The sequence below is a fragment of the Microplitis mediator genome, chromosome 5, assembly GCF_029852145.1.
Source record: "Microplitis mediator isolate UGA2020A chromosome 5, iyMicMedi2.1, whole genome shotgun sequence".
NCBI classification, from domain to species: Eukaryota; Metazoa; Arthropoda; class Insecta; order Hymenoptera; family Braconidae; genus Microplitis; species Microplitis mediator.
The window spans coordinates 15,040,470-15,112,558 of NC_079973.1; the positions used below are offsets into that span (position 1 = coordinate 15,040,470).

General features: G+C 31.5%; 2 protein-coding genes across 2 annotated transcripts; both read right to left on the minus strand.

Moving 5' to 3' along the window:
• Window positions 1-48,758: 48,758 nt before the first annotated feature.
• LOC130668984 (uncharacterized) lies at window positions 48,759-49,997 on the minus strand. Its single transcript, XM_057471600.1, has one exon. The coding sequence runs from the start codon at window positions 49,995-49,997 to the stop codon at window positions 48,759-48,761; it is 1,239 nt and encodes a 412-aa protein (XP_057327583.1).
• A 5,440-nt stretch (window positions 49,998-55,437) lies between these two features.
• LOC130668993 (uncharacterized) lies at window positions 55,438-59,454 on the minus strand. Its single transcript, XM_057471618.1, has 4 exons — window positions 59,190-59,454; window positions 57,559-58,265; window positions 55,832-57,075; window positions 55,438-55,684 (listed from the first exon to the last, which is right to left on the minus strand). The coding sequence occupies exons 1-4, from the start codon at window positions 59,452-59,454 to the stop codon at window positions 55,438-55,440; spliced, it is 2,463 nt and encodes an 820-aa protein (XP_057327601.1).
• Window positions 59,455-72,089: the final 12,635 nt, after the last annotated feature.

A 72,089-nucleotide genomic window follows, 5' to 3' on the forward strand; every position in this document is an offset into this window, starting at 1 on the left:
AGGAATAGAAATTGAATTCGAGACCGAAATTATTTTTATTTAATTGTAAAGAATAAAATTTAATTATTTTATGAGACCTGAGGCTATACAACGTAGAGAAGGCGTATAAGTGAGAATAGGAATTAAGGTAACGACCGAAGTGAATTTTTTTATTTTTGGGATCAAATATAATTATTTTATAAGGGCCGAAGGCCCAGGAAATTTGAAAAATGCGTGGGAGTGAGGATAAATAATATAATTAACGAGAAAAATTGAGTTTTGAAATTTTTAAGAGTTGAATTTAATTGATTTATGTGGCCTGAAGTCAAAAAATTTAGAGAAGGCGTGAGAGAGATTGGAAAAAATTTAAATAACGAGGAAAAATAATTATTAAAATTTTTAAAAGTTGACTTCAATTATTTCGTGGGGCCTAAGGCCTGGAAAATTTAAAATGCGTGGGAGTGAGAATAGACAATATAATTAACAAGGAAAATTAAACTTTGAAATTTATAAAGTTGAATTTGATTAATTGATGGGGCCTGAGGCCAGAAAATTTGGAGGAGGTGTGAGAGTAAGGAAAAAAAATTAATGTAACGACGGAAATTAATTTAAAAAATTTTTAAAAGTTGAAGTTAATTATTATGTACGGCCTACAGCCCAGGAAATTCAAAAAATGCGTGGGAGTGAGGTTAGAAAATAAAATTAACGAGGAAAATTGATCTTTAAAATTCTTAAAAGTTAAATTCGATTAATTAATGGGGCCTGAGGCCAAAAATCTAGAGAAGGCGTGAGAGTGAGAACAAAAATTGAATTAACGACGAAAATAAATTAAAAGAATTTTTTTAAGTCGAATTTGATTATTTTGTGTGGCCTAAGGCCAAGGAAATTTGAAAAATGCTTAGCAGTGCGGATAGAAAATATAATCAACGAGGGAAATTAATTTTAATAATGTTCCAGAGTTTAATATAATTCATTTATGGGACCTGAGGCCAGAAAATTTAGAGAAGGCGTGAGAGTGAGTGGAGAAAATTTAATTGACGACGAAAATTGATTTTAAAATTTTCTAAAGAGCTGTATTTAATTATTTCGTACCGCCTAAGGCCAGGGAAATATGAAAAATGCGTGGGAGTGAAGATAAATAATATAATTAACGAAGAAAATTAATCTTTAAAATTCTTAAAAGTCAAATTTTATTAATTGATGGGGCCTGAGGCCAGAAATTTTAGAGAAGGTGTGAGAGTAAGAAAAAAATTTATGTAACGACGAAAATTAATTTTTAAAATTTTTAAAAGTTGAATTCAATTATTTCGTGGGGCCTGAGGTCAGAAAATTTAGAAAAGGCGTGAGAGTGGGTGGAGAAAATTTAAGAAACGGGGGAAATTAATTTAAAAAATTTTTAAAAGTTGAATTTAATTATTTCGTGGGGCCTGAGGCCAGAAAATTTAGAGAAGGTGTGAGAGTAAGGAAAGAAAATATAATTAACAAGGAAAATGAATTTTAAAAATTTTCGAAAGTTTAATTTAATCATTTCGTACGTCCTAAGGCCTGGAAAATTTGAGAAATGCGTGGGAGTGAAAATAGAAGATATAATTAACCAGTGAAATTATCTTATAAAATTTTTAAAAGTTGAATTTAATAATTTTGTACGGCCTAAAGCCTAGGAAATTTGAAACCCGCGTGGCAGTGAGAATAGAAAATATAATTATCCAGAGAAATTATTTTTAAAATCTTTCAAAAGTTGAATTCAATCATTTCGTGGGGCCTGAGGCCAGAAAATTTAGAGAAGGCGTGAGAGTGAGTGAAGAAAATTAGAGAAACGAGGGAAATTAATTTGAAAATTTTTTTAAAGTTGAATCTAATTATTTCGTGGGGCCTGAGGCCAGAAAATTTAGAGAAAATGTGAGAGTGAGGAAAGAAAATATAATTAACGAGGAAATTGAATTTAAAAAATTTTAAAAATTTAATTTAATCATTTTGTACGTCCGAAGGCCTGGAAAATTTGAAAAATGCGTAGGAGTGAGAATAGAAGATATAATTAACCAGGGAAATTTATCTTTAAAATTTTTAAAAGTTTAATTTAATAATTTTGTACGGCCTAAGGCCTCGGAAATTTGAAACCTGGTGGCAGTGAGGATCGAAAATATAATCCTACCAAAAACAGATTCTCTGTAAAAAATCGCGCCAAGTACACGTTTAAAATTTTTTACAATTATGAAAAAATTCTTTTTACAAAAAAAATAAATCAAATCGAAAAAATACCAAGTACCTAACATAATTCAAAATCATGAAAAACATTTTCATAGAATTGAAAAAAAAAATTGAAAAAAAAAATTTCAATGTACTTGGTGTGCATTACTAAATTTATTCAAGCAAAATTAATTTCTAGAATTGATTTCGCATATAAATTGTTTTCTAATAAAATTGAATTTTCTTTTTTTTTCAGTTTATAGGCACACCAAGTACATTGAAATTTTTTTTTTCAATTATTTTTTCAATTCTATGAAAATGTTTTTCATGATTTTGAATTATGTTAGGTACTTGGTATTTTTTCGATTTGATTTATTTTCTTTGTAAAAAGAATTTTTTCTTAATTGTAAAAAATTTTAAACGTGTACTTGGCGCGATTTTATACAGAGAATCTGTTTTTGATAGGATTTGTCTTTTTTTTGTCGTGTTGATTGTTAATGATTTTGATATACACTCTATTAGAAATCGATCTATAATTCAAGTCAAGTGAGCCTATATTGTTTATAGTATTATCTTGTAGAAACAATAAAATTGTTTGTTAACAATTGTAGTAATTTTGTACTCCTAAATATCATAACCTGATTAATTAATTTTTATAAGACAAAGAGCTGCAATTGTTCAACGACAGTTCCCTTTAAAGTTAACGTCAAATATATCCGACAACGTCGGACTTTTCTGTCAGTAATTTAAAACATCAATGGCTCAGTAGTTCGACCTCTCAGCACCTTCGACCTATTACAACTAGCATATGGTGCTAACTACTTATCCTCCCGCCCCTCTGACCCAATGGAATGCATTTTTTTCAGAATCTCAATGGATTCAAACTAAAAAAGGGTTTACTCATGATTTTTATGCGTGTTATTTAGGTTTTAGGTATCGGGTGACAGCAAACATCCCAAAACCACTCAAACTGGGTTTATATTTTTCCGAATATAATGATTTATTTATCTATTTATTCCAACTTTCATATAATCTAAATAGATAATTTAATAAGTATGTAATACATTGATTTATAATTTGAATTATCGACTAATTATTGATAAGATGCAATAAATGTTGTAAGATCTTAATATGTAAATTTCAAATAGAAGTTAAATGCACGCCTATTCATGTTTTTCAAGTTCACTAATTAATTAATAGGTGGAGGCACTTGAGACCACTGAGGACATAACATGAGGAAACCTCCCTTATAGCACAGCATAGAGACTTCTGAAGTCTCCATGTAGCACAGTTTTCTTTGACAAAAGTTTACTTACAAAAGTGTCCTTGAATTATTTTTCGTCAAATGTCCGTCAACTTCGGACTTTTCCGTTTTTGACGACAACTTATATACAACCTGCTATACAATTTGACGTAGATTTACTACCCGAATTAGAATGCAAATTTAATTCAAAAGTTATAACTAAAAAAAATTTATCGTCAATTTTCAGGCAAATTTTTACATCAATTTATTGTTGACTTGAAAAATTGTAAAATATTTTACCGTCATGTAGACATTTTTATGTATAGATTCGTTTATCATCAGCAATGGTAAGAACGAATATTACAGACTTTTTTATGTAGTAAAAATTAACCTTTAAATTGAGCAAAAATTAACCGCAAATTTTTCTTTTCAACTTTTACTGTCAAATTGACGCTAAATTCAGACAGCAAATTTCAGGTAATTTCAACATCAAATAACCGTCAATTTCAAGCTAAAGTGGCTATTAGGGCATCTGTATCTGTCATCGTGCTAAATATTATACGATTTTGATACCACCTAACGAATATAACTAGATAGAACTTAAGAAACCCATACAGGAAGCCCCAGAGTTGAACGACGGGGCCATGTCTGGGACATTATTGGGAAGCCCATCTTGGCAAACCTATACTGTCCCATGCCCGGGCCATAACTGGGTAATTAGTCTTGGCCATTCCAATGATTACCCAGGCGTGGGCCAAGACTGAATAACCTAGCTTTGGCCAAGTCTAGAGTCACCCTAACTTGGGCCAACTTTGCGTAACCTAACCTTGACCGTTGGATGGTAACCCTAACATGGGTCAAGACTGGATAACCTAGCCTTGGCCGTTGAATGGTAACCCTAACATAGACCAAGACTGAATGACCTAGCCTTGGCCGTTGATTGGTAAACCTAACACGGGCTTAGACTGAACAACCCATTTTTTATGAAAAGTCATTGTATAATATTTTCTTACATCCAGGTAATTTGTGTTGATTAGATTTGCCAGGAGAAAAAAATTTATATAATTATATAAAAAATCAAATTATATGTAAATTATTATGCATATCGGCCGAGAAAAAAAAACTCACGTTCGTTCAGTATTCGAATCACGGACCTTCTGAGGGCCAGCCCACTGCACCCCATGCAGGAGCTGCCAGAGTTGAATGAAGGGGCCCTCCTTGGCTCAGCACTGGGGAACCTAGCTTTTGGCACGTCTATATTGGCCCATTCTTGGGTCCAATCATTACCCGAGCTTAGGTCAAGACTAGGTTCCCCTGCCTTGATCATTCAATGACAAGCCAGATTTGAGCCAAGGTAGGATTATCCAAGTTCGGCTATATCTATAGTTTCCCCATCCTTGGGCCAGAATTGGTTAACCCACGTTTTTTATTAATTATTCAACTAACTCATTATTATGGTTTTTTAATTTAATAATTATTTATTTTTGAATTGAAATAAGTTTTATTCAATAAATATTATAATATTGCGATTAAAATTATTTACAACTAATAATTGAAATATTTTTTAATTCATTGTTATTTGCAATCAACAACCGTAATTTTATAGGTTTAGTTATAAAACTTAATTTAAGTAAGAAATAACTCATGAATTTTTATAAAAAATGTGATTTTTAATATTGGTGGTAGAGCAAGACAATTCAACTGGGTTCTTGATAAATAATCAACTAAATTTAATAAATTTTATTTTTAAAAATTATGTAATTATAATTAAAATAATACGAAATTATTATTTTTTTCTTAATCGAAAATATTTATTTAATAGCTCTTTATATTTCATAAAACCAAGTGGTTGTAGTAAAATGAATAAGTACAACATATAAAAGTTTCAGTTCAACATTAGTAGGTTCGTCCAGTAGCTACCGTTCAAACCTAGCGATCAGAAGGACGGCAGTTCGCGCCCAGAGCCCAGCAGAATTTTCATCGAGTTTTTTTACGTCATTTACCTCACTTAAATAGTTAAAACGTTAATGATCACAAACTCCATTAGGATAATAATAATAAAATTTTTTTTAAATTAAATTTATTTGTTTTGTCGATGCATGGGCCAAGTCTGGCAAGCAAGCATGGGCTAGGTCTGGCAAACAAGCATGGCTCCGATCTGGCCACCACACATGAGCCAGCCTTGGCAATGATGCCTGGGCTAATGGTAACAACCAAGCCTGGCACCTTGTTATCATCCCAGACTTTTACCAAAGCTGGGCCCAAGCGGGTTTACAAACATGGGCCAGAGATCGACAGCATTGCGCCAAGCGTGGCCCATATCTGGTCCCATTGTATTTTCCTGTATGGGAAATAAAAAAAATATACTTTTTAGCAACTTACAAATAATATTTCTGTGGTATATGTATCTATATATGTATGCAAAATCAGGAAACATTTAAAAAATACAAGTAAACTTTGAATGCGAAATGAATAAAAAAAATTCATCTTAGACATTAACAAGGACTTATTTATATCATTGAAATCTAAAACGTTCTTATATTCTATTGATCGTCATCTCCTGATATGATATCGATAATTTAAGTACGGATTATTTGAATTTTATATCAGAATTTCTATATAGCTCAATGAAACTATAGTAAAAAATACAGACTGAAGCACTGCTAGTGGCGCAAAAATGAATCATTGCTATAAAAAAATTTCAATGTTTTACTGAATCATGGCATTTCTTACAACTTTTTATTCTCTGGCAGTGCCCTTTTTGCATGAAAAAATTTATAAAAGTGTCTAAATTGGGGGTGCGATAGTATATGCTGGCCTAATTTCATTATTTAAATTAGTTCTCATAACTAAAATGAATAAAGTTTTATAATTTTAAGACGAACAATCAATCATCTTTCGAATAGAGAAAGAATTTTCTGAAAATTTATTATTTTAAAAAAGTTTTTAAAAATGAGAGCTAAAAAGAGCCAAAAACCACTATGTCTACGGTATAAATACACGGTAGGCTCGCGCCATGACACTTCACACATATACATGTGTTTGAACGTGTACTTGGCGCGAGACACTACCGTGTCTCCTGATCAACCAGGGAAATTAATTTTTGAAACTTTTAAAAGTTGAATTCAATTATTTCGTGGGGTCTGAGGCCAGAAAATTTAGAGAATGAGTGAGAGTGAGTGAAGAAAATTTATGAAACGAGGGAAATTAATTTTTAAAATTTTTAAAAGTTGAATTCAATTATTTCGTGGGGCCTGAGGCCAGAAAATTTAGAAAAGGTGTGAGAGTGAGGAAAACAAATATCATTAACGAGGAAAATGAATTTTAAAAATTTTTTGAAAGTTTAATTTAATCATTTCGTACGTCCTAAGGCCTAGAAAATTTGAAAAATGCGTAGGAGTCAGAATAGAAGATATAATTAACCAGGGAAATTTCTTTCTAAAATTTTTAAAAAGTAAATTTTATAATTTTGTACGGCCTAAGGCCTAGAAAAATTTGAAATCTGGTGGCAGTCAGAATAGAAAATATAATTAACCAGGGAAATTGATTTTTAAAACTTTTAAAAGTTGAATTCAATTATTTCGTGGGGCCTGAGGCCAGAAAATTTAAAGAAGGCATGAGAGTGAGTGGAGAAAATTTAAAAAACGAGGGAAATTAATTTTAAAAATTTTTAAAACTTGAATTTAATTATATTGTGGGGCCTGAGGCCAGAAAATTTAGAGAAGGCGTGAGAGTGAGTGGAGAAAATTTGAGAAACGAAAAAAATAATTTAAAAAGCTTTTAAAAGTTGAATTTAATTATTTCGTGGGGCCTGAGGCCAGAAAATTTAGAAAAGGCGTGAGAGTGAGTGAAGAAAATATAATTAACGAGGAAAATGAATTTAAAAAATGTTTAAAAGTCTAATTTCATTATTTCATACAGCCTAAGGCCTGGAAAATTTGAAAAATGCGTGGAAGTGAGAATAGAAAATATAATTAACCAGGGAAATTAATTTAAAAAATTTTTAAAAGTTGACTTTAATTATTTCGTGGGGCCTGAGGCCAGAAAATTTAGAGAAGGCGTGAGAGTGAGGAAAGAAAATATAATTAACGAGTAAAATGAATTTTAAAAATTTTTGAAAGTTTAATTTAATTGTTTCGTACGGCCTAAGGCCTGGCAAATTGGAAAAATGCGTGGGAGTGAGCTTAGAAAATATAATTAACCAGGAAAATTAATTTTAAAAATTGTCAAAAGTTTATATAAGTTGACTTTAATTATTTCGGGGAGCCTGAGGCCAGAAAAATTAGAAAAGGTGTGAGAGTGAGAAAAAAAAATTTAATTAACGACGGAAATAATTAAAAAAAATTTTTAAAAGTCGAATTTAATTATCTTGTGCGGCCTAAGGCCGAGGAAATTCAAAAAATGCGTGGCAGTGCGGATAAAAAATATAATTAACGAGGAAAATTAATTTTAAATATTTTCCAGAGTTTAATTTTATTCATTTATCGGACCTGAGGCCAGCAAATTTGGAGACGGCGTGAGAGTGAGTAGAGAACATTTAATTAACGACGGAAATTGATTTTAAAATTTTTAAAGAGCTGAATTCAGTTATTTCCTACGGCCTAAGGCCTGGAGAATTTGAAAATGCGTGGGAGTGAAGATTAATAATATAATTAACGAAGAAAATTAATTTAAAAAATTTTTAAAAAATAAATTTTATTAATTGATGTGGCCTGAGGCCAAAAATTTTAGAGAAGGTGTGAGAGTGAGATGAAAATTTATGTAACGACGAAAATTAATTTTTAAATATTTTAAAAGGTGAAGTTAATTATTTTGTACGGCCTGAGGCCAGAAAATTCAGAGAAGGCATGAGAATGAAAAAAAATTCCAATTAACGACGGAAATTGATCTAAAAATATTTTAAATCTGAATTTAATTATTTCGTACCGCCGAAGTCCTGGAAAATTTAAAAAATGCGGGAGAGTGAGACAAGAAAATATAATTAACGAGGAGAATTAATTTTTTAAGTTTATATAAGTTGACTTTAATTATTTCGTGGGGCCTGAGGCCAAAAAATTTAGAGAAGGCGTGAGAGTGAGGAAAGAAAATATAATTAACGAGGAAAATGAATTTAAAAAATGTTTAAAAGTCTAATTTCATTATTTCATACAGCCTAAGGCCTGGAAAATTGGAAAAATGCGTGGAAGTGAGAATAGAAAATATAATTAACCAGGGAAATTAATTTAAAAAATTTTCAAAAGTTGTCTTTAATTATTTAGTGGGCCCTGAGGCCAGAAAATTTAGAGAATGTGTGAGAGTGAGGAAAGAAAATATAATTAACGAGTAAAATGAATTTTAAAAATTTTTGGAAGTTTAATTTAATTACTTCGTACGGCCTAAGGCCTGGAAAATTTGAAAAATGCGTGGGAGTGAGCTTAGAAAATATAATTAACCAGGAAAATTAATTTTTAAAATTTTTAAAAGTTGACTTTAATTATTTCGTGCGGCTTGAGGCCAGAAAATTAAGAGAATGAGTGAGAGTGAGTGAAGAAAATTTATGAAACGAGGGAAATTAATTTTTAAAATTTTTAAAAGTTGAATTCAATTATTTCGTGGGGCCTGAGGCCAGAAAATTTGGAGAAGGCGTGAGAGTGAGTGGAGAGAATTTAAGAAACGAGGGAAATAAATTAAAAAAATTTTCAAAACTTAAGTTTTATTAATTAATGGGGCTTGAGGCCAGAAATTTTAGAGAAAGTGTGAGAGTGAGATGAAAATTTATGTAACGACGAAAATTATTTTTTAAAATTTTTAAAAGTTGAATTTAATGATTTCGAACGGCCTACGGCCTTGAAAATTTGAAAAATTCGTGGGAGTGAGAATAGAAAATATTATTAACAAGGGAAATCAATTTTAAAAATTTTTAATAGTTGAATTTAACAATTTTGTACGGCCTCAGACCTAGGAAATTTGAATCCTCCGTGGCAGTGAGAATAGAAAATATAATTAACCGGCGAAATTAATTTAAAAAATTTCTAAAAGTTGAATTTAATTATTTCGTGGGGCCTGAAGCCAGAAAATTTATAGAAGGTGTGAGAGTGAGGAATGAAAATTTAAGAAACGTGGGAAATTAATATAAAAAATTTTTAAAAGTTGACTCTAATTTTTCGTGGGGCCTGAGGCCAAAAAAATTAGAGAAGGTGTAAGTGTGAGGACAGAAAATATAATTAACGAGGAAAATTGATTTTACAAATTTTTAAGAGTCGAATTTAATTAATTTATGGAGCCTAAGGCCTAGGAAATTTAAAACATGCGTGGCAGTGAGAATAGAAAATATAATTAACCAGGGAAATTAATTTAAAAACTTTTTAAAAGTTGACTCTAATTATTTCGTGGGGCCTGAGGCCAGAAAAATTAGAGAAGGCGTGAGAGTGAGTGGAGTAAATTTAAGAAACGAGTGAAATTAATTTGAAAAATTTTTAACAGGGCTAAGCTGCTCTTCTGGTCGTCTTTTTTAAGGGCTCCACTGGAAGTAATAACGGCCTCCCAGAGCCGGATCTTAGATCATCAGGGTCGTTGTAAATTTATTAATTTGTAAGAGAAGGAAGAGGAAGGATAATTTATAATTATTAACACTTTATTTATATAATAATTTTAATCTTTATTTATATGACTTTATAAACCTTTCGTCCTCAAAACACTTATAAACCTTATTAACCCTTATTAACTACCGTCAACTACCTTTGACGACTTTAAAACCTTATTCTCGTCCACAACCTTTGACGATTTCCTAAACCTTAATTAAGCTAACTACCTTTGGCATCACACACACACTCACTCTGAGTCTTCTGGACTTGTTATACACACACACGCGACTTAACTAAACCTTATAACTTAATCCTCCACGCGGTCACCAAGACCCTCTACGTGACTAAAACCTTATATTTATTCCCGCGTGGTTCCCTGGACCCTCTTCGCGACTTTTACCTTAACAATTAATTCATTCACGCGGTCCCCTGGACCCTCTACGTGATCTAAATCCTTTACAACGAATTCACGCGGTCACCTTGACCCTCAACGTGATTTTAACACTAACAATTTTACTATCACTAACACTATTTTCACTTTTAACCCACACATTCTTTTAACAATTTTCCTTTTACCAATATTAAAATCCTCCAATTCAATTCACCGTTTAAAATTACAAATCAATTATATACAACCAATTAACAACAAAATTAATTAATTAAAATTTAGTTTAAAGATATTTTTATCAATTAATTAATTTTTAATCAACTGTCTCACTATTACTTTTACTTCCATTTAGTAATCATCTGTAACCACAATAAATTAACGTCAGAAATTTTCAATACCACATTTACCCGCTTCTCACTCGATTCTTCAAAGTCAATGACTACTTTTGACTTTCCTTGATTATTTACGTTTCTGTTCAGACACTTGATTTTCTTTTATTGTTATTAACTTTAATTTATTATTTACTATTATTTAATAATTTTAATTATTGATCAATTAAATTTTATCTCAGACTTTTCGCGTCTGTTAACTTTGTCTTATTTAATTATTTAACGGTCACTTTATAAATTTCAATTTATTTATATCGATTAATTTCAATTAATTAATTTACTTAATTTTATTTATTTATTTTAATTAATTACTTTTATTTAACTCGGACTCGACCACGAAATTTCTGGCTTGTGTTGTCACACAATAGGCCTAGAATTTTCTACGACGCAATAATTCCGGCAATGGCCTGGAATTATGGACGACACCCTGGATCCGGCTGAAGGGCCTGGATCTGGTTAGACAAACGTCTGGCTTAAATTAATTTTAACAAAATTTACACTAATTAATCTATTACGGGCCTAGACGCGGATTTACCCGACGAACGATTAAGTATTTTTATAGAATTGAATTAATATTCTGGCTTGGGCCTAGAACAATTAATTTAATTAATACCTGATGTTATTTTTGATGTTTTCCGGTGGCTTTGTCTCCGTCTGGTGGTTCATCTCGTCAGATTCCTTTGGCTCTCCGTCTCGTTCGTCAAAGTTCCAGATTTACTTGTAGTCTACTGCGTTAATTCAGCGTCTCAATCCTTGGTGGTATGTCCGGTTGTATGTGTAGGTCTTGATGGTTACCCGGCCCTGCCGGTTCTGTGTCTTCTCTGCTGCTGTCTTACGTTTTTAATAATTTCACTCGAGTGTCTTCGGTTGCTATCGGAAAACCACCCCTCTACTAATTTATGATTGGGCCTAACGTAAGAGTATTTTCAATCAGCGCGCCCAGCGACAAGTCGAAAAACTCATTAAATTGCTCGGTTGGGGTTGCGGGTAGGGTAAATGACCATCAGCGAAAAATCGCGATTTCGGTCAATAAAATAACTCATTTTTCCCTGTTACAAATTTGATTATTTCGTGGGGCCTGGGGCCAGAAAAATTAGAGAAGGTGTAAGAGGAAGGACAGAAAATATAATTAAGAGTTTAATTTACTTAATTTAGGGGGCCTGAGGCTAGAAAATTTGGAGGAGGCGTAAGAGTGAGTGGAGAAAATTTGAGAAACGAGGGAAATTGAATTGAAAAATTTTTAAAAGTTGAATTTAATTATTTCGTGGGGCCTGAGGCCAGAAAAATTAGAGAAGGTATAAGAGTAAGGAAAGAAAATATAATTAACGAGGAAAATGAATTTTTAAAAGTTTAATTTAATGATTTCGTACGGCCTAAGGCCTGGAAAATTTTAAAAATGCGTGGGAGTGAGAATAGAAAATATCATTAATCAGGGAAATTAATTTTTAAAATTTATGAAAATTGAGTTTAATTATTTCGTGGGGCCTGAGGCCAGAAAAATTAGAGAAGGTGTGAGAGTAAAGAAAGAAAATATAATTAACGAGGAGATTTAATTTTAAAAATTTTTGAGAGTTGAATATAATTAATTTATGGAGCCTAAGGCCTATTTAAGACATGCGTGGCAGTAAGAATAGAAAATAAAATTAACTAGGGAAATGAATTTAAAAAATTGTTAAAAGTTGAATTTAATAGTTTTGTACGGCCTAAGGCCTAGGAAATTTGAAACCTGCGTGGCAGTAAGAATAGACAATATAATTAACCAGGGAAATTAATTTTTAAAATTTTTATGAGTTGACTTTAATTATTTCGTGGGGCCTGAGGCCAGAAAATTTAGAGAAGGTGTAAGATCGAGTAAAGATAATGAAATTAACGAGGGAAATTGATTTTTAAAATTTTTATGAGTTTAGTTTACTTAATTTATGGGGCTTGAGGCTAGGAAATTTGGAGAAGGCGTGAGAGTGAGTCGAGAAAATTTAAGAAACGAGGGAAATAAATTAAAAAAATTTTTAAAACTTGAATTTAATAATTTTGTACGGCCTAAGGCCTAGGAAATTCGATAAATGCGTGGGAATGAGGATAAATAATATAATTAACGAGGAAAATTATTTTTTTAAATTTTTAGAGTTGAAGTTAATTATTTTATGGGGCCTGAGGCCAGAAAATTTAGAGAAGGCGTGAGAGTGAGAAAAAAAATCTAATTATCGAGGAAAATTAATTTTTAAAATTTTTAAAAGTTGACTTTTATTATTTTGTGGGGCCTGAGGCCATAAAATTTAGAGAAGGAGTGAGAGTGAGGAAAAAAAATTTAATTAACGACGGAAATAATTTAAAAAAAATTTTAAAAGCCGAATTTAATTATATTGTCCGGCCTAAGGCCTGGAAAATTTGAAAAATGCGTGGGAGTGAGAATAGAAAATTGAATTAACCAGGGAAATCAATTTTAAAAATTTTCAAAAGTTGACGTTAATTATTTCGTGGGGCCTGAGGCCAGAAAATTTAGAGAATGGGTGAAAGTGAGTGGCGAAAATTTAAGAAACGAGGGAAATTAATTTTTAAAATTTTTAAAAGTTGAATTCAATTATATCGTGGGGCCTGAGACCAGAAAATTTAAAGAAGGTCGGAGAGTGAGGAAAGGAAATATAATTAACGAGGAAAATAAATTTTAAAAATTTTTGAAAGTTGAATTTAATTATTTCATACCGCCTGAGTCCTGGAAAATTTTAAAAATGCGTGGGAGTGAGACAAGAAAATATAATTAATCAGGGAAATAAATTTTTAAAATATATAAAAATTGACTTTAAATATTTTGTGGGGGCTGAGGCCAGAAAATTTGAAAAATTCGTGGGAGTGAGGATAAATAATATAATTAACGAGGAAAATTAATTTTAAAAATTTTTAAGAGTTGAATTGAATTATTTTATAGGGCCTGAGGCCAGAAAATTTAGAGAAGGCGTGAGAGTGAGAATAGAAAATATAATTAACCAGGGAAATGGATTCTAAAAATTTTTGAAAGTTTAATTCAATTATTTCATACAGCCTAAGTCCTGAAAAATTTTAAAAATGCGTGGGAGTGAGACAAGAAAATATAATTATCGAGGAGAATTAATTTGTTAAGTTTATATAAGTTGACTTCAATTATTTCGTGGGGCCTGAGGCCAGAAAAACTATAGAAGGTGTGAGAGTAAGAGAAGAAAATATAATTAACGAGGAAAATTAATTAAAAAAATTTTTAAGAGTTGAATTTAATTAATTTATTGAGCCTAAGGCCTGGGAAATTTAAAACATGCGTGGCAGTGAGAATAAAAAATATAATTAACCAGGGAAATTAATTTTTAAAATTTTTGAAAGTTTAAGTTAATTATTTCGTACGGCCTAACACCTGGAAAATTTTAAAAATGCGTGGGAGTGAGGATCAATAATATAATTAACGAGGAAAATTAATTTTTAAATTTTTTAAGAGTGGAATTGAATTATTCTTTGGGGCCTGAGGCCAGAAAATTTAGAGAAGGCGTGAGAGTGAGAAAAAAAAATCTAATTAACGAGGAGAATTAATTTTTAAAATTTTTAAAAGTTGACTTTCATTCTTTCGTGGGGCCTGAGTCCAGAAAATTTAGAGAAGGTGTGAGAGTGAGGAAAAAAAATTTAATTAACGCCGGAAATAATTTAAAAAAATTTTTCAAAGTCAAATTTAATTATTTTGTGCGGCCTAAGGCCTAGGAAATTTGAAAAATGCGTGGCAGTGCGGATAGAAAATATAATTAACAAGGAAAATAAATTATAATTTTCCAGAGTTTAATTAATTCATTTATCGGACCTGAGGCCAGAAAATTTGGAGACGGCGTGAGAGTGAGTGGAGAAAATTTAATTAACGACGGAAATTGATTTTAAAATTTTTAAAGAGCTGAATTTAGTTATTTCTTACGGCCTCAGGCCTGGAGAATTTGAAAATCCGTGGGAGTGAAGATTAATAATATAATTAACAAAGAAAATTAATTTAAAAAATTTTTAAAAGATAACTTTTATTAATTGATGTGGCCTGAGGCCAAAAATTTTAGAGATGGTGTGAGAGTGAGATAAAAATTTGTGTAACGACGAAAATTAATTTTTTAAATTTTTAAAAGTGTTAGTCAATTATTTTATACGGCCTGAGGCCAGAAAATTTAGAGAAGGCCTGAGAGTAAAACAAAAAAATCTAATTAACGACGGAAATTGATCTAAAAATTCTTAAAATCTGAATTCAATTATTTTGTACCGCCTAAGTCCTGGAAAATTTTAAAAATGCGTGGGAGTGAGACAAGAAAATATAATTGTCGAGGAGAATTAATTCTTTAAGTTTATATAAGTCGACTTTAATTATTTCGTTGGGCCTGCGGCCAGAAAAATGAGAGAAGGTGTGAGAGTAAGGAAAGAAAATATAATTAACGAGGAAAATTAATTTTAAAAATTATTAAGAGTTGAATTTAATTAATTTATGGAGCCTAAGGCCTAGAAAATTTAAAACATGCGTGGCAGTGAAAATAGAAAATATAATTAACCAGGGAAATTAATTTCAAAAATTTTTGAAAGTTTAATTTAATTATTTCGTACGGCCTAAGGCCCGGAAAATTTGAAAAATGCGTGGGAGTGAGAATAGAAAATATAATTATCCAGGGAAATTAATTTAAAAAATTTTTAAAAGTTGACTTTAATTATTTCGTGGGGCCTGAGGCCAGAAAATTTAGAGAAGGTGTGAGAGTGAGTAGAGAAAATGTAAGAAACGAGGGAAATTAGTTTTAAAAATTTTTTAAATTTGAATTCAATTATTTCGTGGGGCCTGAGGCCAGAAAATTTAGAGAAGGTGTGAGAGTGAGGAAAGAAAATATAATTAATGAGGAAAATGAATTTTAGAAATTTTTGAAAGTTTAATTTAATTATTTCGTTCGGCCCAAGGCCTGGAAAATCTGAAAAATGCGTGGGAGTGAGAATAGAAAATATAATCAACCAGGAAAATTAATTTTTAAAATTTTTAAAAGTTGACTTTAATTATTTCGTGGGGCCTCAGGCCAGAAAATTTAGAGAAGACATTATCTAAGTTTCCCAGGTCCCAGGCCCCACAAAATGCTCAAATTTAATTTTTGAAAATTAAAGAATAAATTTACGTCTGTAATTAAATTTTCTCTCTTCACTCCCACGCTTTCTCTAAGCTCCCCTGGCCTTAGGCTCTACAAAATTGTGGGAGTTAGGCAGGGATTGAGTGAATGTAAATAATATTAGAGCAGAATTTAATATAAACGACGTATGAATTTATTCAGTACTTAATTATAACGGTAGAGAAAGAAAAAAATATGACTTCACTCGACAACGTGCTAATAGATCATTGTGTCTTGAGTATACAATGATACAGCGTGACTGCATGCGCAGTAGATCAACGCGTCGGCGTGTGTGTGTGTGGTGTACGTGTGAATATTACTCGATTATTTTATCTCCAACACTCTCCCTTAATACGAACACGTACACAGCTCATGCTGTCTCGCTCATTCCCATGGATTTTGATAGCTTGGCGTGTCTCTCTCTTGGTAGAGGCTTAGTTAAAATGTCGGCGATCATATTTTCCGACGGCATATGTAATAATTGAACTTTCTTATGGATTACAGCCTCCTTGACGAAGTTGAACTGTATTCTGACGTGTTTGGATCGATCTTGGAATCCCGTCGATGTTGATGATTGTATTGCGCTCTGATTATCGCAATAAATCAGCCCGTCTGATAATTCTTGGATTCCGAGTTCGCCGATGCGTCCTCGTAGGTACATGGACTCTTTCGTCGCTTCGGTGAGTGCCTTATATTCGGCCTCCATCGTTGATAAAGCCACGGTTCGCTGTTTCCTTGATTTCCAGCTGATCGCGGCTCCTGCCATTGTAAATACGTACCCTGTGTACGATTTTGAATCAATGGGATCATTTCCCCAATCTAGGTCGGTGTATCCGGCGATTTTGTCGTCTGATTTACTATAGACGAGTCCTAGTCCTGGTGTCCCCTTTAGATATCGAAGTACCTTTTTCGCTGCACCCCAGTGCTCTTCCGTGGGACGTTCGTTGAATTGACTTAATACGCTCACAGTGTGTGCGATGTCCGGTCTCGTTGCCACTGCTAGATACATTAGAGATCCTATTAGCTCTCTGTATCTCGGATTTTTCGTTGGTTTGTTTGGGTCCGTCGTAGGTCTCAACTTCGATGTTGGGCTAGCTGGTATTGGCTGTGGGGTACATGTCTTCATTCCAAATTTCTCCAGCAGCTCCTCGACGTATCTTTGCTGACTTAGGCTCAATTTTCCTTCTTCATGTTTGAACTCGATTCCCAAACAGTATTTAGCTTCTCCCAAGTCTTTCATGCGGAATTCTTTTCCCAGTCCAGCCTTTAATGATTTAACCCAGTCTGGGTTGTTCGACACTGTTAATAAGTCGTCGACGTAGACTGCTACGAGCATGATGTCTCTCGTCGTTCTGCATACAAACAAACATGGATCTGAAATCGTGGGTTTCAAACCTAGCTCCTTTAATACGCTACTCAGTCTGTCGTACCATTTTCTTCCCTACTGCTTCAGTCCATAGATAGATTTTTGTAACTTGCAGACTTGATCACCTTTGGCGAGGCTCTCCAGCATCCTTAATGCTTCCTTTTGCACTTCAGAGTCTCTTCTTTCGCTGCGTGCGATTTCTTCCAGAGTTTCTTTTAATCCGCCTGGTACTTCCATGTATAATTCTTCGTCGACGTCAGCGTGTAAATACGCCGTTACCACATCCATCTGATGTATTTTTGCGTCGATTTTCGTTGATAGTGCAGCCAATAGCCTAATTGATTCCATTCTTGCCTCTGGTGCAAATGTTTCGTTGAAATCAAATCCAGGTCTTTGTGAGAAACCTCTGGCTACGATGCGCGCTTTCCTGCGCTCTATTTCTCCTTCAGCATTTATTTTATTTTTTAAAATGACTTTGGAACCAATTATTTTTCCATGCTCCGGTTGTTTCACGAGCTTCCATGTCCCGTGTTCCAGGTGAGAACGTACTTCTTCAGCTAGTGCACGCTTCCACTCCAAGGATTCTGTTCCTCGTATGGCCTCTTCGAGCTCGACATCGGCCATCAGGGCTAACTCTTCGACGAAATTGGTTTCCATGAACTCCTCTCCCTCGTCGACATTTTCCTCTGCGCCTCCAGATGGTGGCTCTGGGTCGTTTGAGCTCTTCTCGTGTCTAGGACGTTTATCCTCTGGCAATAATAGTGAAGTTTCAAGAGGTCTTTTTGCTCTCGGAACTTGTTGTTCGTCGTTTTGGATGAATAAGTTCTCTGGCAATTCTTCGTTGTCTTGTCCTAGTGGTACTTCCTCGTCTTCTGACAGGTTTTCGCGACTTGACGCAATACTTGACGCACTTACGTATCTGTATAATTTTCGTGGTCGTCCTGGCTTACCAGATTTTTGTTTTCTAGGTCTTCCTCGAGCTCGTACTGGTGAAATTTCTCTATCATGCTCTTCGCATGACCTTAGAGTTCTTGTGACTCTCCCTGGCTCTGAAGTCTCTTCTTCGGGGTGTGTGTACTCAACATCTAATTGTGCGACGCCGTGTGGTTTCATTACATGCTCTTCGACTATTTGCACGTCTCTGGTTATGACAACCTTTCCATCGTCATTACGTCGAACTCTGTAAGCTTTTGCTGTCTCACAGTATCCTACCAACCTTCCTTCGGTTGATCTCTCGTCGAGTTTCTGCCTTCCAGGCCCCTTTTCCAGTATATATACTTTAGCTCCAAATACACGCAGGTGCTTGAATCCAGGTTTTCGTCCGAACCATAGTTCGAATGGAGTAGCTCCCCCATGGCTTCTGCTTGGACAACGGTTTCTTAGATAATTAGCAGTTGTAATTGCTGCTCCCCAATACATCGTTGGAAGTCCTGCTTGAATTAGCAGGCACCTGGCCATGTCAACGACAGTCCTGTTCATGCGCTCAGCAACACCATTTTGTTGTGGCGTGTAAAACACTGTTAGACGTCTCTTGATGCCCTCGCTTTTCAGGTACTCGTCGAATTGCTTGTTACAGTACTCTCGACCATTGTCGGACTGCAAAGCTTTCATCTTCTGCCCTGTCTGCTTTTCGACATAGTTTTTATATGTTTTGAACGCTTCAAATACTCCGTCCTTGCTCTTTAACAGGTACAGCTCACACCAGCCGCTGTAATCATCAATGAAAGTCACGAAGTAGCGATTTCCACCTTCTGACTTCATTCCTGAGGGTTGGCACAAGTCGGTGTGTATTATCTCTAGCAGCTTTTGGTTTCTCTCAGTTCTCGACGCGAATGGTTTTGCTGTCAGCTTCCCGCGATGGCACACGTCGCAAGGTGACTTGTCCTTGCTCAAGGGCTTTATTCCCGACGCTCGACCTCTCGATAGGTCAATCACGGCGTCCATATGCAAGTGACCTAATCTTGCATGCCATAGATTTGTTTCAGACGCGCGCGCTCTTTCAGTCGTTGCTGATTTCACTTGTTCCTCCTGTTCCCGTAGGTAATACAGGTCTCCTATTCGATCTGCGACCATCTTGACGTCTCCGTTCAGATCCCTGATGAGTGCGTCATCCTTTCTGAATAAAATCTCTCGATCGTTTCGAGTGATTTTTGACACAGAGATTAAATTAGTCCTAAGATCCTTAACCAGTAATGTATTACGTAGATTTAAATCAACATTACCTTTTTCTGTCGCTGCTTTGATGTGTGCGAGCCCTTTAGCCCTCGCCGTCGTCGAAGCAGCATTTGCCATGTTCAAGGTCGTCGTACACTCCTGTATGTCGGTCAGGAACTCATCGCTGGCACACATGTGCGTGGTACAGCCACTATCCAGGCACCACCTCGTCCTCGACGTCACGTTGTTGGTCTCCTCTGGTTGGTCAACTACGTAGTGTGTCTCAGCCGATGATTCGACTCTCTTCGCAGAATTTTGTTGTCGCTCAGGGCACTTTGCTGCCCAATGACCAACTTTTCCACAGACGTAACAGGGTTTGTTATTCTTGAATTTTGGCTTTCCATGTTGATATTTTCTACCGTGCCGATTATCAGCATATAACACATTGTTATCTTCTGCCGATTCTGTAGATTTCCTGCTTCGGTGCTCATCGAGTATTTTTCCAATTAGCGTCTCAGTTGTCGGTAATTCGTCGTTTGATCGAATTGCGCATCGAAAGTTCTCGAAGCTTGATGGTAGGCTCTTCAGAATTAATACTACCAACATGTCCTTCGGTATTTCAATGTTCATACCTTCTAGTTGCTCCACTGCATTTGTAAAGCCATCCAATCGCTCCCTGAAGTCGTCTTCTTCGTCGATTTTGAACGACGTAATTTCTGTCAGCCACTCAATTTTTCTCACTGGTCCTTTTGACGCGTGGATTGACTGCAGTTTGTCCCAGACTTCCTTCGAGGTCTTACACTTTGTAATTGTCTTCAACTCGGCGTTTCCAATTGACAAAATGATGTCAGCCTTGGCCTTTTCATCGCCGGTCTTCCATTTTGTGGTTTCACGTTCTGTGGCGTTGCTTCCGCTCGGATATGGGATTTCACCGCTCACATAACCCCATCGGTCATGTTTCACGAGGATGGACCTCATCCTCACCTGCCAGACGTCGTAGTTGCGTTTGTCTAACAGCTCAATGCGCGATGCTCCGTCCGCCATTTTCGGTTAGCTATTTACGGCCACGTGTTCACAAATTTTTACTCGACGAATTTTATTTCTTAATTCTCACTTTTATTTATTTTTTATATATCACTCACTTACTTTCTCGCCACTGGGCCCATAACCTGTGGGAGTTAGGCAGGGATTGAGTGAATGTAAATAACATTAGAGCAGAATTTAATATAAACGACGTATGAATTTATTCAGTACTTAATTATAACGGTAGAGAAAGAAAAAAATATGACTTCACTCGACAACGTGCTAATAGATCATTGTGTCTTGAGTATACAATGATACAGCGTGACTGCATGCGCAGTAGATCAACGCGTCGGCGTGTGTGTGTGTGGTGTACGTGTGAATATTACTCGATTATTATATCTCCAACAAAAATGATAAAATTTAACTTTTAAAAAATTGAAAAATCAATTTACGTTTCTCATTAAATCTTCTGTACTCACTCCCGGGTATTTTTTAATTTTCCTCGGCATCACCCAGTAAACACATTGACCTAAATTTGACGTCAGAGTGACGTTACGCTATGTCATCATTCACGTAAGATATAAGTCACGAATGAGTCAGGTGTGACTCATTATTTCTCACTTTTTTACGTAAGATTATGATGTTAAACTAATGACGTATGCATGATGTAAATGTGATGTCTGTGTGACCTTCTATGACGTCAATATGACATATGGGTGATGTCAAAATTATCAATTCGGAAAAAATATTTTGAAAAAGAAAAAATTAAAATGAAATACCGAATTTTTGATTTGATTATTACCGCGCGAACGCATTGTGAATTCTGAAACAAGATTAGATAACGATAAATGATGAAAAAATCCTGGGCGTCTGCTGGGTTCGAACAGGACTCCTCTTGGCTGGGAGTCCTGAACGTTGCTCACTGGTCCACATCACGAGAGTTCAAATCTCGTGCTTAATCGATGTATTTAGAGTGAAATGCCGGAAAAGACAGAGTTAATAAGTTTTCGTGATGGATTTTCACAAAATTTAAAAAACTCCATGAACTTATATGAAATTTTATCGAAGCAATATTTGTCGACCTCGATGATAATTGAATAAAATTTCATCAAGTTTCATCAAATTTTTCAATTTTTTGTTGTGATGTGAAATTTAAAAAATCTTATATAAAATTTTGCGAAACATTAAATAATTTCACAAAATCGTATGAAATTCAATCGATTGAAAAATTGTGATACTAAACTTTAAAATCATAATAGCAAAAGAGTTCAAACTGTTGTTACATTTTCTTTGTCATGCTAAATGATATTTTCGATATATCATTTAAAAAAATAAAGTTAATTTTTTTATGCTCACGCTAATGTTTTAATCTAAAACGTCTGAATGATCTATTATCTAGTTGATCGATTACTTTGACCCCAAAAATGTTCGACGTTTAGTTGTTATTTTTACACACTTACACATGTTTGAAAATTCATTCTATGATTGTTTTATTCCAATAAATAGATGATCAAAAACTATGACGCGGACATTCCATCAGCATTGCGTAAAATACTGACTTGTCACTGATGTAAAGATATGATTTAAGAGTGACATCCACATTACGTATAACCGTGACTTTGCTACTGACATAAATGTATGATTTTAAAATTACGTCATTATGATATACGGATAATGACTTTATTACTACATAACAATGTGATGTAGATTCTATGTCAAACGTACGTCATACATAAGTCATAACTGTGACATCGTACAAGAGTCATTACATCAATATAATGTCACAAGCTTTACATCATATTAAAGTCATATAGAACGTCAAATTGACATCAAATTTACATCAGATGTCGTGACATTGCTATGACCTACGTATGACGTCAAAATAAGGTCATGTGTTCACTGGGGCAGGACCCACAAAATAATTAAATTCAAGTCTTAAGAAATTGAACAATTAATTTACGTCTATGACTCAATTTTCTCTCTGCATCTCCACGCTTTCTCTTATTCCCCAGGCCTCAGGCCCTACAAAATAATTAAATTCAAGTTTTAAAATATCAACAAATAAATTGAGGTCATTGATTTAATCTTTTCTCTTCACTCCCACGCATTTTTAAATTTTCCTAGGCATCAGGACCCACAAAATAATTAAATTCAAGTCTTAAAAAATTAAACACCTGCATGAAAAAACTTTATATGTGAAAACATATATGATAGAATATATGAATATTATAATGTGATATATTGTACAATATATAAAATCATATCTAGATTTTTGCCGTATTAATATATGATAATATATTGAAAAAAAATATATTGCTAGAATATATTACCAATATATTTTATCAATATATGACTTTTTTATGTATGTTTTACATATATATTTTAATATATCTTTTTTTATATTGATATATTATATTGAAAGTAGTATATTAGTTAATATATAGTATTTTTTATATTTTTTATATATGTTTTCCAGTATATTGTAAAATATATGGCACTTTTTTTACTTTTCTTAGGTTATTGCGTTAGTTATTCAGTAAATGTAAGGTCAATGAAAAGAAAAAAAAAATAGCAAATTTGACTTTTTTTGTGGATTTGTGTAGAAATTGAAAAAGTATATTGAAAAATTAAAATTTTCAATGTATTGCGAAAAATATAAGTTTTAATATATTAGAAAAATATAATTCCAATATACCGCTAACCATATATTTAAACATATAAATTCTTTCATATATAATCAATTATATAGAGACCATATACCACTAATTATATGAGTCAAAATATATGGAAATATATATTAAGTTTAATACATTATACTTATAAATAATATATATACCATCCATATATGACAAGAATATATTAAGCATTATATAAGATAATAAATATAGAAAAATACAAAACATAATATACAAGTAAACATATTATTATAAATATATAATCCAATATATGTAAAAAACATATATTTTTCGATATAGATATTTTTGCCGCTATATATTTATCACATATTCACCATATATTTTTTTATATACTTTTAACAATATATAGCTATTCCATGCGGGCAATTAATTTACGTCTATGATTTAATTTTCTCTCTGCATCCCCACGCTTTCTCTGAGTGCCCCAGGCCTCAGGCTCTAAAAAATGATTAAATTCAAGTTTCAAAATATAAAAAAAAAATTTTTTTTCGTATTTCTTTATTATTTCAGAGTCTACTCAATTGAGGACCTGAAATCCTCAGGAAAGTTGATGGCTAACAAGCTCTTTCACACACACACATACACACATACGTGCACACACACACACACACACACACACACACACACACACACACACACACACACACACACACACACACACACACACACACACGCATACTCGGACCACTCTGAAAATAGTCAGAATAGCTTCCTAGGACCTCAAAACGGCGAAATCTGATGGATTTTTGATTTTTGAAAATCAGGGTGAAAGCAATAACTTTCCGAAGTTTTCAAAAATCATCGATTTCCGTGGCAGGAAGTTTAAAATAAAACTTATTTTATCAGAAAGCTAGATAAGTAATCAAATATCAAATGACGTTAGCAGAATTAATCGATTAAATACTTTTTAATGCCTAGATGTACTTGAGAATGGTGAAACAAACTTTTCCGGGGCTATAATGTCAAAAGTTTGAATTGCCGAAAACTTGAAAAAAGTAGAATAATTCAAGATTTTTTTTATCTTGTGATTGTAAGTATACTTTTGCTTATCATTTGGAACTGAGCATACACGGAGAAACATACCAATTTTTATTATGCTGTCGACCTAACTTGAAACAGGAAGTGAGGCATCCAAAAAATTATCATGCTCATACGAAAAATTATTATGCTGTATCACAATACTTACTATGCGCGAGAAACTTATTGATAAGCTTTTATACCAATCACTTTCATACATTATAATGATTGTGATGCGGCATAGTTATTTTTTATAACAACATAATAACTTTTTGGATGCTTCATTTCCGTTTCAAGTTTGGTCGACATCATAATACAAATTGGTAGGTTTTGAGCTAACATTTTTCTCCCTGTAAATCTAGTCAGAGAAGTTCTTGAAATATGATGAAATATATTTTTGCGAAGCCATAATTAAAACATTTTTAACTTCCCGCTAAGAAAATTGGAAACTTTTCAGCCATTAATTCGCATTGGCTATTTTTTCGTTGCTAATTTCAGTCTCATGTAAAAAACAAAGAAAAAAATGTACTTTTAATGCTAACTTAGTAATGAAAAATAGAAGTAAAATTAAACATACAATTTTTGACACAGCTATGAAAGGTTTCGTCCCGAATGTGATAAACCATATAAAATTTCAATTGATTTATTTTAGTCACTTTCTACCTTAAACCTTTACTTCAGATTACAGACATAGAAATATTCATAATTAATAAAAATTGTGGCCTATTCCATACGACACAAAACAAATTATAAAAATGTTATTATTGAGGGCTTACAAAACTATTGGATCTGTAAGCTTGTTGTTTACGCAGTGAACACATGATCTATGTATATCAATTCAAGCTCATGTGTTCTTTGGGTAGCTTTAGTAGTATTAACTGTGGAGATTAATTGATAGCGAACAACAATACTCAATAATAAATTTGTTCTATGATTACATTACGTATAAGACTGGCACCTACAGTATGTTTATGAAGTGGATATTTCTTATGTATTTGTATCCTAGTACCAATATTTACCCAGAAATGAGCCAAACTACAAAAATGAATATAGTATTTCTGTGGTATGCCAAAAACTTGCCCTAGGCTTGGCCGCTATCGGTACAGGAGTAATGAACGCAGTAATACGAATTTTATTTTGATAATTTTATCCTTAACACAATTAATCGGACTCATCAGTAAGGCTTGTAAAACGTGTTTTAGGAATCTGAAGACTTGATCGGAAGATAATATTACGGATATTTCAGCCGTAAAGTTACACAGAAAAAAAAATTCTGGGCGCAAGAAATTTTTTGTATTATAAATTGAACACAAAAATTTTCTTGGTACGAGAAAAAATTTATTGTCTCAAAAAGTTTTTTCTTGCTCTGAGAAAATTCATTCTTGCCGTAAGAAAATTTCTGTTTTAAATTCATAATGCAAAAAATTTCTTGGGCTGGAAAAAAATTTTCTTGGGGCGAGTAAAAAATTCTTGTGCCAAGAAATCCTTTTTTTCTGTGTATAATTAAAAGTTAGACCTAAGCTATATTCAACGTAATTGAAATATAGCGAAAATTTTTAAACAGTTTTATGAGAAAAAGAATTGTTACCTTTCATAAGGTCTAGTTTTTAGGAGTACAAGGAAATTGTACTACTTGATTATGATAAATAATTTGAAAAAAATGATCTCGCATTGCTGTTGCATTTTGAGAATAATCGAACTTACATGGATCACTACCTAATACAATAGTTGTGGCATACGCAGCTGCATATATTCCACAAGTACTACCATCGGGCTGTGGGGTTACCAATTTAAAAATTACTTCATTATGTTTCAATTGTTGTGGATATCGGATTTGTAGATATTTTTTTTCAATATCAGACAGCTGCATAAAGTTTTTTCGGTTCAAGCTATCATAAATAGCAACATATTGTCCATCAAAATACAAACAACACCAATGTTGAAAACTCTCATGTCCACCAATGATCAATAAATCATTATTTGAAATTGATGGCTCCAGAGGAGCCACAGCAGTTATTGGTAAATAAATTGTAAAATTTCTACCTTCTAATAATAATAAGAATCGAGATATTGAAAGATCATCCAAGTAACTATTGTCAATTACGATATTTTCTCGATATTCTTCAATCGGTCGGTTTAATACTAAAGCCCGATAATTGTTTAGTGAATCTTGATCATGGCTGTTTGTTGACAAAGACAAATTCACTGGACAATCTTGAGCACTACTTGGTTGTTGTGCTTTTTTAGCTAATTTCTCCGCTTCTTTTTGACTTTTTTTCGCTTTAGCTTCGATAGTAAATGAAGCCTCACGGATAGGCTTACTTCGTGCTAATCTGCTGTCAATGATTTCATCAATTAGAGCTAAATGATAAAACCGATTTAACTTATTTTTCATATTATTTTTCCAGAAATCGTCATTTCTAGTAACTAATGTCGCAATTTTTAAATCATTTGGAGTGTAAGCCACAAAAAAACAAAATTGCTTATTAGTAACATGAAGCTGACCTTGGATTATGTAATATAATGTATGGTTAGTGTTAATTTCATTAGGGGATTTTTTGGCAAATAAATTTTTCATATTTCTATTTTTACCTAATGCTGTCTCAACGTTAGTTTGTTCATCTTCCGAGATTTGACAAACAATGACTATTGAATCATCATCAACAAGACCGTCTGGCCTAACACATAAGTAATAGCTTTCTGCATCATCCGAAACAAATATACCAGAACGTTGGATTTGACAACCGATTCGGGATTCTAAAAGTTGAAGAGCTGCCACTCTATGATTTTCCACAGATAGTAATACATCATCATGATATACGAAAGGATTACATATATCATTAACGACTGGTATACATGATGTTGTGTCCAACATACGACATATTTTGCCAAACATAATAGAAGGAATCATATCTTGTTCGTAACTGTGGGGTTTTCCGTACGGATAATTTTTTGTCTCAGCTTCAAAAATTGTCCGATTTAATTGACCTTCACGTAGCTTATTATGATGAGCTTCTTTGTATTGTGGATAGTGAACAGGATCTGTTTCACATAGGTCTGGTTGAGTAGCGTTGGGGCCATAATCTTTATCTGGACCACAGAACGTACGCTTTCTTTTTTTCTTTTGTTTATTAACTTGACGAAACTTTGTATTAATAAGTCTTTGCGTATTTCGCTCTTTTTCCAATTTTTCAATTCTTTCAGGGACTTTTTTTTTACAAAATTTCAAAAATGTCGATATATGAGTTCCCGAGGTCATTTGATCAAGAGTACCCATATAAACTCTATCTTGGAGTTCATCGGCACCACCGTACTGTATTCTTTTACCTGAGAGATATTTCGCTAAAATTCCAAGATATTATTCGATTTTATTCGTATTTAAGAAATGTAATAAATGCATGGCGTTTGTACTTAAATCAGTGACGATCTTTTCAATGCGCGTAAACAAACCATATTCTTTAATTTTTGTTAAATGATTTGGTTTAGATTTATCACAAGACCATTCATGGGGACACTTATCATGGTCGCCAAAAACGTGATATGGCGCAAATAGGATATATTTTCGCAATACTTCAGTATTTTGTTGAAAAATTTCCATTTTGTCAGCTTTGGAAAGGTTATCAGATTCAAAATCTTTCCTCAATCGTTCAATATCAACAGTTACAATTTGCCGGATTTTCAATTCACTGAACCTAATTCTATTTCGTACAGAAGCAGGAACTCGACGATTTGGGATAGTAATTCTTGCAGCTTCTCTGATTTTTGTTCCTACACTACGAAATATATGGTAAGAGCATTTGATCCTTTCTACGTCCATACCAAAAGCCTCATAAGGTTTGGAATCACGAACTGATTTATCCGTTCCACTGTCATCATCAGAAACCATAGTTTGATAAATTAGTCCATTAACTTTTAAACTACGATTAAACAATATAGTCGTAGCGTAATGGTTCCATACTCGAAGAACTTTTATCGCGAGGATAGTTCATGTAACATTTGTGAGGTGGTGGCTCAACCTTACGATTTTGATAAAGACGACGACGAAAACAATATTTATTCAATACCTCGACGTCAAGTATTTTTTGTGTAGCGCAACCAATTATTGCAACTGAAGCTGCAAGGGAATCGTGTTTGCCTCCACGAAAACTTCGTTTTGGATAAAAGCCATCGGTAGTAACTTTTATGTAGAGAGTACCATCAGAAGTAACGTCACCATTTTTCATGGCAATTTCAGCTTCTTCCAATGCATTTAAATGCATTTTCTCAGCAACAATGTTTGTGAGAGGGTCAATCATTTTTTTTCGATGTTTTTCATAAGTGTTATGTGTGATATACGGTATATCAAACACTGCTAAAACGGTTTGAAAGGATGCAAAGCTACTAGCAGAACCAATAACACTTATGGAAGCAGTTTCATTGATACTGAGTTCGTTCTCTGGTTTTGGTGGATTAGTATAAATCTTCGCTATCATCTTACATTCGAGGCATCGCCAGGATAGTAAAGTATTCAAACCGATATCTAATTTTGCAAAACAATGAAAATTTTCCCCACGCCGAGCACAATAGTGTAGATGATTCTTAGATTTACCCAACTTTGTAAACTCTTTTATAAAGTAACCGATATCAACTATTCGACAACCTGATATAATAGAAGAAATATCGGTTGGTTCTTCGGTAGGAGATGATTCATGAAAATTTTGGCCATCATTAACGGAGTCACAGTTTTGTAATGAATATGACAAGCTTTCATTTTCTGAAAAGTTTTCAAATTCAGATTCCAAATAACTGTGATGAATCGAACCGATAACACAGGTCTACAATGATTTTGGTGCTGCTAAAAGTAAAACTGATTTCAAGTACATTCGGTACCCTGATAAAAACGTGATACTTCTTTTTTTAATGCTACGTATAGTTTCCGAGATTTTCATTTATTAAAAAACAAAAGAACATTTAATTCAAAACAGTTAAATACATTTAATTACACATTTTATTTCACAGGTTAGAAGCTTCTCTTTTTAGATTTTCTCCGATGGATGTCTTCAGGACATTCCCGTGTAATACTCCAACAGTAATCTGCCATCATATGCTCATCCCAGCGACCTTGGTATCTATCTTCCATCACCTTTAAATCTTAATGAAAACGTTCTCATCATAGTGCCGGATAGTTCAACTGGTAGATCACTCGGCGCGATACCGAATTGGTCTGGGTTCGATTCCCAGTTCGGGCTATCTATATTTTTCTCAATTTATCTATAAATTGTCTTATTGAGAAGGTTTGCATGTTTAGGTTTCCACTATATGTAAATGGTGGCATATCGACGGCATACCAATATTATTAATTTGAAAAAAAAATTTATTGATTATAATTACATTAATTATGATAAAATACGTTTTTTAGGTTATTATATCGATCGATACAAACCTGAACCTAGCTTCAAAATTTTTTTTTGTAGACCTGTGTAATTGAATTTGATGGCATAAGATAAGATTGATCGTCATGGAAATTTTCAAAATCTAAAACACTTGATGAAATAGACGATTCAGAATATGCATCATCATTCGAATCATCATAAATAAATTCATCGAAATCTGTAAGCTCGTGATCACTTAGATTTTCTAATTGCTCAGAATATTCATGATCAACAGTACTAACAACGCTAATGTCAGTAAGGCTACTGCTTACATTACTGTTGTGTAAGTCGTTATTGTAAGTCCCAGATATACCGACCTCGGATTGATCAAGATCTATAAAACCTTGACTACTCCTTTCTTCTGATCGCTCAGAATTGAATTGCTTAATAACTACATTGGGGTTAGTTACACTACTAAGACTACCATTTCGGTGTAAAGCTTTGTCGCTTCCATGAAGTAAACCAAGTTCGGATTCATCAAGATCTAGATGATCTTGACTATTCCATTCTTCTGATTGCTCAGAATATACTTGATTAGTATTAATAATATTAAGATTAGTTAAACTACTGTGACTTCTACTACAGTCATGTAAAGCTATATTGCTTTCATGAAATGTTCCAAGTTCGGATTCATCAAGATCTTGATGATCTTGACTACTCCATTCTTCTGATTGCTCATCAGAATATACTTGGCTTGAGTTGCACAGAAAACTCACTGATTCACGAGTTGTTGATTGATTAATATTAATACTCTTATTTAAGTTGGAGAAATTACTATTATTAGAAAAAGCTGTATTTTCCCTTACATCTATCTGCTCCATTTCTTCGTCTTGACCATCCATTATGTCTGGATCCAGTAGATAGTGTTCTTCCATCACTTCCACTTCTTCATCATCTGCTATTGGATTAACCATCACCTCGATTTTTTCACGTTTTCTCCTCCGGCTGTTAAACATAGAAAACGTAAATGATATTATCGTAACATAATTTGATAACCAATCCTATAGTTTAAAAAATTAAGATTGAATAAACAGTTACAAGGAAATTTCAATACTTTCATGCAAAGAAAAAATCCTAATCGTTTATAGGATTAGAACACGGTCTTTGGGCTACCAACCCAATATACAGCTCATCACTGATCTAATATACGTACTAGGGTGCTTCGTTTGAAACGACTATTTATTTTTTCTGGTCCATCGACGGAATAATGTTCCAAACATGTAAAAAAAAATTCTGACCAAACATGAGCTCTTAATTTTAATTTTAAGTACCCGCTAAATGATTTTGAAATTTTCCCATTTGATTAACATGTAAATTTTTTTTTTTTTTTTTTTTCAATTATCGATAGCTCCGCGGCATTGCAAGATATTAAGTCACAATTAGGCGGAAATAACAAAGGAATCCTTCTTCTTTAAAAGTACTTGTAGCTAATTTACGTTTTGTAACCAGCCTCACCGGTAAAAAAACTTAAAGTCAATTTATTCTCAAATTTCATGGTTTTTTTTTAATTTACTCGCAAACCACTAACTTTAGAAAAAAATTGTACAAGACTTTCTTATAGAAAATTTGATATCCTACAAAAAAGGTCATCTAAGCCATCACCGTAGAGCTGGTAGTTTCCGAGATAAATCTAATTAAACATCTCAAAATTTGAAAAATGCTGTTCCATCCGAGATTTCAGTACTTTTTTATTGAATTATGGCCGAAGAAATATATAATATATATATATACTGGTAAATATATCATCAAAAATATGTCCAGTAATACGAAACTGTCTTCTATTACACTTACCTCCATCTTTTCTTACCTTAACCCAAATGTCTTTGTTTGACAATCAAAAGCTTTTTCAATTACTACCCGAGTAAAAACAGAATTCCGCCGCACCACCGCCGCAACACCACTGCACGGCTTTTTAAGCGCCGCACCACCGCTGCACTAAAGCCGTGACAATTCCGATTATTTTATGAATGCCGCACCACCGCCGCACCACCACCGTGACAGCTAATGAATTTATCTATTCGCTGCACTACCGCCGCACCACCGCCGTGACGACTAAAGATTTATCTATTCGCTGCACCATCGCCGCACCACCGCCGTGACGACCCGAGTAAAAATGAAATTATTATTTTTACGAAAAAATTATAAATTTTTATCGACCGCCGCACCACCGCTGCACCACCGCCGCACCATAGCTGTGATATTTTGTTGTAAATTATTTTTGATTAGTGATTTAAAAGTGGTATATTCTTTTCAATCTCATATAGCACAAGTAAACTTAGTAGTCACTGTCGGTAGCGTAGCCTAGTCGTTAAAGCGTCGGTCTTTCGTGCGTAAGGTCCCGGGTTCGAATCCTACTAAATCGTGTGCGTTTGGTTGATATTTATAGCGTTTTTTCCCTAAATTAAAAATTTCTACTCGGTTAGAAATTAATTTTATCACAAATCTGACTGATTTCCGCATCATCAAAGAAAAAAAAAACTACTAAAATTGAGTAAGTCTTTTTTTTTAATTTAGTTGAAATTTCAATACATGGCTATGTATATATTGAAAATTTTAATATATGGCTATATATAATTCACTTTTACCGGACAATTAAATTTCTCTCACCATAAACCGGGTAAATTAATTAATTAATCATAAGATATTTTGGCATATAAATGCCATTTCTTGTGAAATCGGGGTTATGCTTAAGCATTGGTGCGGCGGTCGTGCCGCGGCGGTGCGGCGGTACTGGCAGAATATATTTTTAGCGTGCGGCGGAATAGTCCGCCAAACGGCGGTGGTGCAGCGGTGGTGCGGTGGTCGATAAAAATTTATAATTTTTTCGTAAAAATAATAATTTCATTTTTACTCGGGATTACTACATCTCTCAGTACAAAGATAATTGTTTCATACTTTTTATAATTACATATACATGTGTAATATGTATTTTCATATTTTATTCTGATATTTGATATGTTTCTACGGCCATAATTTCATACAAAAATTTTCGTCAGACAAGCCGTTTCCGATTAATTAAGCTTAATAAAGTGATATATTTTTTCGATTTAACATTTTTACTTTTGAATTTTGTAACTGACGAATCAAGAAATATCTAAAAAAGATCATGACAGATTTTTGAAGGAAATTTAATGCTCTACAAAAAAGGCCTCCTAACATTTTTTGCTAAATTCATTCCTTCGAAAGTTATTCACGTTATTGAAATCGTTTTGACTCAAAATCAACCTTGAATAACTTTCGAAAGAGTGAATTTAGCAAAAAATGTTAAGAGACCTTTTTTGTAGAGCATTCAATTTCCTTGGAAACTAAGTCATGGTATTTGTTAGATATTTATTATTTCGTCAGTTACAAAATTCAAAAGTAACAATGTTAAATCGAAAAATGTATCAGTTTATTAAGCTTAATGAATCGGAAACGGCTTGTCTGACGAAAATTTTCAATCAGACCTTTTTTGTAGGGAATTTAATTTTACATAAGAATAAGTGAAAATTATTTTGTTTTACTCCAATGTTTTAGCAGTTCTAACGTAAAACATAAAATTATGAATTAAAATTAAAAATAGCGATGATAGACCTCTTAAAATTAATATTAAGGGCTCAAACTTTCATGAAATTTTTTTTTTGTCATTCTGAATAATATTTCCGATATAGCTATTCACTGTTAAAAATTTTTGTGAAATTACAATAGTTTTACAAGGCAATGGTATGGTAAAAATACAAACCAATGTATGCCAATACAAAATTACAACACAATTTGAGTGATCTTGCATGATGTATTAGGAAAACTACCAATATAAGTTGTGATTTTACCATCTCTGTGTATAAATCGTACTCGAGTTGTAATTTTACAAAACAGTTCATTGATTTTGAATAACGAGCGATGAAAGTTTACAAAGAATGTTTGTGATTCAATTTGCAATAATTCTTAGTAAAATTATAAATAAATATTGTAATTTATTTTGCAGTGAAATCATTCAAATTTTACAAACCTCAATTATTTTTTTACAAATTCTATTGTAGAATTACAGTGTATTGTAATTTCGCTATGAATTTTTATTTATTACACACAAGCTGTAATTTTACAAAACAGTACGTTGATTTTAAATAGAAATCGTTCAAAATTTACCAAAAATGCTTGTAATTTAATTTACTACAATCCTTAGTAAAATTTAAAAAAAGTATTGTAATTAATATTACAATAAAGTCATTGAAATTTTACAAACCTCAATTTTTTTCTTACCAATTCCCCGGGAAAAAAAGATTTTATATGATCATATATAAACATATATATGTGGTTTCCCCATTTTGGTAACTTTTTTTCAAACGGTTTCAACATTTCGGTAACTTTGATACATTTTGGTAACGTTACCAAAATACAATCTGCCGAATTCAACATTTCAGTAACGTTACCGAAATGTATTTTTTGTTGGATCCAGCACTTTAGTAACGTTACCGAAATGCAATCAGCTAGATTCACCATTTCAGTAACGTTACCAAAAGGTATTTTTTTGTTGGATTGAACATTTTGGTAACGTTACCAAAATTTTTTCAATACAATTGAATAATTCAGTAACGTTACCTAAAGTTTTTTTATCGCATGCGTAGCAACAGTAACACTTTGTATTAATGCCTCAAATAATTCAGTCTCAAATGATTATATAATATTACACTGTTTTGGATAACAGTTTGACGAAATTTAGTTAATATTTCACTTCATTTAAATAATAGATGAATATTAATAATTAAAATTTTGATCGTCAAAATCGCAGTTTTAGTTTTAACATGAGCATACGAAAATTAAATAGCTGATGCCAGTCTTAAAATTTTGAAAATTCGAATCTAGTTGGTACAATAACTGTCCTTTCCCGTGAAAAGTTCGAATAAGTCTTGTCAATCATTCAATTTGTTATCATAACAGTCTCATAGCGTTTTTTAAAATATAATACCAAAATACAATCTTCCGAATTCAACATTTCGGTAACGTTACCAAAATACAATTTGGCAAATTCAACATTTCAGTAACGTTACCAAAATGTAATCAGCTGAATTCAGCATTTCAGTAACGTTACCAAAAAGTCTTTTTTTTGTCGGATTCAACATTTTGGTATCGTCGACAGTACCATTTTGATACAATTGAGCAATTGAATAAATTCAAATTCAAGCTTCAATTTCTTGACAAACAAATCAAAGAGCTGACGATGGATTATATAGAATAATTTTAGTCAAAAAAAAGAATGTAATGTCACACTTATTCAGATAATAGTCTAAGGAAATTTAGTTAATAGTTCATTTTATTTAAATAACAAATGAATACTGATAATTTAAATTTTGATTCTTAAAATTGCAGTTTCAGTTTTAACATATGCATACGGAAATTAAATAGCTAATGCTCGTCTTAAAATTTTGAAAATTCGAATCTAGTTGGTGGAATAACTGTCCTTTTCCGTGAAAAGTTTGAAGAATTCTTGTCGATCATTCAATTCGTCAATATAATAGTCTAATAGCATTTTTTAAAACATATACCAAAATACAATCTACCGAATTCAACGTTTCGGTAACGTTACCAAAATACAATTTGGCAAATTCAACATTTCAGTAACGTTACCAAAATGTAATCAGCTGAATTCAGCATTTCAGTAACGTTACCAAAAGGTCTTTTTTTGTCGGATTCAACATTTTGGTATCGTTGCCAAGCTCCTAAAAAAATAGTGTTCTGATCGATTTTAAGAGCTTGGCATTAAAATGGAAATAACTAGAAAACAATGCAGAATTTAAAAAAAATTAATCAGAGATAATTTGTGGGGGATAAAATTGTCTACAAAAAAGATTTGATGACATTTTGCGATAAGTTCGATAGTTTCGACGGCAAAGTAAAAAGATCTCGAAATTTACTCTATTTTGACTTCGAGCTCCAATAACTTTTGAACAGATAGATTTATCAAAAATTGATAAGAGACTTTTTCTGTAGAACGTTCAATTTCCTACAAAAATGTATGCTGGGCTAAATCGTATAATAAGCCATTGCAGAGGTATGAAATTCCAAACCAAAAAAAATTTTTTTTCCCATGTTATTTAAATGGGAAATCGAATTTTCCGATGCGTTAAGCCCCTAATTGACTTAGAATTTTTTTTCAAGCAGGAATTTTTTTTTTGCTCTATAAATTGTTAGTTTTTTTAGGTAGGACAGAAAAAAAAATTATCGCCTAAATATGAAACACCCTAATAACTACATACAATTATATATAATTAATTTTATAAATAATAAAAAAAAATCGGCGGTGTGCAGGATTTGAACCGTAGACCTTGCACTTGAAAGTTTCACTCGCTACCCACTGACCTAAGAGATTTAGTTGAAAAGTAAGTTTCGTATGAACTTTAAGTTATAAAAATCTTATACGTGATAGATTCTTGGTCAACAAAATTTTATATCTATGAACAGACATGAACAGACATGACCAGGCATGGAGAGGTATGATCAGGCCTGAGCGTATTTAACGCTTCAGATATGAACAGGCATGAACAGACATGAACAGCTATGAACAGGCATGATCAGACCTGACTGTATTTAACGCTTCAGACATGAACAGGCATGAACAGACATGAACAGTCATGAACAGGCCTGAGTGTATTTAATGCTTCAGACATGAACTGACATGAACGGGTATGATCAGGCCTGATCATGTCCAATTTCAGGCCTGATCATACATGAACAGACATGATCAGGTCTAATTTCAGGCCTGATCATACATGAACAGGCATGGTCAGGTCTGATCATTTTTTCCCGGGAAAATACAATCTACCGAGTTCAACATTTCAGTAACGTCACCAAAATACAATCTGGCAAATTCAACATTTCAGTAACGTTATCGAAATGTCATCAGCTGAATTCAGCATTTCAGTAACGTCACCAAAAGGTCTTTTTTGTCGGATTCAACATTTCGGTATCGTTGGGAGTATCGTTCCGATACAATCGAACAATCGAATAAATTCAAATTTGGGTTTAAATTCCTTAACGAAAAAATCAAAGAGTTGACGATGGATTAAATATAAAAATTTCAGTCAAAAATAAGAATGTAATGTTACTCTTATTTAGATAATAGTTTGAAGAAAGCGTGTAAATAATTTACTTCATTTAAATAATAAATGAATATTGATAATAAAAATTCTGATCCTCAAAATCGCATTTTTTGTTTCCACGTCATCACACGAAAATTGAATAGCTGATGCTAGGCTGAAAATTTGAATTTAGTTAGTAATATAACTGTGTTATTTTGTAGAAAATTAAAGGAAGTCTATTGAATAATTCATTTGGTCGACAAAATAGTCCAATGCATTTTCCAAAATATTATACTGAAATACAATCTACTAAATTCAACATTTCAGTCACATTACGGAAAGCTATATTTTTTTGGATTCAACATTTCGGTATCGTTTGCAAAACATTTTTCATACAATGGAAGGTTCCAACAAATTCAAACTTGGGCTCAAACGCTTTGAAAAACAAATCAAAGAGAGACTGGACCCTAAGAGCTTTTTCTTACAGAATTTAATACTGAAGAAGGAACAGTGATGGTTTTTCCGAAAAATAATGTTCTACATAGTTTGCAGGAGAAATGAAGGTTAAAAAATCATTTTTCCATGTTAAATCAATGGTAAATCTTCAAATTCGGTGATGCAGCTCTTCAAGTTAATATTAAGGGCTCAAATTTTTACAGAATTTTTTTTTTAACATATATAACAAGAATTTCACATGCAATCGAAAAAAAAAAATTATCGACTTTTTTTGAAACATCCTAATCGCCATGATGAAAAAATTCCTTTTCACGCTCATTATCACTTATAAAGATTATTATTTAACAATATGCGTACATAGAAATTATTTCTGACATTTGAAATTAATTGATAGTGAGATGTATTATAAAAATATGAAGAATCTCATAGGGCACTAATTTTATAACTTATGGCTTAAATAAACTATGCTAAATGGCACATAAAATTTTTAATTACTACAGAAAAATAGATAAATTGATTCAAAAAATGATTGTGAGATAAACACATAGAAACTTATTTCCTACCCATATGGTTTCATTAATTTTTCAAAATATTGTCCAGTCCATATGGACTACTATTAGTATAAAAAATGTCAAAACAATAGATTTGAGATCTGAATTTATGATATGCTAAACGCTGCACGATTATTCATTACTATTTCATCTAACAAGATCATGTACAGAATTGGTTTTAACTATTCAGTAAAAAAAATAAATAGTCATTTGATTATGTGGATCTAAAATTTTTTAATTTTTAATTTATCATCAGATGTTTAATTCAAATAGGTTTATGTTTAAACCAAAATTCTGAAGTTTACAACTGAACTTTTGGAAAATATCATATTATCATCATTCTTGCTGATTTAATATTCTGTGACATGATCTGTAGAAATCTTCTGCAGATAAAATATATCCTGACTGAATTATCGCCATTTGAAATTTTAACATTTTTAATCCATCGTTATACGTGCTAATTAAGCTATATTATTATCCTACCAAAAACAGATTTTCTGTAAAAAATCGTGTCAAGTACACATTCAACACTTTTTACAGAAGAAAACAATTCATTTTACAAAATCTTTAAAAATACCAAGTAGCTTGTAAAATTACAAATCATGAGAGAAATTCTAGTAAAAATGCAAAAAAAAAACTAATAAATAAATAAAACGACCTGAATGTACTTGGTATGCATTTGATCAATAAGTTTCATTCCTTATAGTCATTTATCGAAAATGAATTTAAATTAAGTATCACTTTGCTTAATTAAATTGTGATGCACACCTAGTACATTCGATTAGTTTTTTTTTATTTTATACTTTTATTGAAATTTTTTTTCATGATTTTTTATTGTAACTATCATTATTATTATTATTTTTATTTATATTTTTATAAAAATTATGCACGTTTATTAATAATAGCCAAAAAAATTTATTTCGAATAGTATTTTAGTTATAATTAAGAATAATTTCTTGTTATTCGTTTGTAGATGTCAATTTAAAATGCCTGCCAGTTAATTCAGCACTTTTGCATAGATATTACCGTAAACTTTCATTATAGTTAGCGTTTTAGAAGAAAGTAACTAACCAGATAGCCAGGAAAACTTAATGAAATGTTAGTTTAACAATCTCAATTGATGAACTTGGCAGCAAGTTTTTGCAAGCTTCAAATTTATAAATTTTCAACAACAATGGACGTGCTTGACTGAACTAAATCGTTACCTGCCTACCCAGAGAACCAAGGTTGCTTAGCAAACTTCTGCTCTTCCCTAATAGCCACTTTAGCTTGAAATTGACAGTAAGTTTATGTTAAAATTACCTGAAATTTGCTGCCTGACTTTGCCGATAATTTGACAGCAAAAGTTGAAAAGAAAAATTTGCAGTTAATTTTTTTTCAATTTAGGGGTAACTTTTCACGATAAAAAAAGTCGGTAATGTATTTTCTTACCATTTCAGAATGTAACCAAATTTATACAGAAAAATGTCTACAATTTGACGGTAAAAAAATACTTTACAATTTTTCAAGTCAAATTAACAATAAATCGACACAAAATTTGCCTGAAAATTGACGACAACTTTTTTCTAGTCAACCTTTGAAGTAAACTTGTATTCTAATTCGGGTGGTAAATTTACGTCAAATTGAATTCAAGTTGCATACAAATTGTCGTAAAAAACAGAAAAGTCTGAAGTAGACGAAAATTTTACGAAAAATTCAAGGAAACTTTTGTAAAATAAACTTTTGCTAAAGCAAACTGTACGGTTAGGGTTTCTTTTGCTGTCCAATTTCGGGTAAGTTAAATTTCAAGTTGCTTCCAAAATTTTTCTTCAATTTGACGACAAATATAGGTCAACTTCAGACTTATTAGATACTGACTACAATATGAGTGCAATATGCTGTGCAAATTGATAAAAAGTTGGCTGCAAAATTTGCTATTTCTTGTTTGTTAACTAATGTTATGAACAAATGGATTTTTTCCAATCTAATCCGGACTTTGAAAAAATCCACTTGTTTATAACTTTAGTTAACAAAAAAAAAAAAAACGTCTGAACGATACGATCGAAATCCGTTTCGAAAAAAATGCCGTCGATTGGTACTATCAACATTTTTTCGATTTTTTCCATCCAATTTGGACTTTGAAAAATTCCATTTGTTTATAACATTAGCTAACAAAAAAAAAAAAAGTCTTTGGACGATACGATAGAAATCCGTTTCAGAAAAAATGCTGTCGATTGGTACTATCGATATTTTAACGATTTTTTTTTTCTTTCATTTTTAAATGTAAAAAACTTAGAAAAATTCCGGCCTATCAAGCATCTCACGCAATTTGGCGGAGAGAGAGCTCGCATATAGGCAGCTGCTCGTGCGAGAGGGAGAGGTCCGAGCGCCAGCTCGATTTTTTATCATATCTCGCGAAATATTTGAGACACAAAAAAAAAAACGAATGATACCTTTTTTGTGTATTTTTTCATTTTGAACATTTTGTTTCGAATCAACTGCCCCAACAAACCAGCGGTTCGGGACTTACTTCGATTTAAACAATTAAATTGTTATGAATAATTGTTTGCAGCACTTTTGAACGAAATGGAGCCGATTTTTGTGATCCTTAGCTCAAAATTCATAAGATACAGTTAGATTTAGCCGGTGTCAACAAAATATACGGGCTCACCTCTTCAGCCGAAGGACTAGAAATACCGTTCGTTACCAAAATGCATAGTTCGGTTAATTTGTATATATATAGTTACCAAAATGTTGAAACGATCGTAAATTTGATGTATATCAATAACAGTGAAGTTACATCAAAAATCCTGAAAAGCCATCAAAAGACATGCAATCAGAAACATTTTAAGCTATTAAAAAAAATGCGTTACCAAAATGTTGAAACTACATATATATATATGTATATGTTTATATACAATTTATATATGATCATATAAGAAATATATGAAAATTATATATGATTACATAAGATCTTATATGATCTTATAAAGTTCTTATAAGAATTAATATACTCTTGTGAGTACTATATAAAAATTGATATGATTTTATATAAAGATATATATAACGTTATAAAATTACTAGATAAAGTTTTATATGCTTATATATAATTATATATGATCATATAAAAGTTCATATGATCTTATAAAAAGCTTATAAGGATTTGTATAGTTTTATAAGAATTTTATAAAAATTGATGTGATTTTGTATAAACCCGGGAAAAAGTTTTTATAGAATCATATATAAACATATATGTTTATATATTATTATATGAAAGCTCACATAATCTTATAAATTTCTTATAAGGATTCATATGATCTTATAAGAATTTTATAGCATTTGATGTGATTTTATTTAAAGTTATATATAACTTTATAACAATACCAGGTGAAGTTTTATATGCTTATATATAATCATATATGATCATATAAAAGCTCATGCGATTGATGAAAGAAAGTGTGATTATAAGTATAAAGTCATGTAATATATCTAAAATGTTTACTTTAATTGAGTAAATGAATAACTTAAAGTATGTAATTTTTAAGAGAACTAAAAAAACATTACTATAAAAAAAAATTCTAAAACTAACCATTTGCATAAATAAACATGTATATAACAAAATTATATAAAAATGAACATCTCGATAAATCAAATATCTAAAAAAAATGACTGTTTTTGAACATCTCTATAAAATATGATATCAAATCAAATTTAATTATAGATATCATATTTTATAAAGATGTTCAAAAACAGTCAATTTTTTATAGATATTTTATTTATAAAGATGCTCATTTTACATAATTGTTCTATATACATGTTTAGTTATGCAGATGTTTGTTTTTAGAATTATTATTTTTTTTAGTAATTTTTTTTTATTTAGCTTTAAAATTGCATACTTTCATTTATTCATTTATTCAATGAAAGAATAGTATATTGTACAACTAGTGCGGTAAGTTGTCGATTGCCCACGAGAGCGAAGTTGAGCGCACGAACGAAGTGAGTGCGCTCATTCGCTCGAGTGGGTAATCGACAACACCGCACGAATTGAACACAGTTTTTTTTATCATTAATGCAATATAAGTACTATCTTAGTGCTCGCTGTTTTATTCTCCAAGTAGCTTTTTGCTGATTCAACTGTTGCCGCGACATTTTTGTGGGTTAAACGATAATCTGCATGCGACAAGAAGTAAATTTGAGTGCGACAAGTTTACTTGTCGCACTCAAATTTACTTGTCGCACGCAGATAATCGTTTAACGCACACAAATGTCGTGGAAACAGTTGAATGGGCAAACAGCTATTTGGCGAACAAAAGAGCGTGCGCCAAGATAGCACTTATATTGCATGAATGATAAAAAATATTTTAAATATATTTAAATGATTTAATACTTTTATAATTATATTTTTTTTCAATTATTCATGTTTTTATTTATTGAAATTAAATTTTATACAATAATTTATATGGAGATATATCTTTCTTTGTAGTAATTACTTTTTATTAACTTTTTATTGGGACTTTTTTTTATTCACTCATTTTACATAACATATTTATAATTTTGCATTCAATTAACATACATATATGTTTAAATGTTGAATTTTCTTTTTATAATTTATTATTTTTTTAATTTTCACATGTAGTAGAAAAATAGTTATACATATTTTTATTTCCAGAAATTTTTTTTTTCCGATGCTATTCTACCCGACAAGATCTAATGGCCAATATTTTATATATATATATATATATATATATATATATATTTATAAAAATATATATATATTTATATTTGAATTAATCTATTTATTTGTTTATGTAGTCCGACTTAACTATTAAAAAAGTTTCACTTCTATTGTGATCTTATGTCTGTGTGTCATTTTTTTTTTTTTTTGTAATTTGCCAGTATTTCCGAGTCTACTGGATCAAATGATCTGAAATTTTTAGGAAAGTTGAGGGCCAACAAGCTCCTTCGATTGCCACCTCAACCATCCAAATCGATTCATTTGTTAAAAAGTTACAAAGAGTTTACACACACACACACACACACACACACACACACACACACACACACACACACACACACGCACATACATAAACTCGGACATCATTCTGAAAATAGTCAGAATAGCTTCCTAGGACCTCAAAACGTCGACATCTGATGAAAAGTCGATTTTCGAAAATCGGGGTGTAAACAATAACTTCCCGAATTTTCGAAAATTTACAGTTTTCTAAGCGGGAAGTTAAAAAAACAATGAAGATAGGTTGCAATATGCTTTTTGTATTATTTTTCGAAAAGTACATTAATAAAACAACAATTTCGAAAAAAAAAAAGTCTCGATCAGTCAAATTTTCAAAAAGTTATAGCTATTTAAAAAGAATAAATTGGGTGGGTAGGTGGGTTGGGTGAAAAAATTATGAGAAATTTTTTGGATTCGGTAGAAAAAGAGAAATTTCCTGCCAAATAAAAAGGGGTCGGGATCCACAGTGGTCAATTTAGCGTGGAATACCCCATATAGAACCTCAGAATTAAAAATAAAAAAAGAAATTTTTTTCACTATTGAATGTGGCAAGCTTTGAAAGATTTTTTTTTTTTTCAATAGTAAAGAAAAAAGTAGAAGATTGTTTTGAGTCGTTTTTTCTGTCTTTTTTTTTTTTTTTTTTTTTTTTCAGAAACTATATTCAAAAGCAAAGAAAATGAAAGAGACGTCATACTTAGTCTACTTTTGATGAAACCATATCGTTTTGGATAACTAATTTCCACCAACTATTATAATTGTAATAAAAAGTACTTACGTTTGTCGACAAGAAAATTTCCGTGATTTAGGTCTTGGTTTCTTTCGCTTCTTATTATCACTATTCATTTGGTTCACCATGATTTTAATTATCTTAATAAAGTAAACTTTCACAAATATTTATTAACTCACCATAACCACTCAATTACACAATTAATTTCGATTCAATGCCTTATAATATCCAGGATTATTGAAACACAAAGGTTCAAACTAAATTTTACTCTGTAACCAACGACAATAATTCATGTGAATAAGTACCAATATCTTTTTACAATAAATAATTTTCACGCACAATAGTATATGTAGCACATATATGCATGCAGCGGTAATTGTTTAGAATAGCGGCTCCACCTGTTTATATCAAGCATAAATCCGAAAATATTCAAAATGCCAAGAGACTTGTTTCATTCTCAGGCATTTGTCGGCGGATTAAAGATGTGATTGCTTATTTAGGTGTTATTTAAGCATTAATAAATTGTACATGTATACCAAAGGTATAAATTAGCTTGATTTCAAGATTTAGTTTGAAATTTTTCTGTTCCGTGCTACACTGCACCATTTGACATATTTTTCTTTTTATTCTATGTATTGACTCTTAAGTCAACCACCAAAACTTAAGATATAAAACCAATTTTAGTGTTTATGGTACACTTTACAGTTTATTCCATACCATTTTCCTATAATCTAAGCCTGAATAAAAGTATTAAAAAATTACAAATTAATATTTTCACAATTGATTTCTATTAGATCTAATTGATTTACCACTTTAAAAAAATATATATAATAATTGTATATATCTTGTCTAACAGCGTGCCAAGTTTCATTAAAATCCGAGAGGTGCAACATTTAAAAAAAAAAACTATTAAAGTAACTGGACCACCTCACGACTACTACGTTATCGCTTTTAAATTGTATTAAGTTTTTACTTTTTTAGTATTGGGTATGAAAAGTTTGAAAGAAAATGAATTGATAGTTTTCCAATAATAATTAATCTCATATTTATAAATGATAATTTTTATTAATCATCATCACTATCTTCATTAATTACAACATGATCTTTATTAATAGAAAAAAGACTAGATAATATTTCTGCTGGCCGAACTATATGAGATTTATATCTTGCATTTGATAAATAATATATAACTGCTGCCACGTGAGAGCAACACCCAACTGTTCAATTACCATTTGGACAGTCACAGCAATAACGCCGAATGTCTTGGTGACTTTTTCCATTGGGTTTGTAGTCAATATAACATCGGTAGGTTTTGCTATTAATGTGTCGCGATTTTACTTGCAACTTTAAAATATTAGGTGCTTTTTTGACGTACAGCACATGAAAATTATTCTCTTTCCCCATGAGTTCAGCTAAATAAGAAATAGTGTGTGAGAGCTGGTAAGTGCCAGTGAAAAGTATTTTTTACTCCACCTCAGAAAGCTCAGGAAAATCAGGAACTTCTGAAGCAAGCAGTTGATGGAAAGGTTGTATTCGCCGATTCCAGTGGTTAATCAGGACCTCGTCAGCAAGTGTATTTTTTATAGCTTGTCTATCAATCATATTTTTAATGATCTTATCGTGTAGTTTTATGTCGGAAATATGTCTCTTACCATATTCATTTTGTAGGTATCCAGCGATGCAACAAAGAGACCTTACCTTCGGTAGGATTTTGTTGTCTAAAACATTATCTAAGAGCCGAAACTTTTGGAAAATTGCGCCATGAACCGCTTCGACAACCCATCTTACTTTAGTCACTTTCCTAGACTCCCCTGTGGAAAAGGTCTTATAAAATCTCAGAAAAAAAATTGGCTATGAGAAAACGATCAGTATTTGTCCACGAAAAATCTCAAAAATTCTGATACAATTATTTTCTCATAGATGGTGCATCAAAAAAATTTGTTTCTTAAAATTCTCATATAAATTATCAGAATCTATAAGAAACAGAAGCTATAATATTGTGATTATAAGTATTTATAAATTTTCGAAAAATGTAAAGTTTACAATTGAGTAGATTTTGGGAATGAATAAGATTGTATGAGACGATTTCTGAAGTAATCATACAAGATTTGATACTGATTAATCAATGTGAGTACAGTTATTTTCCATATAGTAACGAAAAAAAGTAGAGAGGTAAAGCTGATTCTGGCCCATTATGGACACGAACCCCTGATCTGTTGTACCGGCGGATGGTAAGTTATCAACTGTTGGTTATCGACTGTCGATAATGTATCGACTGTTGGTTATCGATAATGTATCGACTGTTGGTTATCTGCGGCCTTTTTGACATCATTTGAGCTTATCTGGGACCTTTTTGACATCATTTTGAAGCTAATTGATGTTATTTTGGCGGTCTTTTCTACCGTCTGAGCTCATTTTTTGAGCTCATGTCCGCCATTTTGAGCTCATGATAGATGGCGCCTCGTGTATATTTTGTGTGGGAAATTTTTTTGAAAAAATATGTACAATTTTTATTAATGTACAATTTACGTAAAATTATGTACAATTTCCATTAATGACTAGTGTGGGTTCTCGGCTTGCCTATCAGGTTACAGGTTTTGACATCGTGTTTGTGCGTAACCCCAGAGCTGACACTAGCGTAGCCTACCCTGATTAATACAATATGTACACGTAAATATATGATTTAAAGTTTTATATATTGAAACTGGGGTATGTAAGGGTACATGCGAGAAGCATGCAAGAGCACGCCATCTAGTGGTGTAGTCCCCCTCTTTTTATCTGATGATGACGTCACCCAACAGGTTTGAACTTGTTTTTTCCTTTGTTCTTTTTAACTGCGCAGTAGAATGTTCTAGATGATGACGTCATCTGACAAGTCTGAACTGGTTTTTCCTTTGTTTATTTTTAACTGCGTAGTATAATTTTTATTTTTAGATGATGACTCATCCAGTTCCGAGAAAAAACTTTCTATTTTAACTGCGTAGTAGATGACGTCATCTAACAGGTTTGAATTTGTTTTCGGCCTAGAGTGGGGATACTGAGCTGAGCGCTGAGCTCGCAGCAGCAGTCAGTCTACATCGAGAAACGTTCTAGTTAACAGCTTGTGCAAATGGATAATAAATTCAGTGAAAGTGAAAGAATTTTTCTCTTACATAACCGGCCGTACACTGATAATCTTGACGATATTATTGAATCGTTATTTGGTGACATACCTCCCGAGGATATTGGTAAATTTATTAATGATGTAATTGCATTTGCCGAAAATATTGACATTATTGAAAGTGCGCGAGAAGTATCGTGTCCAGGCTGTGTTGAAAAAAGAAAGTTAGCGAAGAATCTATTTGAAATTAGTGAAAAAACGGAAAAACTGCAATTACGCATGCTTGGAAAGTCATAAAAAATGGCTCGTCAAGGTTCAAGGTATGTTAAGATTTATTACATGTTTCATTAATTTAGCTTTGAATATTTATTCAATTATTAACTTTTTTATAGAATTCACGTATGCACGGATGTGTGTGACCATGAGGCCCAAATTGAGTTCGAAGACATAAGCGAAGAAAGTGATATTTTCGATGACGGTGCTATTCCAAATTCCTATTATTATAGAAACGCGAATGAGGAAAAAAAAAAGGAATTGGCTATCCCAAGAAAAGAAATCAACTTACAACTGTCTCATTGGAAAGAATTATTATTGAACTTTAATGATCGCAATGATTACGAAGAAGCGTGTCATAAAATCACATTCTTATTAACTAAGTCATTGTTTAAAGCTAACAAACCGCAATAATGGAACTAATAATTGATTTTGTGGGTTTTGAGATGCCTGATGGCAGATTTGTGATAAAAGAACTTTGTGCAAGTGATATTTGTGTTGAAGTCAATCCATATAAACGTGTGCAATGTGAACATTGGTTATTTGAACCACCTTTAGATCAGATTGATGTTGCAGTAATGCAAAAAAGTGTTGATCATTGTGGACTTCAACATTCAATTTCATGGACATCTGGCGTACAACCATATGAATCATTGAAAGAAAATCTAGATATTTTGGTGAAAAATGCACGTTACTTTTACGTTCAAGGTGAACGAAAGAAAAAATGGCTTGATGATCTAATTGACTCTGTTGTACCTATAATTGATATGGAAAAACTAAGACATTTTTCTCTATTTGATGCTTATGATTTTCCAAAACATCGCTGTCCATACCATGTTCATCATAAGAAAAAGTTTTATTCTTCATGTGCTTATCAAAATGTTCAATTTTTCAAGAAGTGGTTTTGGACTTGTTATGGAAACCAACCGACCTATGAAAAGTCGGTTCAGATCTTCAATCAGTTGGGGAACTTACTGTGTATGGATAATCAAGATATCGCATGTCTTGATGTTGCATTTATCATTGAAAATGCAACCCAACAAATCGATTTCGCTTGGCACAAACTACCGGAACGATTACACAATAATGAAAAATTAATTGGATATCAAAGGTGTCGAGATCATTCTCTTTTCTATGATGATATCCCTGATAGCCTTGCATATCCATTCAGAAAAGATTGCTGCAATTGTACTTTTTAGGTTAAGAAAAATATCTATAGTTTATTCTATATTTGAGGTAATGTAAGACTGAAAAAATGTATATTTTTAGGTTAAGAAAAATATCTATAATTTATTATATATTTGAGGTTATGTAAGACTGAAACAATGTATATTTTTAGGTTAAGAAAAATATCTATAGTTTATTATGTATTTGAGGTTATGTAAGACTTAAATGTATATTTTAGGTTAAGAAAAAAAATACTATAGTTTCGTATGTATTTGAGGTTATGTAAAATATTTAAGGTTAAGAAAAATAATACTATAGTTTCGTATGTATTTGAGGTTATGTAAAATATTTAAGGTTATGTAAGACTTAAATGTATATTTTAGGTTAAAAATAATAAAAACAATATATGTTAATTTTATGTTGAATTTATTGAAACGATCAGACTTTTATATTGTTTAAATGAAGGAACAACGGCTTTACTGATCTGCTTTATTGACATCAATTTATTATTTTGCGGGTAACGTTTCGTTAATGGTAATTAACATCTTCAGACCCATAACTTTTATATAGATATGAGTCTGAAGATGTTAATTACCATTAACGAAACGTTACCCGCAAAATAATAAATTGATGTCAATAAAGCAGATCAGTAAAGCCGTTGTTCCTTCATTTAAACAATATACGTTAATATAAAAAAGTTTATTTCTTTATAAATGTAAGTTTTTTAATTAATACAGGTTCAATAATTATATTTTAATTTATTAATTCTTTGTTTAAATCGTTCTCGATCTCTTGCTGCTTGTTCCCATTCGCTTCTTCTTGCTTGTTCATGTGCAAATCTCCATACATACATGTAATGTATGGTTGGCGTTGGATTAAATTGAATAGTCTTCTTCATATTAGTTTTCGTACGATGCTGCTTATGGGATTATACTCGACTATGCGATCATGTATAATGAGGCAATAAGCTGATGTCTGCGCAGGAAATTGATTTGCAGATTCAAATTCTAGGCAAATGTCCACTGGTCCAGATTTAATTGATTCGTTTTGTTTCGAGCAATCGATAACATACAGTGGCGCTTGTTCCAAAAATTTTTTCTTTGTCAGCAGTGGCTCTGGTTCTTTGTTGTAGTATGAAATTTGGAAATTTATATACATATCGTACAACAGAGCATATTGATTATTTGCAATGTTGAGATTCAAATTCCCATAAGGATAACTCTGAGAGTTTAAAAATAATTTTATATCTCTGATGTTGCAGTGATCAAACACGCTGGCATTTTGAGTTGCGTCATTTTTTCTTACTGTTTGAAATCCAAGAATGACAAAACGTGGTTTCTCAAGCTGCGTAGAAGTTTTGACTGCCCATATGTGCTTCGAAGTATTTGGTAATAGAGGATACTCGTACAGCTCCCAAGCACGGAAACTGATTGAGATAGCTGGATCACTTGTAATATAATTCAAAGCTTCAATTTTTTGTTTATCAGCCATAGTCACGTATGGTACAATCCACTCGATTTTTTGTAGTGTAATTTTAACAACTTCAGCATGAGCTCCAGCAGCAGGTGTGGCCATAATGTATGCATTCAAATCAGAATTTGATCTTATCAAAATTAATTCATGTCTTGCATTGATGACAATTTTATGGTAATCTTCAGCAAAACCAAGCAGGAGACTCAATGGTATAGATATATCAAAGAAACCATTGTCATTGTGTAATTTGTTTACAGCTTCATCCATAATCCAGCCTGAATTTTCAAGTATATTTTCTTGAGCAGGACTTAGTGATGTGTATCCTTCCATGAGACTTGTGATACCAACATTTTTGCTACGATCAATCTCAACACCATTGAGTTCGTAACGTATTTCTTCAAACATATGACAAACTGTCATGTTGACCATGTGAGTCGTTGCACTCACAGCTGTACCATCGGACTTTGTAAATTTTCCGTACACATGTAATGTACTTTTGCTTGGAAGAAGACACAAATCTTGGTGTTGAACAGCAATTCTTATTTCATCGCTGTTGTTGAATGTTGATGAAGCATACGGGAGATGAGCATGCGCTTCATAGTGTGCAATTGACGCATCAAAAATGATTTGTCGTTGAATATTTAAGATTTCCGCTGTCATGGTCGTGTACACGTCAAACAGCAAAAATAAATTTTTATTTTCTTAATTTTCCACGTAATTTTAGTCCTAGGCTCTGTAGAAACTGAGTGTTCTGATGTGTTAACACTTTGTGAGGTACTCGGTGACTGATGTTGCTTGACCATGTTGCTGTATTTTTATACCCAGCACCACTTTTTGTTTCATACACGATACCCATTATTTTATAGACTTTATATGCAGTCTTATGGTTATCATTTCGCCTCTGAAATTAGCCAGTTTTCCGTCTTGATCTACAATTCTCAGTCTGAGATTTTGTATTGCTTGTACGGCGATCGGCAGATAAATGACGTGTGATGGCAATTCAACAATCTTATATCCTGGTGGTACACTTGGGAAAAATTCATGAATAGTGTGAACTTTGTGTTCATTTATGTAAGCACCAGACGTGATGTTACACTCAACTCTCAGAGCATTGAGTTTTAATATCTTCACTGGTAAATCTGATGAGTGAGTTTTATGTGGCATCAGCTTCCGATTTGTAAATCCCAATAGTCGACCAATAGAATCTTGAGGTCTAAAATTTATAAATTGATCACATTTTATCTCACTTCTCAATTCATTATTATTGGCTCTGATGCTGATGCTGAGTCTTCGTAATTTCTTTTGAATATATTTTTCAATGTCAATTATCTCGTAACTTCCTGTTGGTATCGTCAAGACTCTCTCTTCAATAGTTTCATATTTTTCAGCTTCTATATTCTTTTCCGTCACTGAGATATTGTCATCAAACTTTGTAATTATTGCAGCATTTCTCTTAGCTCTTTTTTTCTTGACTATTTTTTTCTCATCAACATTATTTGTATCAATTTTTCCGATATCAATATTATCCACAGGATAAGAGACATAGAATTTATTAGCACCCACATCGATATTTGGTATCGAATTAAATGTTAATAACTCTACAAGTCCCAGAACATAATTTTTAGCTGCTGATAATTCAATTGGAGGGAAGTAGTTAGCCTCCAACTCGGATGAAGATCCTGTCAGTGTTAATGTGAATGACTCAGCCATGACTGATGTGTTGTAAACAAAGTCACATCAATTTATAGTTGTCCAGTAAGAAATTTGAGGCACAAGTGTCCACATATAATTGTATCAAAATCCTGATATCTTTTGTGATTATATTTCACGCTACCAACATCGAGATATTCCATAAGATCTTGTGGTGGTTGTAAATTACCAAAACTGTCAAAATAAATAACTTTATCATTATTTTTCTTGTATGCAACCCAATGAGTACCAGGTCCATGTTTATCATCAAGATTAATAATAGCTGATTCATTTTTTCTCGGTCCAGTTTCAGGTAAATCGTTTCTCATAAAAACACCACGAAAGTTTGGAATTTTTAGAGCTTTAGCGTACTTTAGTAAGTCGATGTTTGTGAGTGCTCGATGTGGTAGCTCTACTTGTTTTTTGACTTGCATCCTCTGCCTACTGGATATGGTCTCAAGTATAAGCCCATACCACGCCTGTAAGGCTTCAAGTATAAGCCTTTACCCATGGATATTTGTTCCATTTGCAAATTATGACGTTTGCTCTCATTCAATCGATTTTTAGCAGCACTCGCATCATTTACAGCTTTTGCTATACCAGCAGCGCCTCCAGCTAAAGCTCCTGTGGCACTCAAGCCAGCAAAAAGTGGTATCAAAAATGGTAGTATACCACCAACTTTAGATGGAACTGGTAAAATTCGAGGCAGCCTGATATTTTTTTTCCCACCAGATTTTTTAACAGCCTGACGAGCACCCTTCAATGCTGTTTTGATTGGATCACCACCAGAAGTCATGGACTTTTTGGCAGCTGTGACAACTTGTCTTAGTGCTACTTGCTTTTTTTTTACACTAGTCTTTCTCTTGCTGGCCTTTCCCTTGCCAGTTTTTTTCTTGCTGGTCTTCCTCTTACTGGGCTTTCTCTTGCTAGCTGTTCTCTTCTTCAGCCCCATACCAAATCTTTTTTTTATCTTCATGATTTTATTTACACTCCACGCAGCAGCTTTTTCACCTTTACCAGCGTCTTTTGCTTGATAACGTTGCCACGCCTTCTCAGCAAGTATTTGATCAGCCTCGTGACGTGCTTCCAAATTTTCACGATTATACGAGTATGCGATATCGTGTTCTTTACACGCAGCGTCCAGAGGATTAATTCCAGGATCACCACGAGCTAATCTCATGGCTAGCTTTGTGCCTGGTCCACAGTACTGGTATCCAGGTATATGTAGTTCAAATGGCAGCAAAAGTGGTCGATTTGGCGTGGAATGCCCCATATACATTTTTTTATTTTCAAACCTTAAAACTAATTTTACAAAAACTTAGAAATAATCTTCATTTGCATAAGTTTTCTTTTTATAATTACAACTATTTACATAAGTTTTCTTTTTTAATTTACAACTATTTACATAAGTTTTATTTTTTTATTTACAACTATTTACATTAATTTTCTTTTTTTAATTATTATTTTATCATCATCATCATCATCATCATCATCATCATCATCATCATCTACATTTTTTTTATAGCCCCATGGTAGGGTGTCATGGCTGCCGTCAATGAGCTGGCGCTTATCATCAGCCCAGCTCAATGCAATTTTATTTTGTGCAATTGTTTTTACATCATGTCTGGTTGATTTTATTAAATATTGTTTCTTAGTTAATGTGACATGATTTTCAAGACATAGCTTGAAATCATCAAACGTGATTGTTCTGAGCGTAGGACCCTTGACCCCCTTTGCTCGTTTTTTAGCTTTTTTGTTCTTGTACGTTTTAAATGCGTATAATTTAGCCCTGAGTCCAGTGAATTCAGTCATGATTTCACCATTATTCTCATCCTTCATTAGACCCAGGACTTTCTTATTGGCTTGGGGCATATTGTAAACATTATCAGTGGGGTAGTCAGAGGTGTCGAACTTTGAGATATCACGCTTGATGATTTTATAGACATCTGGCACAGTAAAATGATAGATGAGACTGTCTGTGTCTGTGTACATTAATTTCGACTCATCGTTTTTAAAGTTCTTTTTTACATAATTATAATGAAAATCGTAAATAAATGTTTTAGACAAATCTAAAATACAAAAGCCCACATAGATAGGTTTATTGAAACAGACTTTTACTTTCTTAATCTCAATAATTACCATATCCCCTCGCGGAATTGCCATAACGGTATTTCTACGGTATTTTCCGAGTATTTTTTGGGTATAAGTATTATTACGGTATACCCTAGGTATAAATGCGGTATGTTTGTGAAATTTTATTACCGTATTAATACCGTAAATATATTGTGTTGATACCAAATTTATATAGGGACTGTACCGTATTTATACTGTGTTTATACCGTATTTACGCTCTCGCTATACCGTATTTGTACAATGATTATACTCCATTTATATGGTTTTTATGCTGTACTTAAACGTCGGTTATACCGTATTTATACGGTTGCTATACCTCATTTAAACAGTGGTTACACGGTATTCATATAATGTTCGCACCGTATTTAAACGGTATTTATGCGGTATAAATATGGTGGTTATGCTGCATTTATACAGTGATTATGCCGTCTCACTCTTACAGGCTGAAAAATACTTTTCATATCTTTCAGTTTTATTAACAAACAATCTTCAGATTCTATAACAGATACAATATGTTTTACTACTACTTGCATTCTTAAATGGCTCATCTCTTCACTATGTTCTGCTTTCAATTTTTCAATAAAAAAGTACAGCTATAAAAATGAACTAGTTCATTTTTACTTTCACAAAAAAATTTTTTTCAAAAAAATTTCTCTCATTAACAAATAAAAACTCTTGAAACTAGTTTAAATTTTTTAATTTAAACATAAAAATATGTTTACTTGAGGAAAAAAAATTTTGATTCAAGATTAAAACTTCAAGATAATTATTTACTTGGTGCAAGAAAATTTTACTTTTCCGAATCGTTAAAACAAAATTTCTTGAATCAGGAATTGTTTTCTTGATTCGAGTTAACTGTTTTTTCTATGTAGTAATGATTCGCAAGAACATCAGATAATTTTGAAATACATTTAGGATCAATATTAATAACTAGGATTATTTTATGATTAAAAATTACATTCTTCAATTGAAACATGTCTAAACACTGCAGTGTTTATGTCGTATGGGTATTTTGACATAAAAGTCTTTTTTTAGCTCATCAAGTTCTTTATTTGTACATTATAAGAACCTTCACGCGTCTTTTAAATTTTAGTTTCTCTACACAGAAAACACAGTTAACTTGAACTAAGAAAAATATTCTTGATACAAGAAAATTTTTTTTAACGATTCGGAAAATAAAAATTTTTTTACATCAAATAAATAATTATTTTGAAATCTTTACTTTGAATCAAAATTTTTTTTCCTCAAGTTAACATATTTTTATGCTTTAGTCGAAAAATTTTTAATTGTTTTAAAAGTTTTTATTTCTCAAAATAAGAGATATTTTATTGAAGAAAGCCGTGCCAGGTTATTGTAGCAATATTGCATTTTTTTGTTTGAAAAAAATAAAATTTCTTGGAATAATTACTATTTGTTTAACAAAAGAATTTTCGTATGCTCCAACCAAAAAAAAAAAAAGTTACTCAAACCGAGAGAAAAATTTCTTGGGAGAAAAGATATATATGGAAGAGAGGGAAGTCACTGGTGCTAGGCAGCAGCAGCGAGAATAGTTCGGTGCGCGTCACTAGGTAGCGTCTACGATTTGTAGTGTCCCTGGTAAGAAACTTATTTCAGAAGTCTTATATTCCGAAATTGTGACCATTCTGGCTCGGGTACTCCTCCGTTATTTGATAGAGTGATAAGTACCTTTTTTGATGGTAATATAGTACATCCTATATTACATAATGACAAAAATATTTATTATCAATGTTTCCATAAATAATTTATCTCTGAATTTGAACTTGAGCTTTAACAAAAATGTTTTAATCAAAAGTCTATAGAATCTCTACTATATGATTAAAAATATACGAGTGACATAATACATTGTAAAGCAATATAAATAATTATATAGAGCCATTTATCATTAATAATTATATATAGTTTTTTTACCATGTACTGGATAAATTCCGTATAAACACCTCATTAAATCAGTAGAATTTTTGTGTGAACTCGGTAGAAATGCCGTATAAATTCAGTAGAAATGCCGTATTATTACGCTAACAATGTGATATTATTACGGTAGAAATTTCGTATTAATATCATATACATGAAGTATTAATCTTATAGAAATGCCGTATTAATACAGTAGAAGTACCGTATTATTACGGTAGAAATAACGTTTTAATACGGTAAAAATGCCGTATAAGCTTCGTATAAACGCAGTATAAGCTCTGTAGGAATACCGTAATTGAATTTCACAAACATACCGTATAAATACGGTAAAACTACTTGTTATCGACTACGTGTATGCTCTTTTAATACAGTGTTCAAACCGTATCATGAAAACCGCGAGGGGATCTTTATCAAACATAGTAAGACTGTGGAAATTTGGTTTACATATCAATTCTTTGACACCAAATCTACCCTCCCATTCGGTTTTTAATTGTACATCTTTGTGCTTTCTTACATTTTCTATAGTCTTACCAAATACAGCGTTGTTCATCAGTTTATAAAAATTTTTTTCAAATTCGTTTTTTGCTAATTTTCTACAGTTAGTATTTTTATCTATGTATGTTTTGAGCCAAGGTGATTGTTTGAACTGCAGTACTCTGTGGACTTTTGTTAATTTTAATCCTAATTCTAGACATTGTTTTAAATTTTTGTAATGTATAATATAATTTTTTTTATCGTACAAAGTTGTCGATAATTTTGAGTGTTTGGATCCTGGCGGAACAAAGTGCTCAGGACACAAGGGTAAGTCCTTGTGAAGTTCATGTAAATTTTCTGGATAACTTAAGTCTACTTCCAAAATGTATCTTACACTATCATCATTATCATTTAAAAATTTATTTGCATCATCATCTACATTTTCAACCCACTCAAATGAACCTGTCGGCAGTGACATACTCATAGCTGCGCCGTATAAATTATTTACATCATAGTACATCAAGTATGATTCAGCTTTGCTTGGATCAAAGTCCTCACCCATGTACCGATTATTAGCAGCAGCATATCGGTTTGTACACTGAGATACCCCACCCCTGATGCCTTTTTCAATAAAAAGAACCATTTCAGGATCAGTTAAAAGCTGAAGTTCCACACCAGTGTATTTTAGCATTGCATCATTAGACAGACCGGGAGCAGTATAGTAATGTAACGGATCTAAACTGTAAGTTTCAAAGCAGCTACGTCTAAAATTTTCAAATACATCTGCTAGAAGAAGTACATCAGTTTTAAGATATAAATCTGAGTACTCTCCTAGTGTGTTGATGTTAAATTTGTTCCAGACTAGCTGAGCAAAGAAATAATCCTCATCAGAGACACTTTCATTTGTTAATTTTGAAAAAAATGATACTTGATCAGGCAATTGCTTGTCATTAAGTTTATCAATGCTGGAAATATATTCATAAGGAAATATACCTTTGCGTGTAACTAATTTAAATTCATCTGGGTCGGAATAGTGAAGTTTCGTTATAAGCTTTTCATCATCACCAAGATTTGAAGCTAATTTTTCAAGGCTGGATGCCATAAATCTGAATGAGTCTATGAAGCGTAATGACACTGAAGTATTTTCTATTGATTTTGTGAAAGATATATATTTTTCTTTATTAATTGGTAGTAAAGTTACATCAGCTTTAATTAATGTAGCTAGACTTTTAATTAAAAAATGTGAATCATAGCCGGATAAATTGTGAAAGACTATGGGAATAACATGTGACTTGGGATAATTAACATTACAAGATATATGTGCTGGGCCGCGATAATTACCAGTGAAATGACAGTGATCATAACACTTGTCGGTATTTGTAGTGATCGTTTTTTCACAAATATGACAAACGGTTGCCTGATCATGTGTCTCTTGCTGTTGTTTGGTGAGTGGTTTCATTGGTATAGGATTTTTTAAATATCTTTCGTATTCAATTGCTAATTTTTCCAACTTTAAAATAAACCACCCAATACAAAATTTTGAACGATTTAATTCGAATTTAGATAATTTATTATCATAACTGCAATGCTGATAGAATGCTACACTGTGTGGAACATGCTTCTGAGTTTCATCATCTCCTGGGGTTTTTTCTAGTGTACATTCCAAGTCTGCATACACAACAAAAGGTACAGTGTCTTTGTATTGATAGTTTTTGAATTTCAAAATTTGATCTTTTTCTTTTGGGAATGTCATATGGACTTTATTTATTTTAAAACAATCAGCTTTATGATTTTCATATGATTAATCATATCTGAAATGATTCAAGCATCGATTACAAAAAAATAATTTTTTGTTTGCCTTGGAAATTTGAGATCAAACTAATCGTGAAAGATCTTTGATTAAAGCAAAGTGAAATTTAGGTTGAAAATTTTTTATATCAAAATCAGCTGTGTTTAATTTAATATTTTGCTGTACCATTAAGAGTTGAATTACTTTTTTATCAGACTTTATGAGCTTACTTAGATACAGAGGAATTACTGTACTTTTTTCAGATTTTTTATTACAAAATTCTGACTCAATCCCATAGACATTGATTGGTAAATCATTTAATTTTTCAAATTTTGGGATATCATTTAAAGTGATTGGAAATTTTATACCTTCATATTTTAATATAGAGCTGAAGTGAGGATATGATGTTTTTCTCTCAGAATGACCATTACTAGCAGGATATAATGCTGCAACAACGCTCCATAAAAAACAGTGTTCATCAAAATTTTGAATATTTAAAACTGCTTTTTTCGCTAGGATGTCCTCGGGTAGCTTCACAAACGTTGAATCTCCAGCTTGAAGAGGCGCATATCTCGACATTGTAATGATTAAACTGTGGATTTCAGTTAAACTCCACCCTGAGTCTTTTTGATTAAATTCCTCGACTTTTTTTAATAATTTATCATTAACATGATCTTTGTACCAAGTAGCAAGAGATGTTGCGGGTAAAATGTCTCGGCTCTTTGTGTTGAATGACTTTGTTTCTTCGATGACATTATCAGCTTTTACATTTTGAAATTTGCAAATCAATTCAACATTTACTTTAAGCCCAGCAACATCTCTGAGCATATTTTCAACTTTTTCAGTTACAAGGTCTTGAGCATCATCAAGAAAAGCACGAAGATCAGTATGAGCTTGATTCACCACGCATCCTGATCTACACGGAAAAAAAAATATTGCTCCTCGAACGATCTAAAGTATAGTAACTCGTAGATCGTTACCACAACAATACGTATGCTTATGGTAACAATACCGTATCGTTCCAGTAACTATTTATTAGATAGCTGTGAGCCCTATACGAGTTTCCGTAGTCGTCACCTCACACGGCACCGTCTAACCTAACTAAACATCCATTTTCGCGCCAACTTTTGAATATTGTTGCTAGCAGACGTTTAATAAAAAAAATAGTGTAAAAAATAATTGTGATGTTGAAATATGGACCCACGGGTAATTAATAAATTAACAGAGTAAGATCTCCATAGCTATGTTGATATATTTATTGATAAGTGTTTTTTTATGCTTTTTGTAATCAAATATACATTCATAACCAAAAATCTAAATATTATATATAGTCAATGTTTTATAATTTAAATGTGATACGTAAATAGAAGAAAAATAATTAATAAACAAATGAGATCTGAATTATTATTTAATTTACTAATAAATAAATTGGAAAAATCAAAAAATATATTTATGTTTATATTTAAAATTTATTTAGACTATAACTAACTAATAAATCAGTTTTATAAATTATTTTATTTAATCAAAGTTATTTGCTTATCATTTATTTATGAATGATAAAAGTTTTTAAATATCTCATATAATTTTCAATGTGCGTGACGTCAGATAGGGCTCAGAACGATACCGTATAGATCTCAGAGCTATCCACCGTATTGTTGTCAGAACGATACAGTAGATCGTTGCAGTAACAATCTAGTAGATAACTATAGCGTATTCTTACTGTAACTATACAGTATACTTCTGAGAACAATATTTTTTTCTCCGTGTAATGTTATTTGAGAATGCATTTTCAAGATCTTGCCACTTGATGAGACGTCGGTTTGCACGCAAGTCACCACCAGTTACTTCCCCACTCAATTGTGTAAATTGATCAGCATACCAGTATAAAAGTACAATATTTGCACGTACACTTCTTCTGACTTGAACATTTATTTGTGGATCGTGTAAGATCTCATTGAAGTAATCAATTGTATCTGCGCACACTTGATAACACTTCTGGCAATGTTCTTTAGCTAATGGCTTATCACGTAAATCATTAAATGATTTAATTATTGAATCTACTGGACCCTGAAGCGCCGCAATGAAATCGTTTTGTGCCATTTTTTCAAAAGTTCATCACTCAAGTTACTGTTTATAATTACACTTGAAAGTTTATCACTAGTATTGTTTATTAAGTGGTTTTTATATAAACATAGTAGTTTATAAAGTTTATTAAAAAATAAATTTTTAAAAAATCACTAAGATTGTTTATTTAAAAATTTATCACTAAAACACTTAAATAATTTATATATTGTTCAAATAACCACTTAAAAATTGTTTATCACTACACTAGTATTATATAAATTTTTAAAAAATCATTACGATTGTTCATTTAAAAATTTATCAGTAAAACACTCAAGTAGTCACTTAAAAAAATTGTTTATTAAAAAAAAAATTTTTTAAAAATATAAAATGCACACACACAAAGAACTTTAAATCGTTAAAGAAATTTCGAGCAGAGATTCGTACTTCATTGAGGGAACTCGTACTTCTTTTTGATGAAGTATGCTCTCGCGCGGTGCTTTTATAGGTGGGGGATGACTCATCAATTGCGCAGTAGAAAGTTCTAGAACTCATGAGTACCAACCTTATAAAATAAAATTACCAGAAACTTGAAAAAATCCCCTAGAAAATGACAAAAATTCCCCAGAAAAAAAAACAAAATTCCCTAGATTTTATCAACATAACCTAAGATCTAGATGGCGCGACGGAAAGTTTGACGTCATCTATTACGCAGTTAAAAATTTAACTAGATGAGTCATGATCTAAAAATAGAATCGAGTGAGTCATCATCTAAAAATAAACTCTCTGGAACATTCTACTGCGCAGTTAAAATAACATTGGAAAGTTTTTTCTCGGAACTGGATGATTCATCATCTAAAAATAAACATTCTACTACGCAGTTAAAAAAGAACAAAGGAAAGAACAAGTTCAGACCTGTTAGATGACGTCATCATCTAAAAATAAATATTCTAGAAAATTTAACTACGCAGTTAGAAATAAACATTTACTGCGCAGTTAAAAAATAGAACAAAGGAATTTTTTAAGCCAATCAAATTAATTAAAAAATAGAGCGGTGGGGGGATAATAAAAAATAGTTGAGCTAAATTTTTTAATACTTCAGTTCATTGTTGACTGTTGTCGAGATACGACCTATAAAAATGGAAATGATACTGGATGTACAGGGATTCAGAGGTCCTGATAATCAGTTTATCGTGAAAGAACTTGCTACAATTACAATTCAACATGTAATTGATGATGTTGAAGAGTTATCATGTACATTATTCAAGCCACCTTATCACTGGAAATCATTATCACATCAATATCAACGTCTAAATACTTAGGTAACACATTATTATCATGGAATTAACTGGAATGCTGGAAATACATCATATTATAATCTAAATGAAGTAATTAATTATGTAACACGTTATTATAAATGTATTTACGTGAAGGGTTATGAAAAAAAGTTGTGGATAAGAGATTTAATTGATCATGAGAAAATTGTGATTGACTTGGATGACTTCAAATGTCCTGCGCTAAAAAATTTAAAATTATCCAACAATGATTTTTGTAAATATCATTGCCAATTAAATAATAATCATTCATGTGCACTTGAGAATGTAAAAATGTTAAAAGATTGGTTTGTTAACACTCAATAAAAACTTTAATTTGAAATAATAATATTTGAATTTTTTATTTTTTTACCTTTAATAAAATTAATAGATTAAGTTAATCATAATAATTTATAGAAATAAGTGATAAATAAAAAAATAATTAGTTTCATTTTCAATATATATTTTAAGTTTAAAGAAAACAATATTTGTCAGGTATGTATAATATTTGAATTTAAAATTTTTACCGCCAGGAGTATAATTCTTTATTAATATTTTTTTAACTATGATGCTTAATTTTTTATATATTCTAAGTTTAAAACGAATTGCTTAATTGATTTGAAGAAAAAAAAATATTTGTTAGGTATGTATAATTATTAAATTTTTTCTTTCATAAGTTTAATTTATTCAAATTTAAAAATTTTACCGCCATTATCGATCACTAGTATCGATGTGTTATATTAGTCTATCTCGGTAGAGGTCGCCTCGGTAGATATAACCCTTTCCCGCGCGTAAATAACAATTCATTTTTATTATATATAGATATATATTTTTGAAATATTAATAATTTTGTAATTTACAATTCTTAAATTAAAAATAAGATTGTCTAATAAAATTATATAATCAAAAATATTTGCGATAAAACATTATCTAAATTTTTTTTAACCAGTTGATTTGGTTTTGAATTTTTTTCCCGCGCATTATTTTTATGCAGCAATTTTATATTAATTAAAGTGATGATTATTGTTAGAACTGATCAATTTGAAAATTAAATATGCTCGTGATCACTTTTTATGTAATGAACACGGATAATCATTTAATTATATTTCTTATAAAATGTAAATATAGCAGCATGTTCAAGCACGTGGTAACCTAACTGACCACAATCAACACCTCTGACGTCAGAATTTCATAGGTTATTTAAATTCTTCTCTCTCACACGCATAGGTATCATATAGGTGGTATACTTTTTAAGAAGTTTGGACAAAAACGAACTTAAGTTTTTTGTTTGTGACGTCTTAATTTATTGTGATTGTAAGCATCAAGCGTGTATATTATTATTGTGACAATATTTTTACTATTGTAAGTATCTTTTTAATCATAATTAATTACTTTATTTATCATTATTATTTAGAAAAAAAATTAAAAAAAAAAAAAATTAATTTGTTGATATATTTTACTGTTGTTATAATTTTTAGCATATATATGTATATTTATTTGTTCTATTATTTATCTGTTATACTTTTTCTTTTTAGATGGGTACCCTGATTAAAAAAATGTATTTGACAGGATTAAAAAGGATTAAAATTTTAATACTTTCAAATCCTTCTAAATACTGTAAATCCTTTTTTAAAATTCACGATTAATCATATTGAATACTTTTTAATACTAAAATAATCGAAAGGAGTAAAAGGATTTGAAAGGATTTAACTAGCATTTAAAATTTCTAATGCTACCGAATACTTTTTAATCCTGAAATAATATTTTTATTTCGTTATCTTTTTAGGATATAAAAGGATTTAACTATCATTTAAAATTTCTAATGCTACCGAATACTTTTTAATCCTGAAATAATGTTTTTATTTCGTTATCTTTTTAGGATATGAAAGGATTCAACTAGCATTTAAAATTTTTAATGCTATCGAATACTTTTTAATCCTGAAATAAAGTTTTTATTTTAATATCTTTTTAGGATATAAAAGGATTCAACTAGCATTTGAAATTTCTAATGCTACCGAATACTTTTTAATCCTGAAATAATTTTTATATTTCGTTATCTTTTTAGAATTTAAATGAATTTAACCAGTATTTGAAATTTCTAATGCTATCGAATACTTTTTAATCCTGAAATAATGTTTTAATTTCGTTATCTTTTTAGGATATGAAAGGATTCAACTAGCATTTAAAATTTTTAATGCTATCGAATACATTTTAATCCTGAAATAAAGTTTTTATTTTAATATCTTTTTAGGATATAAAAGGATTCAACTAGCATTTGAAATTTCTAATGCTACCGAATACTTTTTAATCCTGAAATAATTTTTATATTTCGTTATCTTTTTAAAATTTAAATGAATTTAACCAGTATTTGAAATTTCTAATGCTATCGAATACTTTTTAATCCTGAAATAATGTTTTTATTTCGTTATCTTTTTAGGATATGAAAGGATTCAACTAGAATTTAAAATTTCTAATGCTACCGATTACTTTTTAATCCTGAAATAATGTTTTCATTCCGTTATCTTTTTAGGATATAAACGAATTTAATCAGTATTTAAAATTTCTTATGCTACCGAATACTTTTTAATCCTGAAATAATTTTTATATTTCGTTATCTTTTTAGGATATAAAAGGATTCAACTAGCATTTAAAATTTCTAATACTATTGAATACTTTTTAATCCTGAAATCATATTTTTATTTCGTTATCTTTTTAGGATATAAAAGGATTCAACTAGCATTTGAAATTTCTAATGCTACCGAATACTTTTTAATCCTGAAATAATGTTTTTATTTCGTTATCTTTTTAGGATTAAAAAGTCCTTAAAAGTATTTGACAGTTTAAATCATTTCAAATCCTGTTAAATCATGTTTTCAGGATTAAATAGTATTTAACAGAATTAAAAAATTTGAATCATGTTAAATCCTTCTGAATCATATTTTCAGGATTCGATAGCATTCATAAGGATATAAATTTTTTTAATCCTTTCAAATACTTTTGTTTAATCAGGGTAACGGAATTAGTTATAATTTGATTTTTCCTATCCAATGGGGATTATTACAGGATAATAACCATATGCATGATTTGGTAAATCAATTGAGAAATTTGATTTTGGGTGGCGAATATTTCGATGGTGCTGTTTTTATTATCAATGGAATAGGTACGATTTTAACAATGCGACACAACCATTTAGAATGGTGGTTTAAAATTCCAGGGGACGTAGTACCTACACGGAAAAAATATATTTTTACAAATAATTTTTTTATTGGTGACTGTGATGATGACTCGGGAGATTAATAGAGAAAAATGATATACTTGGTATAGTTAATTTCCTATATATTTAATTTTATTGTTTATTATTATTAGTGTTAATTTATTTACTATATTATTTTTGCAGACATTTTGTATCATTTAAACCTAAATCTGAGATATAATTTGATGTGGCCAAGAATATGGTGACAGTGGTATTCTTCGGAACAAATTATATCAATTATCCGGGAACAATTGCAACAAATCATTGCTGGTGGGGGTGATATACAAGGATGCAATGTTAATATCAATGGCGATGAAACTACATTATTAATCAATGATGAGCTATTGACATGGTTATTTGAGAGAGAACCAGATAATCTAGACCAAATTAACCAACAGGATTATATGGTCGTTGGAAGATTTATAACTCCACTGTTTTTGATTTTGAATGCAGCTCACGAAATATTTGAAAATAACATGCGAGCTATTCAAATGATTCGACAACAACAACAACAACAACAAGAACAACAACAACAACAGTCAATTCAACAGCATCAGTCAACGTCATCTCTTGATTCGACTTTGATTTTAACTATATCGGATGATGATGATGATGAGGATGCAGTGTCCTTACCATCGACGATACCAATTTCTGAATCTTTAGATGATGAGGATTCACAATTAGATGAACAATAATGCATGAACTCTATAGTTTTTATTTTTATATATTATGTTATAAGATATATTTTATGATTATTAATTGTTAAACACACACACACACACACACACACACACACACTGCATACATCAACAATCATTATTTAACTATTTATATATTAGTTTTTTAAGTAATTATTTAATTGCCAACTTTATATTAAAAAATTTTTTTCATTATATTATTTAAATAAAAACCATTCTTGAATAAATTAACTATTTATATATATATATATATATATATATATATATATATATATATATATATATATATATATATATATATATATATATTTAAAATTCCCTTCTTCATCTCTATTTTCTACCATTCAAAAGCACCGCGCCGCCACCACCGCTACTGTGGAGCATGCACAAGAAAATATATATATTTATTTAAATTTCCCGCATATATTTTAAACATTTTCGAGCGTTGTTGCTGCTCATGGCTCCTCTACACCAAGGTTACTAGAGTAGTATTTCTAGTAACCTATTCTAGTAACCTTGCTCTGCACCCCCCTCCAAGCATCTCTGCTGCTCGCGGCGGGAATTTCAAACATAATCCTCCAAACGTCAGTGTGATGTCGCTCGCATAGCTACACTTGCGCAAAATGATGTTTGAAATTCCCGCCTATATTACTTTCATTGGAAATACACACACACACACACACACACACACACACACACACACACACACACACACACACACACACACACACACACACACAAAGGTAGCTTGAAGCATCAAACGCGCATGCGTAAACAAACATTCAAATTTCCTACACACTTCTAGATTTTATTTTGTCTATCTTTTTTTTAATAATTACACTCTATATAATACAAATTTATTGTTTAAAGATATACGATTTAAATCTATAATTTATGCATGGAGAATACATAACAATTAAAAACATTTTTTATATTAGAAGTTTTAATTTTATTATTAGATAAAAAGAAAAAATACATAAATTTCAAACCATGATACGAAGTATTTTTTAACTATAATAAGTTTTTTGCATAAGAATTACATTCACGATCGAGTAACAAATTCAAATTTATTGTATTTAGATCCATGAAATAAAAGATAAAGATTTTCTTGTGACACCATATCAATAAGAGTTTTTAATTTATCTTCATGAGCTATCAATTCGTTGTTTGTTCTTGCAGGAAAGTAAATTGTGAATTTATCATCCAGGTTGGCAACTACTTTAGGCCCATATTGCGTTGAAATTTTTTTAATTTCAGTTATTTTATATGTCTTGTCAGCTTCCAGTTCCTGAAGTTTTTTAACAGGCAGAATGTAGGCCAAGGTATTGATTTCATTAATTTTCGTTAGATCCATCTTGAAAACTAGTAATTAATCAATTTTTCAATCAATAACACATAATTTAAATGACATTATAATTTAATACTTACTTGGTTTTGAAACACACGATAAGCAATAATTAAGAAATAAATAGAATAACCTCTGTAATGGAATAATTCGATAATAAACCACAAGCTTTTTTTACAAACTGTTAACCAGAACGTTTCTCGATGTAGACTGACTGCTGTGAGCTCTCGAGCTCAACGCTCAGCTCAGTATCCCCACTCTAGGCCGAAAACAAGTTCAGACTTGTCGGATGACGTCATCTACTACGCAGTTAGAAATAGAACAAAGGAAAAAACCAGTTCAGACTTGTCGGATGACGTCATCTACTACGCAGTAGCAAAAAAAAAAGAGGGGGAGAGAAACTACACCACTAGATGGCGTGCTTTTGCATCCTTCTCGCAAGTGCTCGTACTACACCTAGTTTGAATATATCAAACATTGGTCAAAAAGTAAATTGGCCCCGTGATGACGCTCAAGGCTGATAAACTGAGAAAGCATCAGCCTTGAGCGCCATCATGGTGTCATTTTGTTTTCAAAATTTCCCACTCAAAATATACACGAGGCGCCATCTATCATGAGCTCAAAATGGCGGACACAAGCTCAAAAGGGTCCTAGATAAGCTCAAAAATGAGCTCAGACGGTAAAAAAGACCGCCAAATAACGTCAATTAGCTTCAAAATGATGTCAATAAGGTCCCAGATAAGCTCAAATGATGTTAAAAAGGCCGCAGATAACCAACAGTCGATACATTATCGACAATCGATAACTTAACATCCGCCGATACAACAGATCACTCGATAACTTACCATCCGCCAGTACAACAGATCATGGGTTCGTGTCCATAATGGGCCAGAACCAGCTTTACCTCTCTACTAAAAAATTTATGAGATTGATTAAGTTATAGTTTCTTTAGTATTGATTAAAGTTTATATGCTAAATTATTGAATTTTTTTGCATGAATTCAAAAGGTTTCTATTATGTATACTCAAGAATATTTGTATGAGTAGTTACGCGGAAAATCCTTAGCAATCTATTCACGAAAAATCTATTAAATTGAGTAAGTTTATTTATTCTTAAAAAATTACGCAAGTAAACATTAATATTAAATATTAAAATCATGATGTATTATGGGATATACCATAGTACAACCCAAACAGGTACTTGTTGGTCTGTCAAATGACAGAAGAGTACTCAAATAAAATCGCATTGAAATTTGGAATATAACACTTCTGAAATAAATGTCTTACCAGGGACACTACAAATCGTAGGCGCGATCTCGTGGCGAGCACCGAACTACTCCCGCTGCTGCTGCCTAGCACCGGTGACTTTCCCCTTCTCCATATCGATCTTTTCTCCGGAGAAATTTTTTCTCTTGGCTTAAGCAACTTTTGTTATTTTGGTCGGAGAATACAAAAAAACTTGCGTGAAAAGAATAGTACTTGTTCCGAGAAATTTTATTCTGTTTAACCAAAAAAATGCAATATCGCTACAAAAAAATAATGTATCTTGCACCAAAAAAAAAAAATGGGGCAAGATACATTACTGGGTTTGTAAAAAATCACATAAAAACTTATATTTTCACTCATCTCCGAACAGTTAAAATATTTAAAGTACAAGAAATAGTGATAATATTAATATTTTTGGTGTAAATTCTTATAAAAAAAAAATGAAGTTAAGCAATTATTTTTGAATGAATCTGATAAAATTAATATTTTATGTGAATGGAAATTATTTATAAAATCTCATGAGTACTCCATAATATTTTATAAGTAATAGCCTTCTAACTAAAACTTACAAAAGCTCATAAATCACATAGCTTTTAAATTAAAATTAAATCTTTTAAGTTTTTACAAGTTAATTCGATTATGAATTTTTTTACTAATTCTCATAAAATTTTTATGAGAAAAAGGTCTGCATTTGTCCATGTGATTCCTGATTCAGTCTCATAAAATTTCGAAGAAATACATGTTAAATATTTTCTCATAAAATATGACAAATATTTTATGATATTCAATAAGATATTATCTCCTAGGATAACTCTTACTGAAACTTATAAATTCTGAAAATTTCGTATAAAAAAATAATCTTATTGAGATTTTGTAAGTATTATAACATCGGAATTCGCCTGATCAATTCTTATTGAAAATAGATTAGAATAAACTGTAACAATCTTATAGAATTGAAAGTACTCATTCAATCTCATAATCGTTGGCGGAATTCAAGTCACAAAATCTCATAAATTAAAAAATCTTACTCATTCTTTTAAAAATCTAGGACGGAAATCATGATAGGAAAACATCAAAAGCTTTGACTCATAGATTCTCATAAAAATTCATATGAGAATTTTTTTAAATCTCATAGATATTTTCGAAGCTCATAGATTCTCATAAAAAATATTCAATATCTTATCAGAATTTATGAGAGCTTTTCCACAGGGAACCGTGATAATTGCCCATAGAATAAGTGTGAAAAATTTCATTAAGATCTGATAAGAATTGTAGGCGTAATCGTGTCCTCAAAACTGCGTTATATACCATATATATATATATATATATATATATATATATATATATATATATATATATATATTCTGCCAACGATTATGAGATTGAATGAGTACTTTCAATTCTATAAGATTGTTACAGTTTATTCTAATGTATTTTCAATAAGAATTGATCAGACGAATTCCGATGTTCTAATACTTACAAAATCTCAATAAGATTATTTTTTTATACGAAATTTTCAGAATTTATAAGTTTTAGTAAGAGTCATCCTAGGAGATAATATCTTATTGAATATCAAACTATATTTGTCATATTTTATGAGAAAATATTTAACATGTATTTCTTCGAAATTTTATGAGACTGAATCAGGAATCACATGGACGAATGCAGACCTTTTTCTCATAAAAATTTTATGAGAATTAGTAAGAAAATCTATAATCGAATTAACTTGTAAAAACTTGAAAGATTTAATTTTAATTTAAAAGCTATGTGATTTATGAGTTTTTGTAAGTTTTAGTTAGAAGGCTATTACTTATAAAATATTATGGAGTACTCATGAGATTTTATAAATAATTTCCATTCACATAAAATATTAATTTTATCAGATTCATTCAAAAATAATTGCTTAACTTCATTTTTTTTTATAAGAATTTACACCAAAAATACTAATATTATCACTTTTTCTTGTACTTTAAATATTTTTACTGTTCGGAGATGAGTGAAAATATAAGTTTTTATGTGATTTTTTACAAACCCAGTAATGTATCTTGCCCCATTTTTTTTTTTTTTTTGGTGCAAGATACATTATTTTTTTGTAGCAATATTGCATTTTTTTGGTTAAACAGAATAAAATTTCTAGGAACAAGTACTGTTCTTTTCACGCAAGTTTTTTTGTATTCTCCGACCAAAATAACAAAAGTTGCTTAGCCAAGAGAAAAAATTTCTCCGGAGAAAAGATCGATATGGAGAAGGGGAAAGTCACCGGTGCTAGGCAGCAGCAGCGGGAGTAGTTCGGTGCTCGCCACGAGATCGCGCCTACGATTTGTAGTGTCCCTGGTAAGACATTTATTTCAGAAGTGTTATATTCCAAATTTCAATGCGATTTTATTTGAGTACTCTTCTGTCATTTGACAGACCAACAAGTACCTGTTTGGGTTGTACTATGGTATATCCCATAATACATCATGATTTTAATATTTAATATTAATGTTTACTTGAGTAATTTTTTAAGAATAAATAAACTTACTCAATTTAATAGATTTTTCGTGAATAGATTGCTAAGGATTTTCCGCGTAACTACTCATACAAATATTCTTGAGTATACATAATAGAAACCTTTTGAATTCATGCAAAAAAATTCAATAATTTAGCATATAAACTTTAATCAATACTAAAGAAACTATAACTTAATCAATCTCATAAATTTTTTCGTTACTATATGGAAAATAACTGTACTCACATTGATTAATCAGTATCAAATCTTGTATGATTACTTCAGAAATCGTCTCATACAATCTTATTCATTTCCAAAATCTACTCAATTGTAAACTTTGCATTTTTTGAAAACTTATAAATACTTATAATCACAATATTACAGCTTCTGTTTCTTATAGATTCTGATAATTTATATGAGAATGTTAAGAAAAAATTTTTTTTTATGCACCATCTATGAGAAAATAATTGTATCAGGATTTTTGAGATTTTTCGGGGACAAATACTGATCGTTTTCTCATAGCCAATTTTTTTACTGAGATTTTATAAGACCTTCTCCACAGGGTTAAGTTCGAAGATGGGCAAAATCGGTTGATTGGTTTAGAAGTTATGGCTTTTTGAAATATCCATGATTTTTCGAAAAAATCAATTTTTTTCCACATTTAAGTTCATATAATTTTATGACTAATACTCATAGACAATTTCCGTAAAAAGTATCTGAAAGCTTATCTAATAAGCTTTAATTTATGACCTTGAACTTTATGTTTTGACCATTCCTTCCAATAATTTGATGGCCTTGAAAATTTTAATGGAATCAAAAAATGTTCAAAATATGGGCTTCATTCCACATAACTTATGCTTGTCCCATTATAATCTAGTTTCGACAGCTGTATTTTATTGTGCACAAAATAACCTGCAAATTTCACTGCTATTTTATATTTTAAAAGTATTTCTGTTATTACTTATGATGTATCAAATGTACCTCTACTCCCTATGATTATCACTGGTCTTGTCATTACGATAGCACACTGAAAAAAATAATCGCTAGCTGCTAGCGATTTTTTTCTTTAGCAGCTAGCGATTTTTAATCGTTAGCTGCAAGCGATTATTTCGCTAGCTGCTAGCGATTTTTTCTTTAGCAGCTAGCGATTAGAAATCGCTTGCTGGAAGCGATTATTTCGCTAGCAGTTAGCGATTTTTTCTTTAGCAGCTAGCGATTTTTAATCGTTAGCTGCAAGCGATTATTTCGCTAGCTGCTAGCGATTTTTTCTTTAGCAGCTAGCGATTAGAAATCGCTTGCTGGAAGCGATTATTTCGCTAGCAGTTAGCGATTTTTTCTTTAGCAGCTAGCGATTTTTAATCGTTAGCTGCAAGCGATTATTTCGCTAGCAGGTAGCGATTTTTTCTTTAGCAGGTAGCGATTAAAAATCGCTTGCTGGAAGCGATTTTTTCTTTGGCAGGGAGCGATTAAAAATATTGTTTTTATCATTGAAATAAATTTATAAATATACATATTCATGTATATTGATACATACATATATATATATATATGTGTGTATCAATATACATGAATATGTATATTTATAAATTTATTTCAATGATAAAAACAATATTTTTAATCGCTCCCTGCCAAAGAAAAAATCGCTTCCAGCAAGCGATTTTTAATCGCTACCTGCTAGCGAATAAATCGCTACCTGCTAGCGAATAAATCGCTTCCAGCAAGCGATTTTTAATCGCTAGCTGCTAAAGAAAAAATCGCTTCCAGCTAGCGAAATAATCGCTTCCAGCAAGCGATTTTTAATCGCTAGCTGCTAAAGAAAAAATCGCTAGCTGCTAAAGAAAAAATCGCTTCCAGCTAGCGAAATAATCGCTTCCAGCAAGCGATTTTTAATCGCTAGCTGCTAAAGAAAAAATCGCTTCCAGCTAGCGAAATAATCGCTTGCAGCTAACGATTAAAAATCGCTAGCTGCTAAAGAAAAAATCGCTAGCAGCTAGCGAAATAATCGCTTGCAGCTAATGATTAAAAATCGCTAGCTGCTAAAGAAAAAAATCGCTAGCAGCTAGCGATTATTTTTTTCAGTGCACCTACAGGTCTTATCGGATCTTAATGAAATTTTTCACACTTATTCTATAGGTGATTATCTTGATCAAGTTCAAAGATGAGCTAAATCGTTCGAATAGTTTGGAAGTTATGGCTGTCTAAAATTTTCACGATTTTTCGAAAAAATCAGTTTTTATTCCCTTTTAAAATTCATATAACTTTAAAACTAAAACTCATAGATAATTTCTGTAAAAAGTATTTTAAAGCTT

Excerpts from the sequence above, each read along its gene's own strand:
- LOC130668993 (XM_057471618.1), bottom strand. The coding sequence starts at position 59,454 with ATGGCACAAAACGATTTCATTGCGGCGCTTCAGGGTCCAGTAGATTCA. Across the intron at positions 58,266-59,189 it reads GAGTGGGGAAGTAACTGGTG|GATGCGTGGTGAATCAAGCT; the intron begins GTGACTTGCGTG and ends CGTGTAGATCAG. Across the intron at positions 55,685-55,831 it reads TCAAAATTATCGACAACTTT|AAAATTAGCAAAAAACGAAT; the intron begins GTACGATAAAAA and ends TACTAACTGTAG.
- LOC130668984 (XM_057471600.1), bottom strand. The coding sequence starts at position 49,997 with ATGACAGCGGAAATCTTAAATATTCAACGACAAATCATTTTTGATGCG.